The sequence below is a fragment of the Pholis gunnellus genome, assembly GCF_910591455.1.
Source record: "Pholis gunnellus genome assembly, chromosome: 7".
Classification (NCBI taxonomy): Eukaryota; Metazoa; Chordata; class Actinopteri; order Perciformes; family Pholidae; genus Pholis; species Pholis gunnellus.
Genome location: NC_136533.1, coordinates 15,910,225 through 15,971,172, shown reverse-complemented (window position 1 = coordinate 15,971,172; position 60,948 = coordinate 15,910,225). Strand labels below are relative to the sequence as shown.

General features: G+C 42.6%; 1 protein-coding gene across 1 annotated transcript; it reads left to right on the top strand.

Annotated features, from left to right (window-relative positions):
- The first annotated feature begins 717 nt into the window (after positions 1–717).
- Positions 718–32,331, top strand: banp (BTG3 associated nuclear protein). Its single transcript, XM_079163725.1, has 13 exons — positions 718–807; positions 2,279–2,357; positions 2,719–2,828; positions 2,946–3,145; positions 3,347–3,436; positions 4,424–4,596; positions 7,246–7,485; positions 9,264–9,419; positions 11,352–11,473; positions 12,423–12,494; positions 14,577–14,621; positions 27,138–27,278; positions 30,878–32,331. Exons 2-13 carry the CDS (start codon positions 2,288–2,290, stop codon positions 30,992–30,994), a joined length of 1,536 nt encoding a protein of 511 aa, XP_079019851.1. The 5' UTR covers positions 718–807; positions 2,279–2,287; the 3' UTR covers positions 30,995–32,331.
- Positions 32,332–60,948: the final 28,617 nt, after the last annotated feature.

The window sequence follows — 60,948 nt, the reverse complement described above, 5'->3', positions numbered from 1 at the left end:
TGCGATTTATTCAGCTGGCAGTCGCCGTCTCACTGCCACCCGTGAGTCGAGTTAATTCTTGGTTGTGACAGCCAATCGCCTTGTACCCACAAATCAACCAAGAAATGTCCGTTGTGGCCAATCAGCGCTCGTATCGCAACCAAGAATTAACCAAGAATTGACCAATCAACGTTTTCGGGCTCATGGAAACGTGTGGCACGAATAAGTAGTTCCGGGTCTTTCTGTCTTACGGCGCGGGCCAGTGGCGCAATGGATAACGCGTCTGACTACGGATCAGAAGATTCTAGGTTCGACTCCTGGCTGGCTCGTAAATTTTCCCTTTTGCCCCTCTCTAAAGCGAAAGCAAACAACCCAATATCGGTCCTAAACGTAAACTGGATGGTTTTTCCTGCAAGTGCGATTTTGGGCGTTGCATAATTTACAATTTCTTGAAGGGCGCCAGTATATTCAAATTGACTAAAGTCACAAAAACATAATCAAACTACCTCTTTTCAGAAATTTAAGTCGGCACAATGTTTTCAGTCTAAAGCGTTTTGAAACAATTAACTAGCCAAACAGCTTAAACCTGAACTAAACTGAATGCCAATAAACGGATAAGTAAAATATGAGTTGATGTTAAATCCTCCGATGAGTTTGCGTGTTGTTTCTACTGGGGTTGTACAGTAACGGGCTGTTGTCTAGGTCCCCCCTGAATGAGCGAGGAACCGTCCATGTGAGGAACAAACGAAGGCACGGGCTCATCTCTCGCGAGGAACGACGCCGTTATCGGAATCTCCACAAACAACACGAGAATTCATCATTCACACGGTAATATAACCCAATCTTACTCGGTACATGTGTTGTGTGCCCAGCGGTGGGGGAAAGATGCGGATTCAAAGTTATATTTAATTGTTATTTCTTAGAACAGTTTAGGATTCTTGCTTTACATTTGGGCGGCCTTTAGGCCCCACTAGCATGCTAACAACCACGCTAGCTTAGACGCCAACTCATTTCCTCTGCCTTGGTTTTAACGTTAGCACGCGAGCTTGCAAATCCGATTTTGGAGTTGTGCTAGCGTAGCTAACATTAGCTAGCATGTGCTCCGGCTACATAGCTAGCGTGAGTGCAACATGGGACATTTTTGCCGAACGTTAGCTTGGATACGTCCAATGAAAGTATGAACACGTCAGGTTTAAAAGTTGATTTCATCGGTTTGTTTTATCTCAACGCTAACGTAGCTAACTTAATGTACACCGCTAATAGACCCCCGCCCAGTTAGCTTGCTAACGCTAAACGTGGAGTAATGTGGCGTTAGCAATACAAACGTAGTTCACTCAGTAGGGCCAGCAATACTTTGCTGCTGCGCGTGCTATTTTAATGACGCAGCTTCAGTTAGCTATTTAGACAAGCAGGATTTTTGCAAAAACAGCTGTATCATAACGTCATCCTACCCCTACCCCCTTAACTGCTAGAGCTAGCTCAAGAGGCTAATACTGGCCGTCAGTTAATACAATGCTAGGTTTGCAGTTTCAAGTCAGTTCTCATTCATAATTACATGATCTTCTCTATGTATTCATACATGAATGAAATGTAAAGAGGGATTGACCCAGGAGAAGGTGGGCATATAATGTCTCAGGATACCTTGTATTTCCCTCCCACACACAACACAACTGTCACTCCTGTCTGGTTCCTCACATGCTGTGGCAGACGAGCCATATGCTGTACATGTACACAATAAATGAATTCCTCTTTGAGTCAGAGTTTAAGTGATTGATATAGTTAAAATGCATCCTTACATATGCTTCATAAAGGTTTTTGTCAGTGCATTATTCCATAAAGTGACTGTTGTAGCATGCATCAGTCTTTTTCTTTAGTCAATTATGAGTGTATATTTTTATAATGTCCTACAAATGCTCAAGTTTTAGAAGCTCTAAAATTTGACTTCTACTCTTGCTTTTATGTTATAAGTTGCTAATGCCCCAAGATGAAAGCTCAAATACATCTAAAAAATCATAGACTCAAGTATGTAGAAGTTACTTAGAATTGCTTCACAATATTTGGCATTAGACATAGCATGCAAAATTCATAGAGACGGCAGAAATAGGTGGTCAGTATAGGAAAGGAAGTGGTCAGCATAAGGAAATAAGAGATACATGTGTTTTTAAAATAGTCATTATGCATATTCCTCATTAATGCAGAGACAGCAACACACAACAGAAAGATATTCTGCCTTGTCGTATAATGTCAGTTAATACATATTTTACTCTCTTGTTAAATTCTTCAAATTATCTTATTTCAGTTGTGAACAATGTCTGAACAAGAGTTGGATGAAATTGTGCAAATAACAGTGGAGGACTTTAACCCGGATGACCGGACAGGTAAGATTCTTATGACACATATGAAAACTTATTATTTGATATATTTTCTTATCAGTGTAAAGGGAATTTTCTTTACATTGAATATTTTCACTCTGCCTTTTTGACGAGATATTGTCAGCTCCATGTTGGGCAAGTGTGGCACTATCAAACATGGACAATCAGTGTCAGCTTACTTTACGCTAAGTGTGTTTTTCTACAACTGTATTATTTAGAATTTGCTGGATAAACACTGATCAGATACTCAATACTATGGCTGAGATTGGAGCAGGAGAACAGCTTCAGTCTGGGCATCCCATAGTGACATCTAACAAGAAAGCTGTGCTGTTGGTTTGAGAGTGTCTTTATATTTAATTCATGCCAGACATGCTGGACAATCATGAAGATGATGATGAGAGGCTTCAGAAGAAAAAAAGGAAATTAAGCAGCAGCCAGGAGAATAACAACAGCAACCAAGACATATCTTTTATTAAGGTAACAGCTCAGTATAATAGACTCCATCAAAAGCTCATAATGTTTTTATATAATTCAAATAAGAGGACATGACTTGTTGCTTCAATGACACTTACAAAATCTTATTTTTGTTTCCAGAACCTGTTGGTCTCATTTACCGCATCAATCAGCCAGCGGCTGGAGGGAATTGAATCAAAGTTATATTCTCTCGATGCTACATGCAAAGCCCTTGGACGCAAACTGGACAGCATGGTGCCGTGTGCAAAGAGTCCTATCCAGGTTCCTATGGTTGCAGGGTCTCCTCAGGGTGCCACTCAAACGTGGAACAAAGTGCGATGGTAAGATACAAAGTGTTGCCCACTATTTCATTTTTGCACCAATTGCAAATAGTCTCCATTCATGCAGAAAATTGTCCTTTTAGTCATTTTACAAAGCTGATCGTGATTATAGGAGCCAGCAGAGCCACATTCCCTAAAAACAGACTGCAGGGCATGCATACGTGTGCCAGTTAACCAATGTGTTTGGAACTTTTTGTTTAGTGTTGTTCCACAAACAAATGTGATCGTGAGCAGTGAACACCCGAAGGGCCCTCACCAAGAAGACACCCCTCTGGAGAATCTGCTGAGCAAGTGAGTGGCTCACACTATATGCCCAGTATATAAATAAAGTTATTATTATTATAGTGTGGAATGAGGTCAGATATGTGAAAATCACAACAACACAGTGTTACGTAAACAACGTTGGGGTCGTTATTGGAAAACACAGGCGTGCAAACATGTCACTTTTCTGTGAGATTTGCTTCTTTTCAATACAAAACAGGTCACTTACTGTATGTGATGTGTTAATCTGCAGTCCTGTCTTAATGCACCTGTGATGTCAGTAACTACCTCAGTAAAGTAATCCTGTGTTTCCAGCACTAACAGCTTTTCTTGTGTTTTGAATAGGATACCTTGTGTTCCTATGTGGAATTCCTAAAACTGCCCCTGCACGACGTAATTAAACAAGATGCTTTGTTTTGGAGCATGAGACTACTTCACGAGACAATGGTTTAGACATTTATCAAAACTAGACCTGTGTTACTTATGATGTAGTTAAACACAGTGCTTTTTATTGTAGCCGAATGACACCGCTGGTCACGGGGCAAATGCCAATCTCACTGAAAATGACCGTGTGACAATTTTTCTTTTAGTTCTATAGGTTGTGAAATAATTGTATAAATATATCTAAGCCCTGTCTTTTAATTGAGCAAACAGCAGTTGCAATAGCTGTAACCTGAAAAAATCTAAACCCAAAGTACCCACAACATGCCCTGTTTCAGCTCAGCTTCCTGTTCCACCAGTGGAGACTGACCTCTGGTGGCGCTTGCTGTGCACTACAATACATCAAATCAATTAAGCATCATAGAAAGCATGGCGTCTGAATTTATGACGTTATTGAAAATGATACCTTCTGGATTTTTAATACCCCTATAAATAGCACTACCATAAGTAGTAGTAGCCAGTTCAATCCAGCCAATTGAGCAGTGAAAAGACTCTGAATTCCTCATACAAGGTGGCTGCTGCCATGATCCGTCTTGATGCTACACATACCGATCACAGATCTGTGTTTGTTTTCAGTACGGTGACCAGGAAGCGACAGAACACAATCTTGGTAAAGGTGCCGGGCCCCGAGGAGAGTCAGGAAGAACAAGACAGCGGCTCAGAGGCCAGTGACACTGTTTCTAATGGTGGCCATTCCAGCAACGCACAAAATGGCCAAAATGTCACGCTCATCACACTCAATTCAGAAGGTATGACTCAACACTGATCGTTTAGACACAAAAAGAAACCACTCATAGGGGGGTCGGCTGTGGTTCAGGAGATAAAGTGGGTTTGACCTTTTAATCACGAGGTTCGCGTTTCGCGCCCAAGTTGTAAAGTGTAGAAAGGCCATTACCGTGTTTGTTATTGCTTTTCTTCCCTTGTAGTCAGTGGATAGAAATTAGCATATTTTCTATTTTGTTTGGCTTTGAATTGATCTTTAAGTGTGCCTCGAGGATCACATGTTGCTCAGTAGGAGTGTAGCGGTTCTCAAAATCCTCGGTTCGGTTTCGATGCGACACAGTGGTGCCACGGTGCGGTACGATTTCAATACTGCAAAAAAAGAAGCATGTCCTTAACTAACATCATAAAGTATGTTCTTTTTGACTTTGAACAATGATGGACTAATTTGTGTACAGGAAGCTGCAGCAACTCCTGTTTAGTCCTCAACACATGTGCTGCTGTTTCTCTGATCTTTGCTGGGAGGCCTGAGAACTGCTGCACTGCAGTTGCTTTCTGAGATGCTAGATTAATGACACGGGCAAAACCTCCTATTTGTGGACCTGGACCAGCAGCTCTAACAGCATTAACTATCTTCCTGGTATTGTCAGTAGTCACAGGAATAGTGACATTAGCTTGCTCCGGGCTCCGGGGCTCAATAACATTAAGCATGTTCGTACAGCCTGCTTTTCCCACTACAGAGTAGCGTCTCATATCCGCGGCTATAAATGTACCAATCGCCGTGGTACAAATACGTGTATTGTGACACCACTACTGCTAAAGGGTTTATTTGCACCCTCCGTCATGTACTTCTCACACACCCCTTGGCTTGGTCCTTCTTCCATCGCGGAGGAGCCGGAGCCGGAGCCGTGATCGTCGTGCCGTGATGATCCCTGAGCCAGGCTTGGTGCTAAACCCAAGATGTGGAGCTCTTCCAAGAGTGGATGGTCGTTCGGGTTGAGAAGAAACAAGGTTGGAACGCCCTCCTATACTCCAACAACTGGGCAACAAGGTTCTGGGGAAGCTGGAGCAACATTAGTACGCCGATAACCGGGAGCTTTCGGCCAGTCCAGTGCAGCCGCCTTCAAGAAGACGTTGAGCCCCTTGGCATGCAGCTTCTGGCCCTCATGGCACCGGCTCTCCTCCTCCAGGGTAACCAGCTTGTTGTTTCCCCAGTGCCACTGTCTGTGATACAGTTGTTGAGGTTCTCGCTCATGAACCTCATATTTGCAGAGTCATTGTCCACGTCGGCACAAGTGGTGTCCAGCGATGCACCAATTGAAACCTGCCGGTTGTCAGGTGATCATCCCCGACCGGTGACCGGCCGATCAGTGTCATCTTTGCGATTTTGGCCGGTCAAATTTACAGACAGAAACATTGGCCTGACGCATGTTTTTAGAATTGAATGGTATTATTAAGTACTCTTGGTATTCAGCGTGGTCAAACATCCAAATGTAAGTTCTTTTATTTAAATCAAGGCTTAAAACCTTTTTGTTTGCCACTGTTATGAATGATATTCTTATACTTCTGCACCTCTTACATCCTTTAATTCTACCGTACACGTGTCTGCTTATGTAAAGCACTCTGATTTGCCTTTGTGTCAAAAATGTGCTCTAGAAATAAACTTGCCCTTTCCTCTCCTATATAGCCAATGTTAGAAACAAGATTGTTTTTTAAAGATTACCTCACTGACTCTCTCTGAGGACCTCACATGAAGACAGAAATTACTGCGGCACATCTTGAATTGTACCATCATAGGTTTAGCAGCAGCAACACTTTTACTGCTTTCAAAGTGTAACCTTTGCTGCGTTTACGCTTTTATCTAGAGTGCTTCAGAGTTTGCCTCTCATTCATTCATGATGGCAGCGAGCTAGCATGCAGTTTCTGGTCCAATCATCAGGCTTAAGGGCACTACGGCCTCCTGAGCCGCAGCTGCCCTAAATACTTTCTTTGATTGTTTTGTTCGGATCGGACTTATTCAACGTGGCTAACGTGACTCTTTCAGATGGTGTCCACATTGAAGGAAACTTTGCTGATGTGTCATGTTAATGCCCCGTGTTTCAGGCTCAGACGGCATTGATGAACGCTCTGATTGATCATTCAGTAGCTTAGTGCAGTCGTTCTTGCTGAGCTAGCGTGTGCAAATGAAGTCCACGTTGTTGTAACTCTGTTGCTATTTACTGTGATTGTTTGTTTGGTTATTTTCAGTGGATTTAAGAAGTTTTTGGTCATCTTCAAACGGGAACTATTAATCCTTTATTTGCAGCTGTGGGTTACCATGATATGACTGTTAGTCATCATTAGCTAGATGGTACCCATGTGGTGTCCAGAACGGTGCCTCGTGCTTCGTTTGGATTTAACGGCTAACATACGGTGTGAGCAAACAGCCAAGCCACATATTCAGCACATTCAACACAGTTTTGCCCACAATTAACCTACTTCTCATTTACTGCCACACGGGGGCGCTATTGTACTACGTGAAGTACATCAGGGGCTCTGTACCAGTGTAGTATTCGCCAGCCTGTGAAGGAAAACCAGGTAGAATTTACATCTCAGTTTACAGGTTTCCACAGGTTTGGCTGAAAGAGAGAGCCGTGTGACAGTGATTGAATAACTGCTCCTTCTCCCGTTTCCTCTAGATGATTACCCAGTGGGCACCTGGTTGGGAGACGAGAACAACCCAGAGATGCGAGTTCGTTGCCCAGTTTCCCCGGCTGACATGCTTCACATCACCACAAACTGCCGCACGGCGGAGAAAATGGCACTGACACTGTTAGATTACCTGTTCCATCGAGAGGTCCAGGCCATGTCCAACCTCTCTGGCCAGGGCAAACACGGCAAGAAGCAGCTGGACCCGCTCATGATCTACGGCATTCGCTGTAAGTCGTAACCATCTAGTATCGACAGCGAATCAATTTCACGCCACCTGCCTCGCTTTGTGATTTTGGACAAAAGTCAAGGGAGACCTGGTGGTTAACATTATTAACATAGATTACAAGAAGGAGTGTCTTTTTACGTACCATCATCAAACGACCCACTAGTAACCTCCAAGGTGGTATCTAGTAACCACTGTTTGTCTAATGACAGTCTAATGTCTAATGGCATAGTATCATTTATGCTAATACGTCTCACTCAGCCGGGGTTTGAATCCTTACCCCCCTTACAGCGATAAATGAACTCTCTGAGACCTTCCCACGTTTCATCTTCGTTCCATTACAAAGCAGCGCCGAATTGGACACAGAAATAGACTGCAGTCTCTATTCCCAATGCAGGTACAACAACATGCATTCATCATTGCACACTAACATTAATGTGCAACACATTTTATAACATACCAGACTGTAAATGACAAGCACATGTCTGTCTGGTAGAGAGATCCTAATGGAGTCACCCTCAATTCAGGCAACTCTTTAATTCCTGGAGAAGCAGAGTCGCAGAGCTGTGATGGCAGACAGACGGGAGATTTATAAAGGTCATGTAGCTACATACTGTATTTATATGGTTCACATTGCTGTGTTAGCTTTAGTCTTTCCTTCAGAGTGTAGCTTCGCCCCCCTGCAGGAGGCTTCACTAATCATCCCCCATGGCACACATGAGGTATGCAGAGGCTGGAGCAGGGCCAGGTGACTTTTGGGTGACTCATCCTGCCTGCATTGAAAAAAGGAACAGGAATGGAGGCACAAGTGCCCTGCCTGCCTGTGCAGGACCCGTCAGGTGTGAAAGGGCTTCCATACACTGCCATCTCACCATCCACGGATACCCCTCAGCTCCTCGCCTGTCTCATTTTCTTACCTCAGGCTGTAGCGTCGTTGTTAATTTGTGTAGAAATGAGCTGTCAAGCGGCGCACCTCCTTTTAAACACACTTCATAACCCCATAGGTAGACAGCCACTAAATACAGCTGCATCCAGTCTGCCCTGTAGCCAATCACGCAGCTTCATCACATGAGCCGATATCAATTCTGTTGCCGCAGTCTGTTGTGTTCTTTTGCTGTGAGAGCTGACATTCAATTCCCTCAAATGTTTACATCCCTCAGGTGTTTTTGTTATTTGGTTATACGACTGTATGCTGACATTGTAGAGAGTTTAGGTTTAAGTGTACCAACCAGCCTACGACGCACACATCTTTATGCTAAGATGAAAAAAACTGATTTTATTGTAAAACAAGATTTGTTTTTTCAGATTGATAGCTGACCCTCATTAACGCACAACAATAGTATCTTGCATGCAGCAGTGTTGTGGTTGGTGTGCCCAATAAGCCGCCCAGCTGCAACAATAACAATGATGCATAAACAGTTGTCTATCGTCTATCAATAGAACGATGGAAAAGTTGATTAGGAGGAGTTCCTGTGCTTTGAATTAATAACGTGGCGTTATTGTAACGGGTGTGAGGTGCTTGTCCTGAAATCACACCTCCCTGCTCTAAAGTTGTTTTGAGTTTAGCTCCACTCCACTAAAAATGAAAGGAAACTTTTTAATTTCCTGTTCCACTGAAACAGAATAAAAGGCAATTTGCTGGAGGGAGCATCTGCGAGACGGAAGGACATCTCGACACACAGCCTCGTGTTGAGATGCGATGCACTAATTGCACAACCGATCAACAATTTTGTATTATTCACACAGCATGTGGTGACATTTTACCTCTCTGTGTCCCAACAGGCCACTTGTTCCACAAATTTGGCATCACCGAGTCAGACTGGTACCGCATCAAGCAAAGCATCGACTCAAAGTGTCGCACTGCCTGGAGACGCAAGCAGCGCGGCCAGAGTCTGGCTGTGAAGAGCTTCTCCAAACGCACACCTCGCAGCACGTCCGGTAAAGTACAGATGATGCTCCGTGTGTGTGTGTGTTGTTGTTGTTTATATGTAGACACAAGGACTCAAGGAAAAGGCATAATAGCAGCTTCATATTCACACCACATGTCCCCCTAAACAGGGTGGACTGTTACTTATTTGTCCACTTTGCAGCGTTAATACGCATGGTAAGGACAATTTATTTTCTTTAAGCTACTGACTATGCTTTTAGATTCAGACGTTGTATGAATACTGCTTGTTCCGTGACAGCCAATAAGAAAGAGAGGCACAGTAACGGTGTCAGAGAAACAGAGCGTTGAGTAGTTCTCTAATCAAAGGCCACCTTCCTTTTTTGGTGGTAGTTTCCAGAACATTTACAGTTGGTTGTTTACTGTGTATCAGTCTTCATCCAAACTTGTCTGGAAAAAACTTAACAGAGAACAGATCGGCATAGGCAAGGAAGAATGGACAATCACAACATACAAAATAAGCTCATGTGACACAGAATCAGGGATATTACCACATTCAAAAATCCTCTTGAAGTCAACCTTTTAAAGCGTGAGGATCGCTTTAGTTAAGTCTTTCGAACCTTCTGGCTGCCGCCTTCCTTGTGAAATGCTGTGGGAGTGAGCACATTGACATTTATCTCCATGTTCTGAGAAAGCTAATACCTACCTGGCTCCACTCTCTGTAAGTCTTTATCTGCTGATAGCGTTGCTAAGTTTGTCTGTGTGTGTTTTCTATTCAAACAAAGTGCACAGTGTTGAGAACCAACTACAGACCTCGTCCAACAGATACGTCATTTATTAAAGTTATTTTTATAACTTTTCATGCTGGAAAATGTTTGTAAATAGTCAACAAAAAGCCTCACACAGTAACCTCATACAATACTTACTTCACCAGCTATATTGAAGCTATTTTAAGACCTCGACTCAAAGGCAGATGCAGCGTGTTTTGCTGCAGATGGTTGTAATCTGCACACAATGCCTGCTGTCCTTCCCTCCCTGTGAGCCATCACCTCTCACCTTGCACCAGGGAAAAGCAAAGACTGCAGGGGAAACCCAAATATGCTGTGAGTGCTCAGGATTGTCAGGCCCTTCCTTTTGGGGCCACACACACACACACCCCATAGTGTACAACACAAACACTAGGTCAGATGGTGTGTGTACAAACATGCAAAGACTCACACCAAACAATCATTCCTTCCTTAATCTGATTACTTGTTAATGGGCCAGAACTCGTGTTTTTAAACCCATTATTTATCAGTGAAACAGCAAAGAGAGCTCAGACCCAAACTGTTGTTTTCACAAACCACCTGGGTCTTTGCTTCCTCGTCTGGCAGCCCTGAGGATTATTTACACGATACAGTACACAGCAGTAATAAACAAATATAGCCTCACTTTTCAAAGCAGCATTTTTGATGTTATATGTATCGTTTAAAGCTACATTCCTTTTGTTCGTGATCAAGAAAGATCCTTCCTCAGCAAGGTCTGTTTCCCAGAAATGACCTAAAATCCTTTCCGTCCTCACTTCTCCCAAATGGTCTTTTTGCTGCTGCACATTTGAACATCTTACAGAGAAGGTGTGGCTTTTGTTTAGTTTCTCGCATTTGGGTGTTTTAGAGCTGCGACAGGTCCATGCAGGGGGTTTCAAACGGCTGGTGTGATAGCGGGTGTTTAGACTAAGGCCTGCAGTTTGTGTTTGGATGGCTAGCTGGAGAGCCCTTGTTGTGTATTTAGGCGTTTGATAAAGTATAAACACGGCATCATCCAGCAGATGGCCTGGGAATTTGCCAGGGTTTTTTATTTTTACAAGATGTTGCTACGGTCCCTTGCTCGATGTGTGGGTTTTTGTTGGTTTGTGTGTCTGTGCCTTAGAGACCGCATCCCCATTTCTTATGAGTGCTGGAATCATTTGCGATGTTATTGACCATGCTGTTTGTCCTCCTAACCAGAGGGAGGCCTGGCAGAAGAAACGGGCCACATTGAGGCTGCCACCCAGCAGACCTTGCACTACACACTGGCCAATCAACAAGTCCAGTTCCACCGTATCGGGGAGGATGGACAAGTTCAGGTGGTGAGTGACAACGTATTCTCTAACAGCGAGAGTGTGATGAGTTCTGCTGCTGTCATGTGAGGGTCCTACAGAGCAGGTTCAGATCATCCCACCCACCAGAGAGACACACGGAGCATTCTGCAGCTTATGTGGGCTGACAGGAAGGAAGGGACTTGACCGTTTCTATCTTGTGTCCGATGAACCACTTCGTTAAACTATATGACCTGATTAAGGTCTTAAATATATCGGTTTTGAAGTTACGCCGTCTGTGCGATTGACCAAATTGCTAAAGTGCCATGTATTAGTTTATGGTTTACCATTGAGTTTACAGTTATTTATCGAGTGAGAGCATCTCGGACTAGTCTTGTTTAATGTTGTGGAGTCAAACAGCCGGTGACAGATACACACGAGCTGTGAGACAATGTGTGTCGTGAAGGGTTCTTTTGTGAGGAAATGAAGTGCATGTGTGTGAGTTGCACAGTCAGTGTTACTAACTAAAAGATATGATACTAATTATTACACATGATCTGATGATACTACATGAACATCCTGCTGTGAGGCTACTCATTAGCACACCAGCTGTAATGACAGAGATACAAACGCTAGCTCATAATTCACAGTGTTGAGAGTTCTGCTGTTCAACTAGATTTGTTTGACTTGGACTAAACTAAAGACTTTTGAATACATTTCTGCACAAAACAACTGTGTATTTGTATCTTCATCCCTTATATTGGAACATTAACATCCAGTATGTAGAGAGGGAATGATTACAACAAGCAAAATACATTTCAGTCTGTATATGGGGGCCTGACTATTGATTTAGGACAGACTTAAGTCATTTAACCACAATTTGTAAGTGTATGATTCATAGAATTCTTTGCAGTTGAAAGCATGCCGTGGCAAAGTTCTTGATCATATTTGTGTAATTGTTCCAGCTTCAGCTCTCTCATCCTTCATCCTTGCCTCTCAGATTCCTCAGGGTCAGCTGCACATCGCCCAGGTGCCACAAGGAGAGGAGGTGCAGATCACACAGGACAGTGAGGCAAGTGTCTGCGTGTGAGAGAAACAATCAGCCGCTCAAAGTCTGGTTTGGTTTGTAATTTGGTTGACTTCAGGCTAGATGAGGACTTGGGTGATTTGAAACAAACCATTATGTCTTTGTGAGCATGCAGATTAAGCAAAATGCACTCTGGATTGCCTTTTGTAATTTCTCCAGGACTTTACAGACGTTATTTAGCGAGCAATTAATCCAAATTTGCATGATTCGAATCAAGCTTTTTGTTGAGAACAGTAATCAACAATTACAAACACATGGATGCTTAAATATATATAATATAGCATGGATACACTTCAACTGTGCAGAAATAGAGTAAGGTTTTTCATATATTATTTAGGTCAGTAATGAAAGCTGCTCCCCAACGCGTTACTCTACAAAGTTACAGCTTTCTTTTGATGAGGCTCTCTGTCACGTTGAAAGCTTGCCAAGTGTTTGTTCACAAAATTAGGGTTGTTCCTCCGTCAGCTCTGTGGACGAATAATTATTCCAATTGTTGGCTAAACCCGTCTGCCAACGATCGAATAAATTAGTGATGGCAAAACTCCCATTCTGGAGAATTAAAGCTAGTTTACTTCTACAAGAAAGAAGCTTCCTATAGAGCAAACTTCTATTTTTCCTTTGTCGTATAGGTTTAGTAAGAGTCATTAAACATTTGTTTCTTTTGAGCCCCGTATGTTTCTGTCTGCCTATGCAAATAGTCATCCCAATGGAGCATGGTGCACCCAAGTAATACCTGACAACATTTAAGTCATTAGTGAATTCTAACAAAAGCAGATGTCCTGTAATGTTTATATATCCGCTTGCTTTTGCGCGGGGTTATGACTTTTGTTTCCACATAATTCCCAGATGTCTCACCCCCCCCCCACCAGACATGCGCTCTGCATGCACACACACAGCCTGCAAGTCAAAATCAAAACTCAAATTCCAAACCACACCGACTGCTGGAGAGGAATTTCCACATCAGCATCATTGTTAGTGATATTTCGAGGATGTGGAAGAGAGATTTATTACAAGGCCCCGGTCTGTGTACACACACACACACACATCTAATCACATACTGTACGATACGTGCCCCACACGCATGACATCTTGACATTTATGCAAAAAGCAATTGACACCTTGCCCGAGTGTTTTTCTCATTTCCTGTTCAGTGGTGCTAAAGGACACTCGGAGGGAGAAGTACACGATTGAGTGAGACGAAGTGAACTGGAGGCAGAAAAGCTCTAAAGCCTTTCCGGCTCTTTGTGGCCGAGCCCAGTTATTTTTTTCGCCTCTCTCCTTCCTATTCCATCATATTGTTTGTTTTCTGGAGTTCAAAGCTTAGCAACGCAATCCCCCTTCTCCCAACTGCCACTCTTATAATATGTTTTCATTAGGAGCGGGCCCCCTTCATCAAAGTCATTGGTTTTAGCGGGCTTGAAAAGGAAATGAGCTATTTGAGAGATTACACTGCTCTTTGGCCATATGGCAGCTCTGACCGCATTTGATATATACATGAAATACGATTAACAACAGAAAACATCTAAAAGTTTGGGTTTGGCTAAATATGGCTTATAAGATGTCGTCTCTTATGTGGTCTTGTAAACGTCATTGTGGGTGTTCAAAGACTTCCGTTGCATCTTGATTAGGCTCGTGCCTTTGTGGATGGATTTCTATTCTATTGTTTCTATTCTATTGTTTCTATTCTATTGTTTACTGAATCTTTTATGTCGTTGGAATTGACACAATCGTTGACGTATACACAAAGACATTGCCTCCACCGCTCACTCTTATGTCACCATGTATAAAAACTCTTCTGCCAAACCCTGAATGCTCAGAAACCTGTAAAGACACTTCTGATTCTTCTCAGATATCGACGCCGTCACACTGCACACTTAGAGTTCAGTTCACCGCCTTTTAATGGCGGAACAATGCAGGTTTTAGTAATCTGCTGTCCATGCAGGTTGGTGTGAATAGAAGGGCAAAGAAATGGGAAAGATGTATCATTTTTATGACTCCATGTAAATGATTATGTGTATTTAATATGGCATCAGGTCTTTGACGTGACGTGTCACTCCTCTATTTCAGGGAAATCTCCAGATCCACCAGGTACATGTTGGTCAGGATGGACAGGTAAGAACACGTTCACAATGAACTGATTTAGGAGATACAATACACTAATGAATCCATGCTGTAGATGATAAACCACATGTCTGCATCACTTGTTACTTTTGTGCTTAAAATACAACAAATCCTTTAAAAACAAGGGCAGGATAGCAGCAATGGTGGATGTGCGTGTGGTTTCGTGTTGAAAGAACATCTGTCAGCCACTGATTAATGTTTTAATATCAGGATATGAATGATCTCACTAAACTCTAGTGATACTCTATCTCTACCTCTCTTCATACCGTACAACAATAAACCATGTGTCTTACTGTTTTGCTGGATCTGTTGGCACGGTGATTCCTCATATTCTCCTCATCATTTTAGCCGTGCTGTGCGTATTGGCCGAGTACAGATCTGATACCTGTGTTTAATTAACAGGCTGTATGCTTCACCAGGTGGAAGTCAATCAGGCTTTGCTTTAGTTTTAACTTAAAAACGTCATACGACAAATACATACATAGAATATCAAAATAATAAATTGTAATCCTTTTTTAATGCAGCAACAAACTGGTCAAAACTTGCATCTGACCGATCCCTAGTATATAGGGAGCAGTGGGCTGCCCCTGAGAAGCCCGGGGAGCAGTTAGGGGTTCAGTGTCTTGCTCAGGGACACTTCGACACAGGACACGTAGCAGCCAAGGATCGAACCGCCGACCATGCGGTTAAAAACTGAGTCGACTAGATCGGCCCCATTGCCACCGATACCTCAACCAGCTATTTGCGTCGTCATCGGCCCGATATTGGCATCAGGATCGGTGCATCCCGAACTCATATCCTCTCTTGCCCCGTCACTATGTTCAATGTTACTCACCTTTGAGCTGTGTATCTTTGAGCTCTACCGTCATCATGAAACATTTACAAAGCAAATTGTTATGCGTGTTGAATCTAGCACTGTTTAGATCCGTGTTTACGAGCTAGCAGTCTCCCTGCCTTTGCTGGTGCTTTGCCACATCTCTTGGCGTATTACCGCCACCTGTAGATCAGTGGAATAGAGGGAAACCGTTGTGTGTGTGTGTGCATGTTTTTCCCTCAAGATAAACAAAACAGGGACCCACTCATAGAAACATATCCCCATACTGCTACTAGCGGTCTATAGTACACTGATGATGTCCCTCATTTTGACATTGGGAGTCGCAGAGTAATTCTGCTCATGGCGGTATCGTCAGTAAAAGCTTTCCCCAAGTGCACTGAAGAGCACCTAAAAAAAATACAAGTTGTCATCAAGTCTGAATCTTCATTCAAAAACTCAAGCTTTAAAATGCTTATGCTGTAATCTTTTAGCACTTCAGTAAATGTGTATAATTGATTTTGAATATCCATAGTAATACATTTTTACCATTCAAAAGCATCCCAAACTACGATCCAGTTTGACGTTATAATGGTGCACTAATTAGAAACATCTCTCACAGATGTTTTTGAGTCCTCCAAGTGTCTGTGTCTTTGACTTCTCCCCTCCTCCTTCTCTGTCTTGGATGTTTTGGACCGAGAGCCCTTCCTGTTTCTCTTTTCTTTCCGCTGATATCCAAGCGAGTCTCGATCAAAGCAGAGCCGGCCTGTGTAGGACCATTTCAGGACACATATGGACGCCTGCAGACCAAGACATTATTTCACATTCATCAATTCATCATGTTTGTCAAGAAGAACGACTTTAGGGAAGGAAGTTATTTCTCACGCTGCCCATCTGGTGGTTAAACTCTTTTGTGTTATTTTGTTAGGACAGGTGTTTTTATGTAGCAGCCAGTAGAGGGTTTCTTTTCCTTCTAAAATGTGAATGGAGGCTACACGTATTCATTGTTGGGGTCATTTAAGTTTAGTTAAGAAAATGACCTTCAATATTTATTATATTACTTCTGCAGTATGCTCTTAAACAATTGTGGTTCTTGCACACATGAATTGGCCTTGGCATTGGCCAATCAAATACTTGCACGCTTACATTCCAACTGCTGTAGTTCGTAACATGAACAGCACCATTCGGTTTACCCAAAATAGTTCATAAAATGATCGCCTTGGATCTTTTCCAGAGTTGTAAAAATCCTCCATAGTAATAAAAACTGCTATACGGTGTTTTGGCATTTGATGCGCTTCGAAACTCATGGAAGTCTTAATCAAACCAGATGTGTTTAATCGCCTCACCGGCACCGTGTTTGAAGATCACATCACTTCTTGCTTTCAACGTTCGTACTAAAAAGGGTCAAAAATCTGTCAAAATACGTCTCCAGCCTTAAATTCAGACTTTCTGAGTTATATTCGCCACGTTGTTTGCTCAGTCACATGCACTTTACTCATAATTCAGAAATTTCTGGCATGAATTGAAGGCAGAGTAAGAAGAAGTCAATTCTGTCATAGATATTATTCCAGTGAAGCTACTAAAGAGGCTTAATTGTGTAATGCTAGTCTTGTCAAGGTACCGAACTGATGACTTTGATACATCAGGAAAAGTAATGGAATCATAGATTACAGAACATGGAGCTCAAAATTGATTGAAAAAATGACATGGTAAGCAGTAATCTGATGTCCCATATACAGGCGTTTATGTGATTTCTTTGATAGTTTGCTTTCTATTTGCAACCAGTTATGACTTATTAAACAGGGTTTAATGAGCCCCATACACACTGACTGCTGCATGCGTTTTAAAGAGCACCTATTGTTTTTAATGGGTGCACGTGCAGCTAAAGCACGTAGAGGCTGTTTTGTTCTGCAGCCACAGTGCCAATTTGGAGAGCGCTAAATGGAATAAAAAGCTACGGATTTTTCCCCAGAGGAACGTTTTTTTCTTAAAGAAATAAATCATTTTGTACAATATAATAATGGAAGTAACGAGGTGACGGTCTGCCCCCCCGTTTCCCCGATGACCGTAGTAAGAAAAACTATGTCGAAATAGTCAATCTTCTCGCTGATGGTCTTTATTACTTATGTGGGTCTCATAGAGGCGTCTGTTTAGAAGGCGGAGGCTGGTACTGCGGCACGGGGGAAACGGCGAGAGGCTTCCAAAACAAAAACAACCAAAATCATAATACATTTAGATTAAGATCTGTGAGAAGTTGGTGAAGGAAGGAAGACACCCAGGAAGACACCCTTGATAGCACTGTGTCGTGTCCAAGCGGTGTTGGTGAAGAGAATGTCACTCAAACCGGGTTACGTGTCTGCCGGATTACAGGAGATTCTTGCTGTTTCACATCGACGGCTTTTATTAAGGGTACCTTTCTAGTATGGGTATACCATGCAACAATAAAGTAATTACTTTGTTAAAATATAGAAAGTAATGTGATTACAATAACTTTACTTTATAAGGAATTACTGGACATCCATCCCTGCTCTTGAAGAGATAATCATCACCCCTTCTGTGTAATACCTCAACATTTGAGGTGGAGAAGGAGTTACAAGCCGCTCACCGTCTGGAACCATGTGCTTTCCACGACTTGGCTATATTTTGTAGTCTGAATATGATTTCAATCAACCAATTCGCTCATTGGCTCAAAGCGCCGGAGGCTATATGTGTCCCCGCACGTTGGCGATGTGTGAATGCATCTGCTTTATATGAGTTTTTGTTGTTGTTGTTATTGTTTTATTGGCCCTTTCGCTGTGTGTGGTTCACTTGATTGAGGTAGTCACCACACACACACACACACACACACACACACCCCCACTTCTTCTCTGTCACACACACATGCCTGCTCGTGTCCTGGAACGACCCGCTCGATGAGCCCGATAGCAGCATTCCTCAGAGTTGGGTTTAGATTTTTCATACCAGTTCAGAGTACATAAGAGTACACGACATCTTTGCAGATTCTCATCAGCATCACCACCTCTAGCTGTTCTCTATGGTATAGGGCAGGCTATTTGAAAATGTGGAATTTGTATCGGCATTAGTTTCTTGCAGATAGACACCAAAGGATGCAAGAACAAAAAAGCAGCAGAAAGGCCTCTATTCCCTCAGCGGTGTCTGGGAGCCTCGTCCAATAAAAAGCTCTTTTATTTTCTCTTTTCTTTTTTAGCTCATACTTTGATTGGGTCTGTAAAATGATTTGAGTGCGTTGCCAAAACAAACACAGTGACTTATTCTTTAAACTTCATGTTGCAGGTCGAGCTTTTCACACGCATGCAGTGATACACTACAGTGGCAGCGGCTCCTCATATTCTCATGGAGCCGAGGGCGGCCGCCTCTTAGGTCAGCTCTTAAATCTGATGAACCCCAGAATCCACTTGAGGGAAACGGGGCCCGAACAAGTATGATATCAGTGATAGCACTTATTCAAGGAGATACATCACTCATAAATGCCATATTAGGTCTTTATCGCATTTTGTTTGGAACCTCAGACAAAGACATAACAAAGCAGACTTAAACCAATGTGTGTTTCCTTAAATGTCTAAATATTGATGTGTATGATGTCACTGATTTTGTAATGGCATTATTATTATCTCTCATTTTCTGGACATTGAGAAGATGAGTCTAAATCCAGATGCTTCATTACGGAAGCGGTTTAGTAATTCCCTCCACAGATTTCTTAACCTCTCCACTATGGATGGGTACGGGTAGTGAATCGTTTAATTACTAAGAAAAAAATAAAAGTTAGTAAATGAACTGGTTCTAATCTGACCCCTCTGTGTGCCCGCTGTCCACCCACCCCAGTATTCACTTTGTTTGTTCGTCTAACTGCTCATGCACATATCAAATCTGTGTACTTCAGCTGCAGATGTTTCTGTATCCGCTTCTACGTCAGTCTGTGCCAACATAGCCCTAAACTTAGTGCAGCTGTGCCAGCTGAAAATCTGAACAAAACTGGATCCAAAGCTTTCCGCAAGCCTATAAAAACACTCTCATGCAGACAGAAGAGAAGGCCGACCCAAGAAACTAGAAAATAACTAGCTTAGCTTAACTTAACTGAACTCCCTGTCTGTCCTAGCCTCTCATCTACTGCGCTTCTCTCTGTGTTGGGATCCTACCCTGCAGTGATGCAGACCAAATGGAGGATTGGAAGATGAAAGGAGTGACTGATGAGGAGGGGAGATAGAAAAGAAATGGAGGGAGGAAAGCCCAAAAGGGACACGATCTGGAAGAGATGTTTTGTCCCAATAATGTTTGAAAACTGAGACTCGTTAAGCTGTGAATCGGAAAACCACACATGGCAACAGGTGCCACATAAAATAATTGAAGGTGGCGGTAACCTTTTACTGGCTTAAATGGCAAATACAATGTGCCAACAATGTCCCCCCGTCTTTGCTGTCACTCTTCTTTGTAAACACAAATAACGTAAAAATACAACATACAGAGGATCAGCAAGTCCACTGTTGAGTGAGCTCACAGTTTTCACAGGACTGTCCGATAACCGTAAACCAATTGTCGTGTCAGTACGACAACTCCAGCCAATCTCAAGAGATTTCGACAAAGCTTTGCCGAAGTTACTGATCGTGTCATCCGCCTGCGTCATTTATCAGTGATGGACCTGAATGCCGCCCATCTGGGGCCTTTAAAAGTGACGGTCAAGAGTCTGAAGACAGCCCCCCCCCCCCCCCCCCCCCCCATCTGTTGGACACTCCTAATGGTCATTGTGGGAACCGGGTCACAGAACAGGGAGTCCAACTCGGCACTAGTCCCTCCGTCAGCACTGATGGGACCTGTAAACTCAGACCCACTCCAGAACCAGGATAAATTCCGGCAATGTATTGTGTAAGAGAGACGGTGCACCGAGGGAGAAGGACGTGTCAATGAGTAGATGAAGGAGAGGATGAGAGGAAGAGGGCCAAAACAAAGAAAAGGGAGAACATTAGGTGAGGTAATGAAGAGGGAATAGATCATTTAGTGACATCTACTCCTCATAGTCTGTTGTTAGTTAGTTCGCCTTTGTAAAAGTCTTGATTTGTCATGTGTACACAAAAAGCAGATGCTTGAACAATGCGTAAGGTTAACCTCAGAAGAATCAGGGTGTGATTTGTGCTGGAATCACACTGCTGGCCCGTAGCCCGGGTTACTCCGTTGTCCTTCTTTCTCTCTGCTCGAGAACGTTGTTTCTAATATGTGAGGGGTTGTTGGGATTCCTGTCATTCGAGAGGAGGGTAAAATGAGATGAAAAGATACAAACAAGATGTTTCATGACCAGTGTTTAGAGTAAGGGGGATGTACGTAAGCAGTCAAGGATTTAGAGGTCTAGTGGTGGATCTGGTTTCAAAGGAGTAGTAGTCTGCTTTGTGTCCCTGTGGCATCGTGGCCTGGAGGTAGAGGGCCACGGATCGGCGAAACCGTCCTTCTGAATGTGTGTGTAACCGTGCAGAGGAGGGTACCCCCAGTGGTGTTTTCTTTTTTTTGTTCTGCGCGGGCAGAGCCCAGGGGCGCTGGGGTGTGTGAGTAAAAGGGAACAGATGTTCTAGATGGATTTCATCGTGACTCACCGTCAGCGCGGACGGGGTGCAGCCCGGCCTCACTCGGTCCTCGGCCCACAGTGCTCATTATGCATCAGTTTCAACTTCAGCAGGAAGCCTTAAAGCAACACTTTGTGCATTATTATGGGCTCTGGGTTAATTATAGCCTGGTTACGGTGATGCATCTGTCATGTAAACAATTTAATCCGAATATTTGATACGCAATACGAATAAACATAATTTCATTAACAGTCTTTCCAGTGACTCCTGGCGTGTAACATTTATGATTTCCATCTTATTCATTTTTGTGTGCAACATGCACCACAAAAATGTGAGTGAAATGAATGCAGAGTAGTGTGTTTGGTGATAAAACAGCAGCGTGGACTAGCATGGGGGGGGGACAATAAAACTTGTTTTTCATGGAAATGATAAAGAAACGGCCCACATACACTGCAACCAAAGGTGTTTTATACAATCCAGACTACGCATTCTTCTGAACATTACCGTGACTATTAAATAATTCTGCCAGAGAGTCCTCTGAATACGTTGTTTTGTTTTCTCAGTTTTTTTTTTTTTTTTTAACCAGTGCTGGCACGCGTACAGGCAGCTGGAGAAGTGGCTTTATCTGATGTGATGTCTCAGTCAGTTAGAGACTCCAGTGTGCTATGTGCTGATGTAAGATGACAGATGTTCTTCCGAGGCATATCGGAGACTTCATGTAGAGCTGTCGGATCCATGGCTGCTGTGTGTCAAAGGTGCTGCTGTCAGGACCCACGGAGATGGTTTGGGGGTCTGGGGTCAGCTGGACATGTTTAGTCTTGAAACCGAATTTCCAAAGCCTCTCTTCATTTGTTTTGGATATTTCAAAGAACCGTCAATAGAATCGCATGTTTCACTTCAGCTGTGTCAGAAAAGAAAATGGCATTTCATTGAAGAAATGTGTTGGCCTTCGTCATTGTGCATTTGTAGTTTCTGTCTCGATTACTTGTTCAGATGGGTATTTTGTGCAGTGTGATATTTTGTTAGTCGAGTTTTACAACCTGTGTGTATATCACTTCTTCTGGCTCCGCCAAATTTAACAGGATAATTGGAAACACGATAAAGTCATCATCTTAAATCATGAAATTTACAGATATTGTAAAAATGCCGTCGTCAATTAGGCAAGTCAAGCTCTCATTGGTGCCTGAGAACAGAGAAAACCTTCAATGGAAATTCCCTTTTTTTAAGAGGATTGACTCTAACGGCTGTTATTTTTGTCATCAGTCCCCCTTTGATTTGCTGGTTCTGGATCAGAATTGAAGTCAAGCTGGTTTTGTCATAAAAGCTCTCTGAGTCCTGTCTGAACGCGACTCCCAGTGTTCTGGTGGGAGTTGCAGAGCAAAGGATGCGAGGGAGGGTTTGATGGGATGCAGGTGTTGAGGGTGTGGGTGGAGATGGGAAGCAGTGGGCCAGGTTACAGGGTCAGGGGTCTGGCAAGACATCAAGATTTATAACGCGGATGTATTTCATGGAGTTGTGTGTGGACAGGAGAGGGAGACGTCAGTAATGTACAGTAATATCAATTGTCAGAAATCGGACCTATAACTGCAAATAAGTGACAGAATTCACAAATCACAAGTGCAAAAAAAAAAAAGCATGATACTCTTTGGCTTTTGTTTCCGCTTCTGACATTTTTTGATTTGTATCGCAAGCCCACTTTTGTCTGTTCAACCATTTTATGAAATCAGAATAGTTCTTAGGCTCAGAGGTAAAATAAAAAGAGTTCATGCTCGCAGTGAGACGTTTTAAGGCCAGAGTGTTCATTTTCCCAGTCTACACCAAACAATCACTCAGCACACCGCTGTGTCTGTGGGCATCTTTACAGCCGATTCACAGCCAGCCCCGAGCATCCCCCCACACACACACACACACACACACACACACCACCTACCCACCCAGAGCTAATGTTTCTACTTGCACATCTGTCCACGGTTGGCAGTTGCAGATGTTGTTGTTGGCTGTGAGGCTGAGAGGAAGTTCCAGCCACTCCAAAGTCCAAATGTTTCTTTTTTCATTTCCCTGTTTTTTTTTTGTTTTTTGTTTTTTGTTTTCAGATCTGAACGAAGAGGAGCTATTCCTCCGTGGGCGGATAGGAACCACATTTGTGTGGCGCTCTTTTTATTTTTTGTCTATTGTGTATGGATTTTTGATTCTTCTAAAAGGAGGATCTTGTGTTATTGGGGATTCCAGTGTATGTTGATTGCAGCCAGGGTGAAACTAAATCTTTAAAACCGTACTCACAAACACACATGCACACTAAGCAGTTCCCTCATAATATCGTCCGATTCACAGCTGAGTTTTAACTGAGACCTCCTGTGAGACTGTAAATTGATGCCAGTCTGCACTTTGTAAGTGCTTTGTGGAAACATATTTCCGTATTGATGAATTACTCTCAGACTGTTACCAATTGCAGCATCTCCGAACAACCCATCATTTCTTAAAGCCCTCTTTATTCAAGTTTAACTACTTTTACGTGAACCCAGAAGAAAATACAAGTCAAAAATCCTCAGACAAGTGATGGGCAACAGAGGCTTGTTTCTGCAGTTGGTTATTGTCCTAGTCTTGGAATCATGAATGTTTTTGAGTTACGCGTCTGTTGTTCATGTTTGTCTTTGCTCTCACATTGCTGTGTTTCCTTAGTGTCCTGGATCCATCACTGAAAGCATTACAGCATCAGCAAAAGATTTATTTATTTTCCTTCCCTATTTTCCTCAAGGCCATGGCAGATAGCGAAGCCTGCAGAGAATTCAGCGCTCTTCTCTCCGGTACTGTGCTGCAGTGTCGTAGCCCTTCACCAGCCGGCCAGCTGATTATTTAAGGGTCCCAGTCCCTAAAACTTTAAGATCAACCGTAACTAATCCACTTAAGATCTGCTGATGGCCCCTGTTTCTGACAAATTGAGCCCAATATCTAATATATTAGTCTCATTTTTTAGTGAGTCATACCGGCTTTTAGCTGAAAACTGAGATTATAAAGTTTCCCCAGTGTCTTCTCCAAGAAAGCCCCCTCAAACATTTCCAACCTTATCGTATAATTTATTAGTTTCTACTAACGATCTTCAAGGAGACTAACTTATTACCTCATAAAACCTTTCCTTGAGGTCATTTTGAGATGATTGTTTTTGCGTCATTGCCAGAAAACTTATTGTGTTGTGTTGATTATGTGGTAGTTATCAGCACTACTCTCACAATATTATTGACAACAAATCAATAGTTTGTATCTAGAGGAGAGAAAAGCCTGAAATGTGTCCCTGAGTAAACTTTACTGGCATCTTCTGGGAAGTGGATGTACATTTCTTGAGGGTAGAATTAGCGTTAGATTGTTTTTCGACTGAGTCATACTTAAATACCAAGCATGAAAGTAATACACCCAACCAGTGGAGAGGAGTTGCTCCGACAGAGCCGGTCGTGGGACAGGATGTGGACCCGAGAAGTTCCTGTGTAATTGGCGCAGAGATCTCACAAAGCGTTCCAACTCTGTAAATGCTTTCCTGAGTCTCCGCGTGCTGCTCCTCACAGCTGAGAATGCAAACGGCTCGCAAGTGGAGGTTGAGAATCTAATTGAGTTAGACAAGTGTTTATGATCTCAAGTATCAAACATAGAATCTCTCGAACCGCGGTAAGTGTACACTTACAGGACGGACACATGATCGTGCTTGAGTTTCTTCACATATACGTTCAAATGCACACTTGGCAAAAGCTGCGTTTAACTCCTAATCAGAGAACTGTGTGATGAAGTGACGGAGATAAGGATGGATCTCTGTGGATGTCTGCCCTGAACAAACACTTGACAGCTGGCTATACATGTGGGTTCTCACTGTCCTCAATGAGGTGACTGATAGAGCATTGTTTTCATGGATTTAGAATCCTTACTGGAAGTATATACAATAGTTTGACAGAGTCAAGTTAGCTGTTTCCGCTTGCTCCCTGTCTCTATGCTAAGTTAAGCTAACTGGCTCCAGCTTCATACTTAGCGCATGGACATAAGATTGTTACCGATCTTCTCTTCTAATGCTCTGTAACAAAGCAAATAAGCCTCTTTCCCAAATATATTGAGCCGTTCTTCTCGAAACTGAACGCTCCAGGCTCAACGCGCTAATCGATCAGGAATGTTTTATGGGTCCTAAAAAACAGAGTGATTCATTTGACCCAGCTCAAACAGTCCTCTGCCTCAACCCATGTCTGTGCTTGAGGAGTCCTGGTTCTGTAAACGGTTAAGTCAGACAGACTTCTAACACTAATGGCTTCCATCAGGCTGACCGTGCCTGGCGCATTCTGGTGATGAGGCGGCAGACTTTGTGGTGAAACTGGCAAAGTCTCGTAGATGACAAGGCATGCCGGCGGGTTGATGGGGGGGAGGGGGTTTAACTGAACCTTTGGGGCCCGTCAGTAACTCCGAGCTTCAAAGCAAAGGTTGGGCTGGGGGTAGGGATGCAGTGTGGGACTCTGGGATTGGAAGGGTTAGGGGGCAACAAACATCGTCTGTAATTGAGGTTTGTGAGGTTTGGGTTTTTCTGCAGGCTTGCATATTCTCCCCTTGAATTGTAATGCCTGTTGAGCATGTCCCAGCCAGTCCCAGTACCAACTGCAGCTGGAAGAGGACCGAGCTGGAGACCTCACATAACATTACAAAGAAAGCACACGAAGACAACATGCATATGAAACCTGCTAGACAGAGGCCTGTGTTCACGATGCCGTGCTGTAAAACTCTTGACACCAGCGGCTAGCATATGCTGCTAATACAGCTGCTGGTGCGGAGAAGGAGCCACTGGCTGCACACGAATCTTGCCTGACGTAAGAGGGTCAGCGGGTGTCCTGCACACACGTGGTTTGTTGACAAATTAAAGTGAAAGAAAATGTCGGCAGTGAGGGAGTGTTACAATGTGTTGTATTCTATACGAAAAACACCAGAGGTGAAAGGTAGCCCTATTTACGTTTCTAATAACTTTAACATTTAATCATGTTTTATTTATCAAAAAAGAAGGAAGGTCGACACTGGTACATGTTAAGACAGAGCTGGGTCACTACAGGCTGTAAACCAACAGCATCTTATTGTACCAACATTGGTTATGTCTTGAGTTATTCTATTTGTATATTTGAAAAAGCCGTCTGATTAAAGACTTTTAAACTTTTTTTAAAAAGGGTTTTATATATAGTTCTGATTTGAGAGAAGGGGATATTAAAGATCGTTTCTTAATTTGTAATGAGATGCTGAAGGACTTTAAAACTTAAAAAAAAGAGTTACTTTTATAATGAAGATTTCTTTGTTTCTCAACAACAACAACATCTGCGTCTGCCATCAGCCAAAATGTTATTTTAAACATCGGTATCGGCCCAGAATTTCTGTTCCAGAATTTCTGTTTCCCTCCGTTCATCTGTTCCTGTGTCTGTGTTGACAGCAGGATTGTATGTTAATTTGTATGTCTGTTGTCACATGGGAGTTGTGCTGTCCAAGTCACAAGCAGTACTTGCTAATCCCAGAGCACGTGTATGTGTGTGTGTGTACACTTGTACGAGGTCACACACACGGGGCCTTTTGTGTGTTTGTGGTTGCAGTCTATCTATAGGAATACCCTACAACACTCCAGCTGCGCTTCTCTGTAATTAGTGCGTCAGAACCACCGAGCTCTACCGTCGCCTGGCTGACTTGTAACACGGTGGGAGATTAGAGTCCCCTCTGCGATGTCTCACTCTCCATTCTCTGACAATTTCTTTTATTTTCTTATCTAAATATGACTTAAATTAAATGAACCCAAATAAAAATGAATCCTAACCAGCATAAAACAACTTAATTGAATTGAATGGACCATAAAGTTCTTCTCTCAATGTATAAACAGAGGTCGGAATGAGAAGCGGTGAGAACAGCAACTGAAATGTTTATTTACGTCACTCCGATACCACCGCATGACTCTTTCCTTGCCACTAAGTTTCTTGGTGTGTTTGTGAGACACTGTACTTGTAAACACCCGATGGCTGTAATCAATAAACAAACACATCAGATAGGACAGAAATGAGGCTTTCTGCTCTTTTGTTTTTATTTATTAGACTGAAAACGTCAGTTATGGTTGTTTCTTCTTATCTGTCCTAGGTGCTACGTGGGGCTCAGCTCATAGCGGTGGCATCAGCTGATGGCGGGGCCACGGCCGTAGAGGGCTCCCCGCTCCCTCCTGACATCCAAGTGCAGTACGTCCAACTAGCCCCAGTCGCAGATCACACAGCTGCCGTACAGGTAAAAAAACACACATACACACACACAGAAACTCTCCCAGGCTCTGGCACACGTGTACACAGATTGTTTGTAACTGGGAAGCATTCCAGGTGCTGGAGTATGCTTCTATTGTCTGAGCTGAAACAGACCATGGTACTAATCTAAATCAGTCCCTCTACATGGGTTTGTTTTTGAACAATCCATAATACATTACTGTTCCTCTGAAATGCATACTGTAGATCAGGAATCAGTCTCTCAGTGATGCCATTAATCTGTGCTGTGTGCTCGCTGCGCGGCCAGAAGAACGGATGTCCCAGGATGTCAGGGTTGTTTTCAGACTCTGGTTTGTAGAAGTAACAGAGAGAGAAACTGAAATGCAGAGTCTGTGTTCTTGTTCCTAATCAGGAACATTTCCTTTTATTCATATAATAAATCTATACAAAGATGCCCTCCATGTTTACAATCAGCCAGAAAAGGTGCCAGGAAGTTAGGAGTATCTTTTTTAAATGCAAAAATATGAATTTGAAAGTTTACTTTTCTTTAAATATACGAGTCTTCTGGATCATTTCATGACACTACGGGGTTAACACATTAGTGATACATATGTCAGCTTTGTACCTTACTGCTGACTCTATTGTAAGTCTGGAAAGTCAAATGGAAGTAACTACTCTGTACTTATGAGTCACATCAGCTGTCTGTAATGAAGACGCCAGACAGAGTCACAAATGGACATTTACAGCTAATTCCAAACATTACCTTCCAAACCAACAATAAAACACAAGCCAAAAAGGGATTTGATCCGACATACAGAAACTATCCAACAAAGCTCAGCCGCTAACATCAACCTTCCAGTAGTGAATTTGTGGTGAAACTTGGTTATAATCTAAAGTCACATAGACAGTCTTGTGCTTTTTTGATTTTTTCTTTTGACCTGCAACGTACTTTTCACCAGAGTTGTTAATAGTTTGTTCCTGAAGAATATCATGCCCATGCAGAGTAGGAAACTCTTCGACGGCAAGTCAATCTGTTTACTGCCGTCCAGTTAGAACAGTGGCTCATTGTGTCAAAGCCCCAAAACTCCTTTTGCAAACAAAAAAACTGTCACAGTTTCATAAATCATGACAGAGAACACAGTAGTTTAGTTTCTTCTCTACACTGAATAATTAAGCTCCATTCACCTAAAATATAAAACCATATATTTGTCCTCTTTTAGGGATCCATACCCGTCTTCTTCCCTTTTATAATTCTTCTCTGACAGGCAGCCAAAGGTTTCTGGGCTGACACCTGCCTCCTTTCATGCTCTAATATGTTTGATCAGCTTCATAATGAGGCACAATATATCCTGTAATATTTCATTCATAATTACTGTAAAGTTATAATGGAAATATGCGTGCAATTTATCTAAACTACTTGCAGGTATTACGGGTCTGCTTTCCCCCTGTTGTCATAATTGTGCTCAAATAAAATACACTCGGCTTTCAGTCATTATGATGAGTGTTTGTAAAAACAGTCATTTAACATATGAAAGGGGAGTGTTAAAAGGAGAAGAGTAGCAATTGTTAGATTCATGGTTGAGCTTTTTGACGCCACATGAGGAATCAGGATGGTTCACACGGCATCGTGGTCCGTTTCACTGCGAGGAATATCAAAGAACCACACTTTTCCATTGTTGTCTCTGCTTTTTTGTTTTCCCCCAAAATACTTTGAATATCACATTTCCTCCTGACTGCTTCTGTCCCTCAAGTCCCATGTTAAAGTGGGTCCCCTGTCGTCCTGATGGGAGTCTTTGTTGTGTCGTTATACAAACAGAAAGAACTTGAAATGATTTTTGTCTGTGTGAAATACCAGCCTCACATGGATCTCCCTGCAGACAGTGATGCTGTTGTTTGTAGCTCTCTCAGGCAGACACTGTCTTGTTGTTCTTTTGTTGTCTGTAGTTGTCTAGGTAACTGGTAAAGCATCCTATATTGCGTGTGGATCATACACAAACTGATAGACTCTAGCCAGCATGCAAAAGGATTGCCGCCCCATACGCTGCACTGCGAGGTCTGTTCTCCATGTTTCAGCAATCAGACTGTTTGTTTACTCCACTGATTCATCCTCCTAATGTTTGATTGTACTCGGATCTTGACAGAAATCAACAAAGTCGGCAGACGTCTGATCACTCATCAGCGTTGTGTTCAATGAGAGTTTGGGTTCAGTAAGGGCGCCGGGACGTGCTCAAGGACAGCATGAAACAACTTGTTAACAATGTGGTGTTTAAACTCGTCAAAAGCTGATTTTCGTTCGACTTCAGTGCCAAAATGATGTACGTATTAAGTGAATGGATGCATCCAGTATGTTCAACATGCCAGGACTTTACCTGGTTTAATCCCACCAGTAATCGATCGATCAACAAAATATGTTTGCAAACGATTGGAACAGAGGGTGAGAATGAAGACACAGCGTTGAGCAGCCTCCAGGGAGCGTCGGTCTGGTACAGGCTGGGTTATTATCACAGTTGTGTTCCTAAGTGTAGACGTTGCTGGCTCTCAGTTCAAAGTTCAGAGGAAGGTTAGCGCTGCTCTTTCTTTTTTTCCTCTCCCTCTCTTTCTGAAAAGTGTTGAATCATGTGAATTGCTCTCATCTGTTTCCAGACATATGGTAGCATTTACACAAGTTCTTGAAAAATGACTTTGGCTTTTGTATTTATTTATCTCTGCATTTTTCCTCTCTTTATTTAATAGTTTCCATTACCCAAACTAGACGAAGTAGGGGGGGGGGGGGGAGGCAACACACTGTGATTCTAAGGGGCATCTCTGCGCGTTGGTGCTAATCTTTAGATGCAACATTGTTTATCTCCGGCTCGGGTCCAAAGCTAGGGCTGCAGAGCCCCAATAGCCCGGTTTAACCCCGACGCAATGCATCTGTTATCTGGGACTATTTCCAAATGGGGAACCAGGCTTGGCGGTTCAACATGTCCGATGTTTCAAGTTCTCAATGAAAAACATTGGTCCGTATGAGTTTCACTTGGCCTCTTCACCGCCAGTGGTAACGGCGTGTCCGCCTCATGTGTTGTTGCTGCTGCTGCGGTGCAGCTGTGCTCCAGTCAATGCTGTTGTCTAGTGACAGCATGCTGGGGAGGGAGGATTAAATGCTGCAGGTGTGTTTGAGGGAACCTCTGGCGTGCGTCTGAGGAAGGAGTGAGTCATTCTTCATGGTCATCATCCAGGACTGAGTCATGAACCTCTCATCTTTTCAGGTTGTTTTTTTCTTACCAACACAATACCTCGCTCTGTCTGACACCGACCGTAGAGACAGCCAGATAGCATTAAAATACAAATAGCTCAACACTTGTCAAGTCTCTCTTCACCTGTCGCTCCACCAACCGTCTTCCTCTTTCTTCTCTCTGATACATCTCTCCCCTAATCTCTCTCTTTGTCATTCCTCCGCTCCTTCTATCTATTGTCCGTGCACTGCGGTTTTCTCCCCCAATGACACACGGGTAGGGGCTATAGTGTGGTTCGTCTGCATCTGTTTGTTCCCAAGAAACACACAGATCTCAAAAAGTCTTCCCAATTATCACCCCCCCCCCCCCCCCCCCCCCCCCCCCCCCCCCTCCTCTCTTTCATGTGTCGCAGGCTGCTGAGCTGGCGCCGGCCCTGCAGGCGGACCTGGAGGTGAAAGAGGCCATCCAGGGGGCCATCCAGGGAGAGAACGGCGAAGTGGTCCAGATCGTTACCTCCGTGGCCACCTGAGAGCCCCTTCTGGTCCAACACAGCCCAGAACTCTGCCGCACAGCACGGGCCGACGAGTCTCAGAGGTCGACGAATGCACACAGTCTGACAAGCAACTCAGTCGAAAAGCATTTTTAACAAACACTGAAGGTTACTGATGAAACACAGGGAAGAAGCTTTTTCTTCTTTTTTTTCCTGCAATCTCTCCTCAGTTCATTGCCAACCAGATGTCTCAATGTGGAAATGTTCTTAGAAACTTGAAAAGATCATGATATTCCCAAAAATCAGCTGTGGTCTTTCTGGTGTTGTCATCATGAGAAGGCCCTGGCCCACGGCAGGACACACAGCGGGATTATTGTCTATCCGGGGAGGATGCTGCTCATGCAGACCATCACCCTGCCACCTCGTCAACACACATGTTTTGTTTACAGCAACTTGGAAAACAGTGGAGTTATTTGGAGTTAATCCCAAATCGCCCATGAGGTGTTTTTTTGAATCCCTGAATCCCACCTCACACAGCCAGTCCCGTGCTCCTGTTCTCCTCATGTCATGTCACGGTGGACTGTAGGTGGACTGTAGGTGGACTGTAGGTGTAGCTGAGCACAGCCTCTCTCGGTTGTCATTCATTTGGTTCCACTCGCCGTGATTCGCTCCGTACTGTGTCTCCCGGCTGTGAGCCTTCCTCTACTTCGCTCTTCTTGTTTTCATACTGCTTTAGCCACACAGCTTTGTTTGTCTGTTTGATTTATCTAATTCTAACATGCTGACATTTTTGGGGGGAGCTTTAATTTTGGAGGTAGAAGACCATGTAATAGAAGAGCTGGTGCCAGTGGGTAGGCAGGACAAGATGCTCGTAGAAGAACCAAGGACACCGTGAAGTTGTTTATTCACCCCAGTTTTGTCTCTGTGAAAGATACATTCATGTGAATAAAACATGTTTGTGGTTGCCATAAAAGTGTGTTTTTATTTTGGTTTCTCTCTGTGTTTTCGCGTCATTTCCAACCCGGGTCATCAAAGATGTCCGAGACATGACTCTGCTTTCATCCACGACAAATAGATAATTGAAGAGAGTGTGAAATGATAGTTTGGTTTTGAGGTCTTGTTTCATGTTGAGCTGATTTGCTGTATTTACTATCTCTGAAGTAAATATGTATCATGTCCACAGGATTAGCCTACTGTGTTGTCGGCAGTCATGTAAGCTAAGCTGTTACATGCGGCCTCAACAAATGAATATGTTGGCCTCATTATAGAAGTGTCTGGACTGTAATTACATTTCTTTAAACTCCACTCTGTGCCCACTGCATGGTTCTGGTTTTTGTTTGTGTTGTGATGCTCCGCTGATGATGAACATCTCTGCAGTCAACAATAAAAGAGATAAGCGAGACACTCTTGCGGCTCTTGTGTTGGTTTAGGGAAGTTTCCCATGCTCGGTGTGATGTAACACCGTATTTTGGAGTTGGAGGAACCAGGCGACAAAATGAACTTGATGGAACAACAGCCCGGTCTTGGCTGCTTCCTCTTGTTTCCCTCCAGTCTGTTGTTGCTGTCTCTGACCCCCTTTATTCATTCCCCTCTCTTACGTGCTCCTCTTCTCCCACTCAACTTGTGTTTTTCCTCCTTCTCCCTTTGGCCAGCTGTGTTAAAGTCCATTATACACTTAGTGGCGCAGAGTGCTGGGTCCGTCCTTTTAAAAATAATCTTGATGTAGCCGAGTTAAAACGTTGGCATGGACAACTGTCTCCCCCCCCCCCCCCCGTCCCCCGCAGTGACCCCGCCATTAAATCATGGACTTGGAAGGGGAACCGACTCGGCTCTTCACTTTTACAACCCTGGGCTCCATCCAGGAGCCGGAGTGGTTACCACGGCGACGGCCCCTCTCTCTGGCTGCCTCCGAGATAACCTGGTGAAAACAGAAATGAATGATAGATGGAGAGATGAGGTTGTTTTGGAAGCTGGCTGCGTGTTTGAAGAGAAGGAGTGGAGTGATGGACGGTGTGTCTTTCCCTTTCCTTCTCTCAGCGGCTCTGTGTTCTCCTGCAGTGAGACGGGCGGCTCAGCTGGCAGCGGCTTCGACGTGCGAGTGCTGCTGCTGCTGCTGCTGCTGCCCGCCCGGCTTCTGCTGCGGCTGCAAACTTATTTTTACAACGCTGGCCGAGTTATCTCGGGATGAGTGAAGATATCTGTTGGCGCAGAAATGTACAAACACGCGTCTCTTTAGATCATAAATCAGCTAAGCTTGGGGGGGAAAAAACAAAGCTCCGCACAGCCAGACTTTATTTGTCACGTACCGGCGGACAGATTACACCGGAACAGTGATGTCACAGTCTACAGTGTACACGTTTAAAATGTCACAAGAGAGGCACGCAAACTTTGACTTCAGAAACGTCTCTGTTGTCTGATTATTTCCTGTTGCATGTGAGCGCAGAGTATTGAGCTTCATAGACATACAATGATGGGGATTCTAGATGTGTGTTTGGCTGAGAAGACCTTTCTTGGCCATCCGTTGAGGGAATTTCTTCCAAATTTGGCACAAAAGTTCACTTGGACTCAAGGATGGACTGATTAGATTTTGGTGGTCAAAGGTCATCATATCATAGGATTGCCTATAGACGGAATCTTATTACATTTGGTACAAACGTCCTTTGTCCCTTCGTGAAGACGGCTTCAGTGTTGTGGTACCAGTCCAGTTTTGTATTGATTTGGTCTCCAAGATACTTGCATGAGTCCGCCCTCTTCATTTCCTCTTCCTGGATGACAACCAGGACAGGGGTCCTCCTGTTCCTCTGGCAGTCCACCACAAGCTCATCGCCTTTGCTGTAGAGTTTCAGGTGATTGTTGTTGCATCATGTGACAAAAGCTCATCAGTCCTCTGTACTCTTCTGTAAACAATAGTCTAAAGTGAAAAGAGCATGTTACCCACTGTCAAGTATTCACTGCAATCATGATTGTCAATATAGTGATAACTTCTATTTCATCTAATAATGAAAAAAACACATTTGATTAACTTCCTTCACAGTCTTTACAACATATATGTTATGAGTCTGGACAAACATGGATGTAACAAGGCGGTAATTCTAGTTTTATTTAGTTTTGACTTGTCTTGTCTTTGTATTTGACTTGTTATATTAGTTTATATTGCTGTAAATATCTAAATATCAGCAGTACAAATGATATAGCGGATACTAAAGAAGGGAGAACCAGGATGTCCTCTAAGAATGAAAAGAAGAAAATCCACTGATTTGAAAACTACATGCATCTTCCAATAATTCAGTATACATGGGAATGCATTGTACAGTAAATCAGGATTTATTATTCCAAGAATGCTTTTGGGACTAAGATTTATATTTCTTCCAAAAATATAAATCAGCAACCAAGAATGTTGTTATTTTTAGCTCCCCCCATAACTAAGACTCCCTTTGAGTATTTGACTAAAACTGTCTTTTACACTACTAAACTATCTGTAGAGTGTGTTTTCTTTTTTTTGACAGAGCAGCTTACTGTAACAGTACTGTGTTAAGTGCTTAGTTATCAACCACACAAGTAAATAGTTCAGAAAACCAAACATGTTTGTTCTTTGATTATTGTTACCAGAAGAGTACAAGGGTGTAAATACTGTACATTGTGTACTATATCCGTATCCTAGATCTGTTGCAAGGACTACATGTTTGTGTGAATACATCGTAGGCTATCCTCTCCTCATTAGCGCCCTCGAAATTTGCATTAACCGTGAAGGCGAGAATTATATCAGTTCCCATGGATTTAGTGTCTACTAACGGAGGCTTCAAAGATATGAATGATGAATAAATAGGAACCAGCAGGGAATTCCTCGAGGCATGAGAAGTATTAAAAAGTGAGGACAGGGTTCGCAGCCTACAGCTGAGGCTGGATGGGAGGTACTCGTTCAGTTTAGGGACCAGATGTGAGAGAGGAGGGGTACACACTCATCCACACAACGGCTACAAAATGCTTCCTGGTCAACGGGTTTGATAAAGAAACAAACCGTTTAAGTTGACAGCGCGGATATTTTGATTGAATGCTTCTAACGTTGCGTCGAGGGTAAGTTGACTTTTTATTGGCCGTCTGTAAGTTAATTGAAATGCGCGTTACGTCGGTGAACTGCAGGTGAACCTAATACGTCATGACGTGAAGAGGGGGTAACTGCTTTCGACGGGCTCGCGAGGTGCTTCCTGGTCCCCGCTGCTCTCTTAACGATGTTTGCTTGGATTTGAACATTTAAACCAACCCAGCTGGGTCCTAATGTTGTGGCAGACCTTTCACAGTCCTCCGGCTTACAATGTTCCCTCAGCTGACAGCTTACCAAACGTCTTAATGCGAACAATGAAGCATGTGCATGATGCCAAGGAGGACCCTTAACCACGTGATAATATATAAATAGACGCGTTTGAAGATTACGCTTCATATCTTACGAGTTAAATGCGGAGAAGTCCCCGTATTAGTTCCTGTTTTCCATGCGTCATTGACTGTTGCCCTCCTTTGGGAAACCTATACAAAGCTTAAGAGGTATGCAGAGCCTAACTTTAACTTCCAAACAAGACATGATATGATTTATTTGAAGGAGACATTATCTCTGTCTGGTGTGTGTGTGTGTGTGTGTGTGTTGTGTAAATGTGTGTGGGTTGCAAGAGATCATGTCTTAGATAGGAGGCCATGCCATTTTTCTAGCCACAGTGCCATAAACATCAATCTTACTTGCAGATATTAAGAGTCTGAACCAGAGGCATCTTTACAATCTACACTGGGGTCTGTTAAAAGTGACTGTAACATATCTTGAATTGAATCCCATTATAACTATTGAGAGCACTACGGTTTACTGTAAGCTGCAGGGAACTTAATAAGATCACCTCTGCCTCTTTTCATATAACAAGATTCCTGGGAGGACGTTCATGCAGCACCATCCTTTTGCAGGTTGATGATGAATAGTAAGCTACATTTGCAGGAGGTGCACTGAGCTGGTTGTCAATACCTGGAATACAGTACTATACACTGTGTGTCTTTGGCCTCAGTTATGTCCTTATCGCGGAATGCTTTTTGGCAAATGGCAACTCACTGAAAAATCCAGATTGATAACGTCTGTGTACATATGCATCAGGGGATGGATGACTTAACTTAGTTTGAAAGACGTGTATTGTTCTCACAGTAGAGGTCAGTGGCGGAAATGACTGCATCTTGCAGTGCGTTTTTGTTCACACTTTGTGAGCTTTAACTTGCCAGAAGGGCCCTTTGTTTTCTGAGACATTAGGGGGACTAAGAGAGGTCGTCCAGTTTGGACCGAGGCCGACCCTTATTCCATGGGAGAACGACTGCTTGTTTGTTAACGCCAGAAAGCTCTCACGTGATGAAAAGAAACTCCAATTTGCTTTTTATTGAGCCGGAGTGTAAGTGCTCTGAGACGGGCTGTGTTTGATTTACGTCCTCTTATCTTTGTTATGGTTATAAATATAATTATGCCAGATGTGGCATGCGGTAGGCTACAAGGCTTTGTCTGGAGCCATAAATGGTCGATAACTCGGAGCATGTTTTCCTCCAGTCCGACCGTACCAGGAGGTCAGCCCAGGAAAACACGGACTCTGAGGTTTCTGGATCGGTTAAACACCAGTGTCTGACACTGCGTCCCACCATCACCGGTCATGTTCATACATTATCAGGATTCGAGAGCAACTGAGTGCACGGGCTGACTGGCTCACATATATTTAAGTTTGTTTAAGAGTATGCAGGGCAGCGAGCTGGGTTTTATTGTGTTTATGAGGCTTCGTAAAATGAGCTCCTTGCCTCTAATTAGTATATTAGCATACAGCAGAAAGTCTGCTTGTCTGATTCTGGGGTAAGTGCCCATGTACTTTGAGCAGAGTCTCAGGCCAAGCCATTTGCTGGCTCACCTGATCCCAGCCTGCTACCAAAGTCACTCGAGGACAAAGAGACAGAAAAGCCCTGTTCAGTTTTTTTTTTTTTTTAAAGATGTCTCTGGCTAGACAGACTGAATGACAGCAAAATAGAGAGATGATACGTTTTTCACATTCATAGAAAGCCAAGACACGCAGAGATCGGCACGATTGGACTGAGTCAGCATGTATGACTCCAACAAAAGACCTTTTTCTGACATTGCAGTGGGTTAGGGAGTGCACCAGAGAATGTTTGGATGGAAAGATGGGTTAAGACAGATTTTAATGGGGTGAAAGAATTACACAAGGAGATGGGGAAGAAGAGGAGGACAGCTCGAGATTACAACTTGATTTCCAGTTTCCAGCAACCATCACAAAACATGTGTGTATACCACTGATGACAGGTGTTTGTTTAACGGTTGACGGATGTTTAACACATGAATACTTGCATAAAAGCAAATTGAACATTAAAATTCTCTCGTCAAGTTAGCTACAGTCATCGTCGGCTAACTAACATTCAAAATGCTGGAAAGTAATTTCATTGGTGGGAATTTCATTTCCTTTGGTTTGTCATAGACATGATCAATTGATATTGTCATTTTCTGCTTCTTAACTCATATCTTTGGGCCAGCTCAGTATGTATTTTGTACAAATGAATTGTTTCTTATCTTTTGTGATAGCGTAGAGTGGAAAGTGAGAGGAGAGTGGGAGCAACAGATAAAAATGAGATATTTGAGTATGCTCACAAGAAGGAAGTCTGGTTATATTTCTTTCATATTGCATTCGTCTGATAAAGTGTCTTTCTATTTCAGTTATGTTTGACAAAGTGGGGTCATACTATGTATTACAAGGAGTAGACGTCACTCTTAACAGTGTGAGTACCAGCTCAGAGTGATCCAGTTTCTTTAAGAGTGTTGTATTATTATGGGTTGTTTGTAGCTTTAACGTTGCTAGGCCAACAAGTTTCTGTCTGTCAGTCTCCAGTAAACTCAGTTGGATCTAATGGAATTTTTTTGCCGGTCCATGTAATGTGCTGCCACAGAGGAATTCAATTGCTCAAGACTGGTAGCATCTTTACCGCAGAAATCGTCTCTTTAGAAAACAGTGTGCCCAAAAAACAACCCGGAAATGCCATAACACTTTTGCTCTTCCGTTTCCCTCATCTCAAAGTCGATGGGTTTTTGGTTAGCTTCCTGAAATAAGGTCAGGTCTGTGGTTAACACAAGCTTAAGAGATGTTTACTGACATAAAATATGTCAGTAAATACCCCTTTTGTAAATTTCGAAGGCTTCACGTGTCTTATAACAGGCGGTTGCTGACAGGTGGCGAAACGAGTCTATGTTTTTGGGGACATTAAACGTCATCACACCATCACGGTCTTCTCAGGCTCGTTGTGGTGGTGATGTGGAAGTCATGCCACCGTCCTGTAGTTAGTTTATAGCCTAACGTTAGCTTTTTACTTCTGACGCTTCAAAGATCATGAAAGTGGTGTTCATTTGTTAAGATCATCTTGCTGAACAAATCTTGCAGCCATCATGAATGTTTGTTTGCCACAGAGAGTTTATTTCCTGCAACAATCCCAAAATCAATGGAAACATCCCACTGGCCTTTTGTCCAGGAAACCATATCAATGCTAATTTCCGGGTTGAAAAATACGTCATCCCTGCAGCACTCTATAGGCCTTTCTCACGGCATGACTCGTCATAGTGGTATAAGAACAGGTGTTCCTACTAACAATGGCTCTGTTCCATTCAAGTGTTCCAGTGAAAGTGAGAGCAAGCATGCAGAACACCAACAACCTGAAATCAAAGCAGCCAAAAGGAATTCTGACCGTCATTGATTTTATTATTTACACCTGTGCTTTTCCTTCTATGGCAAGTCAGCCTTGACAGGACACACGTTTAGTTGTATTCCTGTAAGTCGTGCTAGTTAGTTATCCAGCATGCTCAACACCAGGACCCTGGAATTAGTTCACTTAAATGGAATGCAGCTGTTTTTAAAGTCACCAATTACAACTGTGCTTTTCCTGCTGCGTCGTGCCAAAATGTGTGCGGTTAAAACGGTCTAAAAGCATGTCATGCAGTGTACCTCATTGGTGGAGACGGGGACGGTAATGTTTCAGTTACCGTGGCCCTGTAACCATGACAACCGCAGAAACCACACTGTTTTGGGAGCTATTTTTTTTTTTTACAGCTGTCTAGTTCCCTGAAGAATCCACCTTCACAAACATCGATTCAAGAAAAATGTCTTTACATTTGAGATCATTGGTTCTGGCGGAATAAACAATGTTAATGATAGTAGCTATTATGATATTAGATGTTAGCCAAACGTGTTATATTGTGTCATACGTACTGTAGGATGTTTTCTGTTAGCAGCCTGTATTGTATGATTCAGGTCGTTAGTAGGATTGGATGTAACCTGCAGCTTTTAGAGTTTAAAATACAAAACACCCACATGGCAGTAATGAGCTGCTGTCTGAAACACCGTAAGAAGACATGAGCACTGCCATGCTGGAATGATTTCACGGGCGCTGTCGTAATTGTTTGACTTTGTGTGGTGGCTTTTCAGCTCCTATTGTGTCTCTGGATAAATGGAGATTAGGGATTGATTTAGGTTCTGAAAGCACCTCCTAAAGCACTATTGGAGGAATAATCTCTTTCAGGTTATCTGAAATGCTGTCTTTTTCAAAATCTTTGATAAATGGCACCAACTGCTGTGTTTTTTGGCAAAGTGATTTTTCATCAAACATCAGCAATAACTTTTTCCTTGGATTTTCCGTTAAAAGTTTTGGTAGACCCAGCTGTGGTGAGTGCCATTACTCATGCTAATTACTATGTTGTTCTTCTATCCATTAAAAAGAACACACTGTTCCACACCCAAGCAATTTCTCCTGGAAGATACCAAATGGAGCCTTCTTGACTTGATTGGATGTGTCAACATCAGATGTAACATATTTCATGAACCAGATAATGGTTATGGTTTATTCATATGAAATTGTTTAGGATCATTACATTTTAAACTTCCAGTCGGTCAGGTTTCTTTGACTTATGCCCAACACATACCGTCCATTTCGCAGCACCTTCATGCCTTCTGCAGCCCGTCAAATCATGTCATTCTCTTTGTTTTCCTTAATGGCCTCCAGAAAGTGTGTGACAAAACCCCCGAGAAGAGAAAACTAGAAGCAGATCCTCATTAAAGCTCTCGCACTGAAATAAATCACATGCACAGCTTCAGCTGGAAAACACAGGAAACGGAGGGAGGAGGATGTGGTGTGAACTTCTCAGCTCTTGCTGTTTTCTGGTTGAGCCGTTGGTCTTCAGGTCCAATCAGGGTCCGGTACTGTAAGAGGGACGGGGGCTCAGGTGTGTGCCGTGGTTATGATGCAAGTGAAGACAGGGATGTGGAAGAGGAGAGTGAAGAACAGGCAGGGGGGGCTTCTTTGGCTTCCAGCTTGGACAATTATCTTTGTAATCAGCGCTGAACAAGAACCTTTTTCATTTGAAGGATCCGCCCTGCCTGCACCACTCAGCTTGACCACACTCAGTCCAGGAACATGAGGTGAATGTTGTTGTACCCAGCTGGGTCTTGGCTCAGCAATAGTTGAGTGCAATTAGAGAGTAAGAGACAAGATCAGGAAACACCCAAAGGCCATGTTGTCACTGCCGAGTAACATGATGAAGTGAGTGTGGCTGGCAGTGGCCCTTAAAAGGCCCCGAGGAGAAATCTGATGTAAACTTGAAGGATTAACAAAACTCCAGAGCCTGCCTGCACTGAGTGAACTCGCAGACATTAACACAACATCAGAGCCAGTTTGTTGTCTGGGCAGTGTAGCATCAGTGTGTTTTATAAGGGTCCAGTGCATAATAGCCACAGTCTGTTGTTGTAAACCTGCATCTGTGAAGAGAAGACACCTGGGTTGTATAAAGAGAATATATTATTGATTATTAAAAGTCTGTGGTAATGCATTAAAGCTTTGCAGTCTGGCTTAAGTGATACCATAGGTTTTTGGTGTGTGTGTGTGTGTGTGGGGGGGGGGGGGGAACTTCAGACTTTTCACCATCTGGTTCAGCTCTTCTTGATCACATGATCAGTGGGTAGAGGAGTTTGGTTACAGTACAAACACACAGAAATATTCTTAAATGTCACATTTAAGATTTCCTGTTTTTGTGTACGTGTTATTTTCTTAGATCTTTTTCAAGAAATATTGGTTGAGGCACTTTCTCCTCTCTTGACTCAACAAATCTCTAAAATAGCAATTTCCTCCAACCTATTGTTGTTTTCACTTATTTGTGGGATGCACAGAATTAAATCACATCTCACAACACCGTGGATAGGTGAGATTTATTTAGAATCATTTTGATTTATCAGGTCACTCTGAAGAGGCTTTATCATATTTGATTCATTAAAGATCTTCTCAATTGATCCTCATACATCAAACCAATATGTTTAACTGTGGTACCACATGCAGCATGGACCATCTCTCATCACTCATCCTGTCGTCGTCTTCTCTACTCCCCAACAGTGCTCGACACACATGCACAACAACATCAGTGATTAACAAACTGCTATTAAAGTAATAATGGATATATCCCGTAGTGGAATCAGAGTGTGTTTAATTGTTTGCTCAGGTTGTAATTACTGAACACATTTATAAAAATTGGGTCAAAAAGCTGCTATTGATGTCGCGTGAGGATCAATCGCTGTCGAAGAGATGATGGCAAATGTGTGTGGGAGATGAATGAGGAGTGAAGATCACTGAGCTGGCTGTCTCTTTGTCTTTTGACTCGGAAACATTCCTAGTTTACGATGCAGAGTGTGCTACCTGAAGATACATTGACAGAAACATGACATTGGACTCCTAAGAATGTGTCTATGTGCACTGTACTGTGTGTGTAATGTGTGTGTGTGTGTGTGAGTGATGGAGGTATAAATTGTCTATATTTTTCCGTCTTTGCCGTTTTACATAGTTTGTTTTCATATTGAAAGTATAGCATTTTTGTGAGAAAGCGAATACGATGGCGGCTTCTGTGCCTGAAGTTTGTCCGATTCAAAGCGCAAAACTCTTAGTATTGTTTGACGCAATGGGTCCTTGTTTTCAGACAGAAATAAACAAAACCAGGCCTTGCATTCATAGCCACACGCCATCGATTTTGTCGGCTGAAATGACCATTATCACCTGCAGTCAGCCGACTGTTTCTAACACAAGGACCTTGTAAACAAGTGTTACATATGCACATGATTTCGTGCTAAAAGCTGAATGTCCCAGGCAAAAACATAGCTTCCTCCTAGTCCATGCGCCATGTACACAACATGTGAATAAGGAGCAGCACAGCTCTCACATTGCTGTAAAGACCTGGTCTTGAGGATGAGGACTAATTGATGTATTTGGCTAACGTAAACCAAACCAAAGAGCCATCTGTGCCATCCTCGTTGCTTTTAGTCTTCACCAATGCATACTAAAATGTGAAAATGTACATGAGGCTAGCAGAAGGAAAGTGGAAGTTGAACGTTTCACTACTGAAATTAGAGCACTAGCAAAGTATTCAATGGTACAAATTGCTTTTAAAGTGCATGGGCTTGGGTTCCTGGCCAGAGGAATGATTTTTTATACTGATGGAATTGATTATCTGAAGTATGACTACATTTGTGTGTTTTGATGTGCATCCAATTATTGCTAACATTGTGGGCTGATAGATTTCTGATTTTGCATATTATGCTTTATTATTCTACATAGAGACATGGGTTGGACGTACATGCAAAATACAGACAATTTGGCTTATTATTATTATCATTATTACTAGTCTTACTACTTAAGTAACTGCCATTGGTATCTGATTGGTCATAGTAGTTGCAGTTGTAACAGACACCTTTGGGCTTTAAAGCTTGACAGACGTACATCCTGGCCTGCATTTGATCTGATCTCAATCCAGTTTCAGATCTGCTTGTGGAATAGAAATTCAATATGAATCCTTTATCAATCTCATATCATTCTATTTAGGTTTAAAGGTATAGTTTAATATTTTGAGAAATACACTTATTTGCTTTCATACCAAGAGATGAGAAGAATGATTCCACTCACTCCCTTATATATATCTCATAAAGACTGGAAACTGGGGGAAGCAGCTAGCCTGGCGCCATCCAAAGATAACAAAATCAACCTACCTAAGCACATTAATCAACTAATTATCGTGTTTTGTTTAATGCATTCATAAAAATAACATTTAGTTGTGGTTTTACGGGCTTTTAGGGCTTGTGGGCAATTTCTTAGCTGGGTGCAGTATCATCCTGGAGATTTTGGTTACCTCGTAACCTCACAGGGATGGCCAGACTGCAGGAAGTCAATGCCCCTGGCTAAGAACCAGTCCGGCACATATAGCCTCCCCTGAAACCACCATTTGTCCTTTTTACACAGAGGTTGGTGGATCTAGTTATCCTCGGACTGTTTCCCCCTCTTTCTAGTCTGTATGCTAAGCTAAGTTAACCACCCTGTGACTGCAGTGTCCTATTCATACTACAAATATAAGAGTGGTCTTGATCCTCTCATTCAACTCTTGGCACAAAAACAAAATGGCAAATTTCACAAAATGTAAATTTTCCTTTAACCTTGTAACAACCTGTTTTATATAACATTTAGTTTGAAGGCCAAAGCAAAATAAAACATTCCTGATTTTTTTTTCCAGATTACATATTTGCTCCAGTATTTATGTGAACTGTCTGATTGTTTGGTGCAATGCTCTTTTGCTCATAAAAAAGGATGAGAAGATAAAGAATTGTCAGATACAGAGCTTAAAACTTTACAAACCTGGAAACAAAACAGAAAATGGAACAAGTTATCAAAATCCAAACCTGTGTACCTCAGTAAAATGATCTGTAATTTGAGTATTTGACTCCGCTGAACACTACTCCCACCAAAGAGTCATTCTGAAGAGTATAGGCCAGACAGGAGAGTGGGGCTGCTGGTTCTTTTCACATATTGTGATTTAACTGAGAGCGGCTCAGGTAGTGGTTCAGCTAGAACATGGAAACCTTTGGATATTTAGACATTTTATTCTATTAAACCCCTTTCAAATGCTTTATAGGTTAGCAGGATGGCATCATTGTAGTGTTGAGAGTTTCTGTGAACAGTAGTTTTGGCTAATGTTTATAATGGAGGCACTCACATCTTTGTGTTATGATAAGATATCTGATCCAGGTCATTACTGACCAGGGCCTCCATTCTGAGACATACACCCAAGAAGTCACTGCTTGTATTTTGATTAGACATTAGATCTCGGCCATTACTGATCCATCTTTCTATTAGTTCTATGTATCATTTCATCTCTCTCTGCTGAGATTGCTTGCACATGTCAGGCCCCAGGCTCCACGGGCCCACACAGGGCTGCAGTATGTGTGTGTGTGTGTGTGTGTGTGTGTGTGTGTGTGTGTGGGGGTGGGGGTGGGGGGGTTCAGGAGCCCCTATAATGGGCTTAGACAGGAGACACAGAGTCCCCCTGGATGCATCAGCAGAGGGAACACAGAAGCCTGCTGATGAAGAGGTGCGTTGGGTGTGTGGTGGGATAAGATGAGGGATGTGAGGGGAGGAAAGACGGGCATGCACGGAAGATTGAGGAAAGAAGGGGATATGGGCGGACACATCCTTGGGCTTGCTTGGTACTGATGAAAGAAATTTGGATCATGGGGATGAACAGAACAGATGCTTCCAGCTAGATCGCCACATGCATATGTAAACATCTGCTATACATACACACTAGAGGTATTGTATGTATGTGTGTTTCCAGTTAACAGTGTATATATTTGTGTTTAGCTTCTGGGAAAGGTGGATTACTCAGTGATTAGAGTGTGTTTAACGGCATGACGTTGCTCAAGTGAATTCAGCCTTCACCTGATAGTTCTTACAGACAGGATATGTTTCGTACATCCATAATAAGCACAAGGGAGCTTTGGTTGTCCGTTCGACCCCAGGTGGGGTGTACATCTGCCCAAATGATCTGTGTCGGGAAAAGCACGGGAGAAATGGGGAAAACAGCTGTGGGCGTTTTTTGAAAGCACAGAAACTGTCGCACCACCATTTTCCACTGACAATGGCTGGCAGTATTATCATATGACAGACAAACTGTTTGTCAATTTGCTCTGCTTGTCTCCCAGGCTAGCTGACTTGGTTGTGGTGGGAAGCCAGAGGCGTCAGTGGTGAAGGACTAAGCTTTAGAGGAGAAGGAGACCAACCGGCCCACAAGAGAGACACATTTGAATCACCATATTTTGACTTTTTGCATCCTTTCTTTGGATAGGGGATTGTTATTTTTTTTCCCCAAACTGTTTTGAGGTAGATCCCTGCGCCAGTAGGACATTTTGTTTTTGTTTATCATTCAAACACAATTCTACACGGGATGATGGAAAGTGTCAGAGATGTGTAAAAACACATTACATACCCAAGCCACAATCGGTGCTTTTTTTGTTGTTGTAATCATTTGTTTCTCTCATAATTCAGAACATTTGTTGGCACATCTCTTTTGTTTTTACCGTTTCGTCGGGTTACATAGTTAACCATGGGAATATCACATATACTTTTGACTGCAGTCCTGAAGAAATTCCTCAGAAAACGTTCCGCTCAGTGAGCAGCTCCATTCTCAGATAACAATGCTCAACAATTACCCAGACTGCCGAGACAGGCGTGTGAACACCCGTTGCCCAAACTGACTGAAAGAGGCTAAAGATATTTGGTTTCTTGGGTGTGAAAAGAAAAAAAAAGCCGGGTTTGAGGGCTATATCTTTCTGCTTCCACAGTTCATGGTAACCTGAGAATAATTTTCACAATGATTTGATAAGAGCAAAGTGCAACACAGGCTTTGGCACCGGTTCTTTGGCTCGAGTGTTACTATTTTGCATTGGCATGGTGCTAGAGCGCTGCAGCGCATGCTAATGTGCAGCTAATGTTTGTGCTGAACCCAATCTATTCTGTTTGTTTCAGAGATACAGCCCTATGTTTGGACAGAGGACGTTACATTGTGCAGTACATGGATCCTGAAAAAAGAGGCCCGTGGGCCTTTTGAAAATAACAACTTTCCAAAACTACACACTGAGCAGCCAATGCAAGCTTAATTCAAACCATGTGCATGAAACAGGATAATGCTTTTTCAGAACACAGTCTATAAAGAATAGTGTCTGTAATGTGGCATGTGCCGTTGTCTTGTCATAATGAATTTAGATTCAATCAGAGTGGCCCAAGGGTCTGAATCGAAAAGCTCTCATTTTGCGTCGGGGGACCTATTTGCCTCTATGAATATTTAGACGCCAAAACCACAATTCTTGTAAACAAACGGCATCTGTTTGCTTTAACGTACAAACCTGTCGTAGACAATCTTGATTATATATGGCTGTGTGAGTACAAAACACATTACACTATAGAAGTTATTTACCTTTCGACCCTGTGACACTTTCCATCCACCGCACGCACTTTGGTTTCAGTGAAACTCTTTATCAGCCATAGTCCTCAACAACAAATCTGTAAGGTCAGTAATCTGCTGAAAAACAGCTTGATGTTTGTGACCTCATTTCCCCCTGTTAGTGATCTATTTTATGCATTTCACTGTCTCTCAGGCTAATCCGTTCTGGCTAACGGCACAGAGATGCATGTTTTACCCTCACCCTTGTATACCAGCATTCATACACCCCCTGTCCTCTTTTTAACCTAGATGCACGCTGTGGCTTTTCCTGTGTACATATTGCATAGCTTGTCTCAACTACTGTACTGTAATTGCCCACAATGTCTTCCATATGTGGTAGTTGTTACCATCGTAGCTTTCTCCTCAGGATTGTCTGAGAGCTTGAGAAACTGATGTTCAAGAGTCCCCTCGTGAACACGAGCATCCTGTTTACTGCGTAATGTCCTCCTCGCTTTAGCCAGTTATTACAACTTTGTCCGTAGAGGGGATCCCTCTCTTCGAAAGCTCATAACACATAACAAAAGTGCAAGCCGTTAATACTATTTAGGAAAGACTGATGTTGTCAGTTCTGTGGCATGGTGCTATATAAACATACGAGCACTGCCCTTGACTTTTTGACGTTAAGTTTGTTTTATAACCAAAAAGATTTATGTTGAAACAGGGTTGGATCCAGTTTAATAAAAAGACTCCCCTGGAGAAAAAAAGAACTGCACTACTTACAATTCCACCAGCCACATCACAGTGCCAAGCAGCTAGGATTCAGGTTTACCATATCAAATCAATTGCAAAGTGTTGATTTTAGTTTTTAAGTTTTGATTTAATTCACTCAAACTCAAACAGAGATAAATCACAGATTGTCACTATCCAGCTGCAGTAGAAGTCATTGTCAGCATTTCCACGAATGCATCACTCTTTTCTGTATGCAGGGGAGATACTTTTTATGGTCCACAAACCAAAGCTGATTCAAAGGTCCTTGCAAGCTCTCACACGCACGCAGCTGTGTTCCTTACTAGTTTCCAAATCTCATAATCCTGCTGTCTTCTATTTAGTAAAGCTGACTTCTACCAAATATTTTGCTGTTTTAGTGAGCTTCAAAATACTGGCATCTGTTATCATATTGTTTTTTGATTACCCCACTTGATATAATATTGTCCTTAAGTAAAGCCATGAATAAATAAAAACCACGATTGGAGCCCTTCTTAAGAACACAGGTCCCTCCCCAGGTTGATAGCGTGGGCACAGATTCAGAGTAAACAGTGAGAGACACTGTGTTTTCATTGGCACCCTCACACTCTGTGGAGCTCTTGATTTTGATTGACTCAGCCTGATTGCCATCGCTTCATGCATCATTACAGAACATTCTGATATTTTGCTTTTACATTATTGTTGAACATGGAAATCATATTTATACTTAGCATGTCTACACATAGGCCTTCTTTTGTGACTTAGCAGTGATCCCAGTGTTCAGCATACAGTTTCCTACTGCTGCAATGAATGGGCCGGGCTGTTCTGTTGTCATTCTCCTGATTGATTTGTATCGTGTTTGCATTGCTGCATTGTTTATCTTGCCAGAGATATTCAGGGTTTTCATTCCACTATTGAAGTGTGTCCAAGAGGCACTTGTACTGAAGCAGTCCTTCCATTTCATGGTTCGCTTTCTCATGGAGGAGGAAGGGACATTGGGTTTAAGGGAGTAGCTTTGTTGGGATCTTCTAAATGATTATTTATTAGTAAATAATGTTTCCTTCAGTTGTACGTGTTTGTCTTTTATCCAGATGTATGTGGGTACCCTTGCTTCTTCTCTACCCAGCTCCTCTACTGTCTTTATTTTAAAGTGAGCCCGTGGTGTGTAACTCCTTCCTCCGGAGTGTGTAACAAACACTGTTTTTTCTAATATTGTCTCTTATAGAAGAGTGTGACCAAGCAGCAGAGAGCAACTGCAGCAAGAGATACGACTCTGACAGAAACTCAAACAGTAAGTGCAGAACCTTTTAAGCATGTATTGATGACCAATTATTATTTTGTATTGTATGTATTACCTACCTTATGTAACCTTATTAAGTGATGTATGTACACCTATGTTGCATGCATACATCACCAATATACGCAGAGAAGGAAGTCTCATATGATGATTGTGTGATAGTAAGGGCTGAGGTTTGATACTTGGTCTTGCCGGAAACAACACAAAAACTATGTTCAATAGTCTGCCACTGATAGTCAACAATATAATGCAAAATGGTAATACTTATTCCCTGATGCCTACTCTGTTTTGACCTACAGTTTAGCTGTATGAAGGTCCATAGAATGTGTTACATGCCACATTGTGTGAGTACATTTTGGCATCAGAAGTTGGGTTGACTTCCACGTATAGCTTTAGAATAGTAGCCAGCACGTGAGATTCTGTCACAGGTACTGTAATGCATTTAATGTCCACAACCTGTTTTATGTCCACAGCCTATTTAATGTCCACAGCCTCTTTACAGTGGCCTTGGAAGGCAGCTGGATTCTTGCGATGTCTTGAGATCTTGCGGGATAGCATGCAAAAACAACAAAGAAGAGGTTAGCGTAGATGCTGCAACATCAAGTAATATCACAACTGGAGAGTATTTCCTCATCAAAGCACTTTGTTTTAAAGTGCCTGCCCTTTTCATGTAAAATTGTCTGATAGTACCTTCAGCTTGGCGGTATTTGTGAACAGGTATACACTCTATGATCACTTTGGCTTATTCAGAGATGATCATATGAAAAGAGCTAAGGAGAGAGGAAACATCTTGAGAGAGGTCAGAGTGAGCAGAGTTAACTGGAGCTGACGTCAGTCTTCTTGGAAAGATGAATATTCGGCCTGTGATAAGTAACATAATGTATGATCTCACAGTAACGAGAGACTTCTTTCTCTCTAAACCTATCTATCATGACCATTACACAGGAATACTGTCAAAGCACAGTGGCTGTGAATCTTGCTCTTCTTACGCTTGAATGCTCTTGATTTTGGTTAAGGAAAGCAAGCTTTTTTTCCATTCTTACTCTGCTCTAAGTCACTCAGTCACTCAGACTGTCTAAGGGATTGTTGTGAAGCCCTTGTTGGATTTTATCAGCAGGCAGCTTCACACACTGTATGCCCCCCCCCCCCCCCCCCCCCCCCAGCCCTCTTGAGTGCTATATTCAGTAGAAACTGGTGAGCTGAGGAGCCTTTGGAGGAGAGCAGGCCAGTATATTCACCACTGGTGGTCTGTGATCAGGTCCAGCCACTGGGGGGCAGTGGTATAGTAGTGGTGATGTGGTGAAATCGTTTAGATAAATAGGCGGATGATGATCATCTTATAGGTAATATTATATGTTTTTAGCTGGTATACATGTTTTTAAAAACACTGTTGACATCTATTTGAAAAACAATCATCCATATTCTGTCCTGAGTAACTGATCCCTTGTTGAACTTCACCCTTAAATCCGATTTTACGATTAGCCCTCAAAGAGCTGTTTGTATGCTAATCAATCCCAATCTTTAAATTGCTACCAGGTATGTGCCCCTCTTCTGCTGCGAAAAACAGATAGCCTGCAGATTGCAGTTGAATACATAATTGATGAAATTAACGTGGAGGAAATCCGCAGAATATGAACAGATCCGTTTCGGGATCTACTTCCTCCGAGCCTCAAGGTCCGGCTCACACAGTTTACAGAGCACAATATTAACAACAGTGCCCAGCTGAATAAAATGCAAGAAAATATTTTCCTCTGACGTGAGTTTTTCCTTGAACTTAATTTTTTAGAAGTCTGTTAGTCATTGCAGAAATGTTTTAAAATAAGGAAAAGCACTCAAAGTACCTTCAATGGTGTGTTCGATCAGGCTAAATTGATGGCAGATGAACAGAGTGAAATGAAGTTTTGAGACACAAAGAACCCAAGGATACTTTTCCATTATTTAGTGATTTTGTTTATACTTTCAGACCATATTTGCATTGCAAATATATGTTTTCCTTTGGCATATCATTTAAAAACACAAGTTTGTCCTTCTGAAAATCAGAAAGAAAGGAGGCCAGACTAGACTCCTTTTCACCAGATATTTTAATAACCCAGTGGCGGGCCGTGCATTTTAGAACCTGGGCCTTCACTGCTGTCCTGCAGCTGAAACACAGCTACGGTTATTATTTGTTTCGTGTAAAATTTAAGCCAACACCTGTAATTACTCTAACTGCAGATAATACGCCGAGACTGTGTCTCCTCTCTTCTCTGACTGCAGCTGGGTCTGCTGCGTGAGGCTTCTGTGAGAGTCCGCCTGTGTGTGCTTTGGGGCGGCGGAGGGGCTCACGGCAGCACCCGCTGGCCGTTCACGACAGTGCAGAACGGTACGTGCTTTAACGTCAGAGTCAAAACACCAGGAAAGTCTCCAACAACGCCAGTGAAGACAGTCGAGCCTCCCCAGTTGTATTTCCTGAATACGTTTGAATGCGTTTGAGGGCTGAAAATGTCCGCTCGACAGAGACAGCAGATATTGGGATTGTCACCGCCCAACATGTCACGCTAGCCCGCTGACCAATCACGTATGGCTAGGCCAGCTAGTAGGCTCTGGCACGTCAAAGAATACGCCCAACATGTCAAACTAAAGATCTGATTGGTTGAAGACTATGACAATCAACAATATCGTCCCCATTCACTTAAACTGCAAAGGGATTCACTTGTGAGTCTGCAGGCCTCGGGCCTCTCTTCTTACCTAGAGACACAGAGGTGAAATCTGATTGGATAAAAGCTCTACTTAAAACAAGCTGCACTGGAAGCAGAGCAACTGAGGAACACAGTAGCTGTGCAATGAGAAAATAAGAGAATGGGAAAAATATTTTTATAAATTATAATACATAACTATGTATGTATTTAAGAAAAGTTATAAAATTATAAAATAGCTATAACTTTGTGATTCTGTTTAGGCCAGCAGAGAAGGCTTTGCAGGCCCTGACGGCCCGCCACTGTAATAACCACACCACAAAACACCAAAGTAGGGTTTACAATGTGTAAAATAACTGTTATTTGATTTGTTTCTTTTAACACTCATAAGTACAAACCTACACACATATTGAGAAGATATACCAGTGCAAATTGCTCCAATGTTCACCTTTTGAATAACTGATAGCAAGTGTATGGCAAAGGGCAACAAAGCTGCCACTGAAGCACCACAAGCATTACAACCTTTGTCCAATCGGGTATATATATGAGCTTTGCTTCTGTGTGTTGAGGTTTTGTCAAAGTGATAATCGTTTTAATGAAAGCCGAGCTGTGAATGCTGCGGTGTGGTCTTAAAAAAGAGGCAATGTATTTGACAGGCGAGTTTCACCTCTCTTTCTCAATGGATCATTACCCCAATGTGTGCAGTGATTTATGAGCTGCGCTACAAATGCTGAGAGCAGTTCCTGTCTGGGGGCTGACATCCACCCACTGATTGCCACTATTTGTCTGTGTGTGCATGCATGTGTGTTTGTGTGTGTGTGTGTGTGTGTGTGTGTGCGCATGTGGGCACGGGACTGCTGGTTTGTTAAAGCCAATATGAGCATGTCTCTTTCAGTCTGTCTGACGGTAGCTGAGTGTTTTTCCGTCTGCATGTGAGACCTGTGTCCTCACAGGTCTAGCGTTTCTCTCCTGGTAACTGGATACAGTAATGTTTCTCTCTGCTGGGTGCTGATAGATTGTATTTTAGACAGAGCAATGCGAACTCGAAAACCAAACACCTTTGAGTGCATCACTGAAATGTCACCACACCAAGTTACCAATTGCACTGATATTAGCTGAAATCCTGAATAGAAAAGTAACCAAAGACCTGCTAAGAGCAGCACCTTGGTGTTTTCTCAGATTTGTAGTGCTGATGGGCTCAGCTTTGTGTCTTTTGTGTGGAGATTTGCTCCGTCCTGCTTATCTAGGGCGAGGTTGAACATGTTGTTTGGACAGGCCTGTGTTGTACTCTGGCCATGATGAATCTCTGTCATCCAACATCATCCACTGACACAATACTGTGAAAACTATATAAGCCTGTGACTAATGTGGATTGGGGTGCATGTGTTTATAGGCAATGAGTCATCACTGGATAAGTTGCCCGTGTATATATCTTTAATGTAAATAGATTGCATTGGTTACATAGAAAAGGGCGTTGCCGATATTCATTTTGTGGATGAAAGAAGCGACGTGTGTGCTGCCATGGGAAATTGCAGATGTTCAGAGAGAGCTTCTATCAGTGTTTTGGATTGTTACATTTCCATGTGCGTGCTCTCGTCCCTTGTCTCTCTCTCTCTCTCTCTTCATATTTGTGTGTGTCTGAATGTGGACCACCCAAAGCCTTTGAGGTCATAACAATAACAGGTCCACTTCCTTCCAGTGATATGGCAGTGGTTCCAGTCGAAGTGCCGTAGACAGGCTGGACGCTATCGGTTCACATCACAGCAGCAGCAGCCACACTGTTTAGTGGACTTGTCACAGCTGTGCAGAAGGTTATTCCTCCCCCCCAGTTCCTTTATCTACAATTGTAGAACCCCACATATACAGTCACATCCGTGTATTTAGTATGAGCAGTCTGGTGTTCCTGAAAAGCACCCACATAGCTCACCGTGTTAATTCATCTTCCAACAGATGTTCAAGCTTGATGTTGTAATTAGTCTTTTCTTTTTTATTTTTTTTATAAAGCCCATCTTGCAAAATGTGGTTGAAAAAAAAGTCTTCTTTTACTGTTGAAGACTGTTTGTATACACTTTTTTTCTTTCTGCCTCATAACTTCTGTGTAAACAAATTCCTCTGGCTAGACAGCATTTTCATTTTTGTGATTCTTTATTTTGCAATTCTTTCTCATCCTGGTGAGCAAAAATACGCTGTGGTAATTAATATGATAATATGTGTGGTGGCATAATTTTTTCCAGGCATCACTGTGTGCCATGTTAAATTGAGGTCTGAGTGAGGTTTCAGCTGGAAACACTGAGGAGAGGCCGAGTACAGTATGCCTCTGTCAGTGCTTGGCGAGTTAAAAGAGGGAAATAATATTTGTTTTTTGGGGAGAAGAGTACTCGCAGCAAGAACTATTCTTATTTGCCCAGTTAACCCTGTGAAAATTGAGTTCTGTTCACCTTAGTGCAATGTTTGCTGGTGGGGAGCAGGATTGATAGTGTTCAGTTCACCTTCAGCTCCAAGACAATTCTTCCCTGTCTCACTTTATCCGTGAAGCTGGTTTGCCCAACATGGTGTGGGAACCATATAGACTATACTTTAGCTTCATCTTGATGATTTATTGCACAACACAGTTTAGCCTCAGGAATCAGGTGCGCTAATGTGGTTGATCTAAAGGGAATTATTTCGCCAAGCTTCTTATGCTTTGAAAGCTTGTTGTCGGATTACTCTTTCAAATTGGCTTCTCAACACCTCAACTCTAGCGGGCTGATTTACGGTGTAAAATGACAGTGGAGCTCTCATCTGTGGTTAAACTGGATGCAATAGTCTACTCAGATGCCAATGGCTGCCAGTCCCCCAGTCTGTCTAGACGGGGTAAACACCAGGCTTTACAGACCTGCCGACTGACAATCACTGATGAGTGTGTTTGTGGTATATAAGAGGTCGGGTCAGTTAAAATGATTGACAGCTAGTGGCATTCTTTGTGTGTTTTTGGTGGTGGGGGATGGCTTCATCCCTTGATGTCTGACGTAAAGCTCCATAAGGAGAATGAGAGGGCTCCACCTGCTCAAGCTGTTATGATATGATCAACACAAATACTGCTCATGAATGTGGTTGGGGATACAGTGATATAAAAGGTATTTATCTCTGCTGTACTTGTGGGTTACAAGAAGAACCTTTTCCACAGCCAACAATAACATCCATAGCACTGCTGATGAAACATGCTGGTTTGAAGGCAGATAACAAAGGCCCTGGGACCTTCCCAGGAAAGAGAGTGTTGGTTTTGATTTGCTCCAGGATCCCCAGATCCCACTTTTCCCTTGCCGAGCTTGGTGTGGTTGCTGCAGACTGGGTATGGTGAGGGTAATTATTCTTGTTGTTATTTATGTGTTTTGCTTTCAAAGTTACTGTGAGCTCTTGCGGGGGCCCGGTTCCCCTGAGACGCCTGTTTTCCGTGCCAGGTGTGTGATGGGGTTCGCAGCACTGTCACGGGTATCCATACTGTCATTATAACACAGATGCAGCTACATAGACATACACACATAGACTCCAGGGCTCATACAAATGTTGGTTCATCCATCCATACGGGTTTCTCTTATGATTTACAAATGTCTACTTTGCATTGCATTGTGGCTACACCCACATTTTTATTTGTCTCGGTTACTCGTAATTGTCATTTAAATTATTTTTTATCTCAATGCCTGGCCACACCTGCCTGGATATTTAGTTTTATTTGAGCCCTTTTTTGGTTTATTCTTTCTATTTTTTGTCTCTTAAGAAACTTCCAAGCCAGTTATGCATTTGACTATTATCCTCCATACAGAGAAATTACAAATGAATATGAGTTAAAAAAAAGTGATTTCATATAGACATCAGCTTTCTAAGAATGGCCAATATATATTATTTTCCCTGTCTGCATGATAAATGGCACCACTTTCATATCCGTCGTAAGAGAGAGGATTTTAATGACCAATGATTGGAATCCGTCTGCCTCTGATTAAAGCAAGACGCTGAAACACAAGATGTTTTTTAGAATATATTGAAGGCAATATGGTGTTAGAATGAAGTGTAATTTATAATACTCTATCTACCGCACACTTAAAGTGTTCCCTACATTAATTGTTAAAGGATGGGAGCAGCTTGTGTGTGTGTGTGTGTGTGTGTGTGTGTGTGTGTGTGTGTGTGTGTGTGTGTGTGTGTGTGTGTGTGTGCGTGTGCGTGTGCGTGTGCGTGCGCGCGTGTGCAACACTTTCTTTTTACTTTAACTTATCATTTTTCGCTTTTACCTATTTGGGTCTGCATGTGCATTTTTAGCTGTTTGGAAATGTGAGTTGCAATAGTTTATTAACTTGTTTGACTGAAGAAAAAAAGATTGTTCATCTGTTTTAAAAGAATGAATTCCCAAATCCAATACATCCTGGCAGAGGAGAAAATGTGCCAAGAGAATGCTTTGGTTTAACAGCTCAACCGTGCCAAGAAAGTCCCTGTGTTAGCAACAGCTCTTAGATCAGTATCACAGTTTGACCAGATTGCCAAAGGCATCCAAACACTTTAGCTCCAACATGCAGCCTCGTGATGTTCTAAACTGCATATGTCTATCTAGTCTTGTTTCTATGGGAATTTATCTTTGTCTGTCTGGAAAGACCTATCAGACCTCAGGATTGGTTTCGGAGAAATCTCGTTTCTCTTTTTACCCGGTGGAGTTTTGCATGCCAACCTCACTCTCAGTTAGACTGATGGGAAGAAAGAGTGAGATGGTGTGTGAAGAAAACAGTGTGTGTGTGTGTGTGTGTGTGCGTGTGTGAAAGAGAGAGGGGTGGCACCTTCTGCTATGCTTGGAATAGCAGCATTAAGATAGAGGATTGAGGTGACAGCGATATAAATTGAATGTATTTTTGCAGCGCAGGGTTAGCAGGTTCATTGCACATTGCTGCTCTGCTTACAGGAGGGCCCGTAGGGCTTGGACTTGGAAGCCTTTACAGATTAACAATGTTGCTTGGCATGAACAGTCAAACCACAGGTTTATCTCGGGTTGATGAAAATGAGCCCCACCTGTTGTATGCACAAAAACAGTGAGAGCAGAAGTAGGGATTGGAGGATTAACATACTTTGTCATTCACATTTATGTTAAACCAACTGCACATCTGGATCTTTGCCAATTTGTTTTTGTTATTTATTCAACATCAAATAGGATTTAGTTGTCTAGTTTAGTATGTTTAGTATGTCATTGTCTATATTATGTTGTCCTGCATCAGTTTTAAACATTTAAAAAAATTTTTTTGTTTATGGGTAAACTGGGTAATGCTGAGCAATTTGCCTTTTGTCCACAAGGGGGTAGACATACAGAGCACATATGGTGCTTTTTTCACTGTCAAAGCCTTGGATCAGTTTCAGCAAGTGACCAGGGACACAGTGAATCCTCTCTGAATGGGATTCAACTGTGTCTTCATGCTGTGTTTTGGTTTCACTCCTGCATAAACACAAAAAGGAAAGATGCACTGTCACACCCCTCACTACCCCAAACTGCACTTAAGCACAACACATTGCGAGAGGGAGGAGTTGAAACTCAAGAGGACCCGGTCATTACCTGTAAGGACCTGGTTATTAGTCCATCAGCATCACGTTTCCTTGGTAATTTCCTCAGTTGTTCCACTTCTAACCCCCGAAGTAACAGACTTCTGAATATAACAAAAGATGAGTGTGACAAATATCTTTCAGGATAAATTGGAAAATAAATGGCAGAGTGAGCAGGAGATCAATTAGTAACAGCTTGCAGCTTCCCACTGCCAAATGCACTAATGCAGCATGACAGCGGGAAGGGAAGTTTGTATTAAGTTGGAATTTCACAATGTTACACATCTTGAGAAGACCAGCAGTTTTGACTCTAAAAACCTTTTTTTTTTTTTTTTTATATCTTCATTCATTTTGTTCATGCAAGCATTATGTCTTTATCAGTCATCATGACCTTCATCAGCATTGGAGTGGTGGTAAAAATGTCCACATTTTTGTTCCTCTAACAACATTGAACAGTGTTCAGTTTCGTCCAATTACGCCATTATTTTCACAAGCCGTCATAGGGAAGTAAAGTAAATACTGATAATAGTGAAGTAAACATCTTTAGTAGATGAATGAGCCTTAACAGCGGGGGATGGTTTGTGTAATTTCACAGTAACACTTATATCTGAATGTTGCCAGCATCATAAGGTTTCATCATAAACCGTTTGTGTTTAATGTCCTTCTTAATGGGAGTCATGGCAACACACACACGGATGCACACGAACACAACAGAAAAGATTTAATGGACCCTCCATATACACAAATTATTTCATATCACCGGACTGATAATGGATGTAAAAAAAAACGTTGGATTCTCTTGACCACATTATCTCACTGTTTTGACTTTCGTATGCTGTTAAGTTTTCCAAGAAACTATCACAAATGTGGTTAACACATGCCGTGATAGATCATATTCATGTCATATAAAGAGCTTTGTATGATCAGCTGTAAGGTCAATGTCAAATAGCCTCTGTGTGTGTGCGCAGGGGACACCTGGGCTTTCTAAAGTTCTCTGGACGCGTCTGCAGATTTATGGAGCCCTACATTTCCTCCTCACTCAGCCGGATAATCACACTTCTCCAACATATTCAGACACACTGCACAGCTTCTGTCTCTTGTTTTCTCCCAATGGTTATCTCTCCACCAAGATCCCACCACACCACCGCAGTCATATCTCTGCGTTGTGTATGACCCCAAAACATTTCAGTCCTATTGTTTCTACAACCACAGTTCCTCCATTGTCCCCCCCTACTGTCAGTCCATTGTCACACTTTCCACCCTTGACTCTCAAGGGAAATGTATTGGCTTGTATTGGCAGGATTGAAGCTTGTGTTTGCAGGATTGTACTGTGAGTTTACTGGACTATAAATTCAAACTAGGGGCATTTCTTGCAGTACATTAAGGTGGAATTGTAAATCTCTTACAAACAAATCTCTACTGAAAATGCTCCTGTTCTCCAATAAGATGCTTCACCAATACAGCCGATACTTACCCTATCTGCCATCTAGAGTTGCTCTAAAAATCTCCATCTGTTGTTTCTGAGGTGACCTGCTTTGACCTTTTTTCTCATGACATCATTATATGAAGCGACATATGATTAACTCAAGACATGTGCTCATTTAAAAAACACACCAGGCCACAGCGTTTGCTGATTTCATATCCATGGAGAAAATGCCATTATAGTTAATGAAAGAGGCATAGCAGTATATCATACTTGTTTGAGTTTGCATTTTCACGGTTAAGACATGCTGGTATGTATGTAATAAGCTTGATCCGTCTTCATTTGTGTTTGAACTTGCTAACCTCCATTTTCAGATTCAAGCTCCACTGATTCACACATCAGAAAGCCTGGATGGGTGCCATTCCTATTTCACTCAGCTTTTCCCCAATTTAAGCTGCTTTTATAACATGATCTCAGTTAGGTAGAAAAATAATCCCTTTTCATGTTAACATCTGGACTTTGACAGACCTCTTACTACCTGTCAGAAATGTGGAGTGTATATTGTATTTACAGAGATGGGCGGGGGGTGAACTCATCATGACTATTTGCCTGTTTGCCTGTCAGTGCTGGATCAACACAAGTGTGTTTGCATACATGTGCATGTATTCTTTGTCTCTCTGATAGCTGGGATTAGGCAGTCAGTGCATCGTTGACCCTGCTGTTTGTTGAAGCACTTGCATTTGCAGCTGTTGTGAAGGTCACCAGCGAACACTGGGTGTTGCTTGAACTTGACCTGGGTGTGTTAAACCACTCAAAGCTGTTGTTGTTGAAGAGCAAAAGGAAAGAGAAGATTTTAAAAGAAGAAGAAATGCAGGGACAGAGTGCATGGGAGAGACTATATCATTCAGGAAGAGGGACAGTGGCCTTCTTGCTGAGGTCAAAATGAAAGAGAATAACCTTTTGTGATTATTGGCTGTCTAAAGACAAAATGTTGGATATATCTGAGAGTGGACTGCAGAGAGTAGATCGCCTACTATGTTTGTTTTGGAGTGTTAAAGGAACAATACATTCTCTATCCTCCTGCAGATGGAATTTGGAGTCAGGTTGGTGGCTCAGTAAGATCCAATATTTCCATTGTTGTCTGGGGAAACGATGGTGATGTAGTTGTCCTTGAAGACAGAAGGGTGACTGAGTGCACCTGGATACTCTGCTCATTCCACAGCTACAGTAGTCCAATGGCTCGCAGCTTTTTCAACAAATATTCCTGGAGCAACATGACAGCGGGTTATGTAAGGGGTAGATGTAGAGGTAGCCACAAGGGATCTATACCTGCCAGTGCAGACATATCCATGCCATAATAACGCAGGTGTGTGGGTTGGTTGAGTGAGTGCAGTATTTTTTTCATCTGTCAGATTTTGGAATAACAATCACTGATGTAAAGATTTGGCGCAGATTCTGGCCAGATGATTTTTTTTCTTTTTTACATACATTGCAAAGGGAATTTGAAAGAAAAAAGAAATTAGACACGTTTTAACAGAGACATTAATATGTGAGAAGGACTACTGCGGGCGGAAGGACTGTGTTTGCTCATGCAACTGTTGAGCATTAGGAGCGGATATCCATTTACCCGTCATTCGTATAAATACTTGGGCAGCCACTCTGTTGCAGGCCAGCCCAGTGAGTTTGGGGTAAATGTCTAAGCCCATGGGTGTCAAGTAATGGACTCATGGAAAGTGTCGGCACCACTTGCCTACTTTCTCCAACTGGCTGAAGCACTGATGCATATAAATGTCCATGCATGCAATTAAATTGTGGAATGCCTTTTTAATTATATTTATTGGTTTTGTACCTTCCTTAAGTCCTGGGCACGACTCATGCTAAGACTGTCTGTCACTTTGACGTCATGACTGGTGGGGGAGTCGGCTGGTGAAGACCGGCTGTTCTGGGGGGGGAACAGAGGACAGGAGTGATGAGGGAGACCAGCTACATTGGAGCCGGATGCCTTATGAGGACACAGATGTGGGTTTTGCAGGGCAGTGGACTGCACTCTGACATCATCTGTTCAGGAAAATTAAGTGACAACAACAACAAAGTGGCTTTTGTTATGATGGGACCCGACAGATTAATAAACCATCTGTAACATTGTCTCCATCGAGCCCACAAACTATCAACTCATGCCAGTTCTTACTGTTGGCTGGTCTTAGAACAATGACAGCTCTTTAATAGTGTTCTTTTGACATCGGTGCAAGTCTGGATGTACTGGAAGTGCTGCCACATGTAAGGACCCCTTTGGGGATAAAGAGGTCAAACAAAGTCATAGTTGTCATTGAAAAACTTCTTAATGTTCTCTCTGAACCCCATAGTGTCATAAATTATTAACATGCTCATTAAATACGGGGTCAGGACAGTTGTGTGGCACATGCACTTACTATGCACATGTATATATTCAGCACAAACACAAATAACGGCAGTGTCTGTCACGGTGTCACCACATGAATGCAATAAGCCCCATTTGTCTGCCTCCAATTCTATTGTATGATGCAGATCCAAACGGATGCTGCATTCATACTGAGCTCTGTGCTGCAAGGCTCAAAGCTCACAGGCCAACGTTTAGCCCAGAGGTTTGACTGTCGCTTTCATAAATCAAACATTTCTGTGCATTAGTGGTGTCACAACTATTTCCAACCGTAAATTAAAGTGGAGGAGGGAACCAAACTGCACAGCAGTCGTAGATCCTGCTGACAAGCTTAATGTACGTGGAGGCTGCTCTGCACACTGACCTGGCAGTGTAATCTGGATTACTGTCAGCATGGCTTTAGTTGTGTGGCGAAATCATGCTGAGCAGCGAGGTGAGCAGAGAGGTGTCCGAGGAAGCAAGGGAGTGCAATCAGTGATAATTAACAGAGCACACACACACATGTGCATATTTGTAAATCTTTACCTTGCACATTTCTCCCTACTAACCCAACGATCTCAGGTTTCAAGGCCGAGGTGATAAAT

Excerpts from the sequence above, each read along its gene's own strand:
- banp (XM_079163725.1), top strand. The coding sequence starts at position 2,288 with ATGTCTGAACAAGAGTTGGATGAAATTGTGCAAATAACAGTGGAGGAC. Across the intron at positions 3,437-4,423 it reads CTGGAGAATCTGCTGAGCAA|TACGGTGACCAGGAAGCGAC; the intron begins GTGAGTGGCTCA and ends GTTTGTTTTCAG. Across the intron at positions 9,420-11,351 it reads CACACCTCGCAGCACGTCCG|AGGGAGGCCTGGCAGAAGAA; the intron begins GTAAAGTACAGA and ends CCTCCTAACCAG.